Genomic DNA, 72089 nt, shown 5'->3' with positions numbered 1-72089 from the left:
GATAAAATCATTTGATTTATGATTTATCTTATAGTTTTTTTTTTAAATATTGAAAGTATATAATTATAAATCTAAACCAATGGTGATGATATATGATACAATCAAGTTGAATACTTTTGAGTCATTTATCTTAAAATAAAAGTAAAAAACATAACATTTCTATTATTAGTATCTTATCAATTCACTTAAAATAATTATTCATAGATCGAAGCAAGCAATGAGATGAGCATTTTTCTCTATAAATGATAGTGCTTATTTTATCAAACCAAATTATATGATCCTAAGAACTAATTCATAACAAAACAGACTATTTCTGAAACATATGAAAAATGTAAAAAGTAAAAAAAAAATAATATTCCTTGATAATAGGTTAAAATAAAAAAAATCCAAAAACAAAAAAAATACAATTTTTAGAAAAAAACTTCTAATAAGTTATATTTTAATATAAAATTTTTGGAAAACAAAAGAATTTTAATAAAAATATATGAACACACATCACTTGTGATAATTGATCAAAACTCCTGAACAAAATATGAAAGAAAAAGATGGTAAATGAGTGTTAAGAGAAAACTAAACTGAAATAAATATTAGTTTTTTATAAAAATAAAATTATAAAATAATAGTATACTTTTTAAAGAAAAGTTGTAATTGAAAAAATAATAATGGTATATCACATACTAGTTATAACTATACTGCATTATAATTAAAGTGTATAGATAATTTTCAAATTGATAAATATATTTTGAATTTTAAAAAATATAATAAATGATATTTATCTTTTTAAAATTTAAAATGTTTAAACAAATAATGAATATAAAAATTTTATGAAAGTAAAAATATCAAATTTTAAGATTTTAAAATTTAAAAAAGATATATACCTACATAACTAATGAAATTTGAATTAATTAAGATTAACTTTTAAATTTTCAAATTTATATTATAATTTATTTTTTATTTTATCTTTTTAATTATTTTAAATTTAAATTGACTGAAATAAATGTTGATAATGTGAAACCAACACTTAAAAATTTAAAATCAAGAGTTACTATAAAAAGATATAGCTCAAATTGAAACAACTTTTACAGTAAAATATAATAGAGAGTTAATTATAAATAATATGATAAATTTTTATTTTATATATGAATTGGTCTTCCATTTAAATTTTGAAAGTTATAAAATAACTAAATAATTCATCAAATATATATACTTTTATAAATAGTCTAAAATTAAGAAATATCTTATATGTTATTATAAAAAAAAAATTTAAAAATTTTCTGATGTGTCAAAAAGAAAAATTATTCATATAAATATCCACATCAACAAATTTTATCTAATAACAATGTATCATATAATATAATATTATATATAATATTTTCCTCAGAGGTTATAAAAGGCTGAAATATAAGCAAACTTGTACAATAACATAATCTAGGTTAAGGTAAGATGTCTTACCAGAAGAGTCCATAATAGACATGGCTCTCAAAATTTTTCACATGCTGCTAAATAATGGTTTAGTTTTTTTTTTTTTTCTACAAATTAGATAGTATTATTTTAAATTTGCAATAAGAAATTAAAAACATCTAAACTATAAATTGGTGAAGTCATTTTAAATATGTATAAATTAGATGCTAAAGGTATTTGACAAATTTACATACAATAGCTCCCGATTTCACTTTTATATAGACCAATTTCAATCACACATTGGCATGTTTTTTTCCTTATGACAAAAACTTTGCATTATTAATGATTTAATTTGATTTGAATGCATGATGAGAGCTTTTTCATTTCTTCATGATTGTTATGGTTAGATCTTAGTGTGTTTTAGTGTTGTAATGACTACTACAATCCGAAGTAACAAATGAGATCTAGTTTATGGGATGGTGATCTCGGATTAATGGGCACGCACACAACATGAGCCAAATAGACCAAGGTCACTTTGGAACTTAAGAGCTTGGTGAAGTGCCATAAGGTGAGCTTTGTGCATATATTTTTTAGTAGGTTGGTGAACAACAAGATAGATTTTAGCATTAGTGAAATAAAAAAGAATATCATTGTGCCTTGAATTGGTTGGAGTTAGCCTTAGATTGGCTAGGAGAGAAAATGTTCCCATTTCAAATATTCTTATGATTTTTGGTGGCATAATTCTAAAAGCTCTTATGCTCTTTATATGGGAACATTCGGTGTCAACTCTTCACCGTCTCCTTGACTAGCATGTAGGTGAGGTTTTGCTATTTTGAAATGAGCTACTTCTAGGCATATGTGATGTTTAAATGGATGGGTATTATAGGATAATGAGCGTGGCATGTTGTCTTTTCTAAACATGGTAAACTATGAGACATTCGAGGTCGATGGGCCTTGTGTCCTATTAGTACTTTAATTTATGAGATTGTGTCCAAACATTCGCTATGCCCCTTAATTTCCCTTTCATAAGTCAACTAATGAGTATCCCAAAGAATAATGAGTTGGTGCTTGCATATGAGGGGCATAAATGAGCTTGAAGGATAAATGAACTAATAGGTAAACAAACTGGTAGACCCTTGTGACTTCTCAATAGCATGTGTGAGAGTGTGCTATAGCTAAGGTATTTTGAGCTCATCGTGTATACAGACAGCCTCGATACCAAGGTATGACCTTTGTGTGTGGTACTTTGAACTCGATGTGGCTTCTAGCTGGTTACAAGCCAATATTTAAGTTATGCCTTAAGGTTTTAGGCATGAGAGTTGCGTAAAATGCTTGTTGGAATGGTATTGGGTTATCACCATGATGGGATGAGTTAACTTAATAGGAATTAGGGTGGTGAGCCTATATAAGTATCTAAAAGGGTCAGTGCTCGAGGACTTGGTGCTTAGCTAGCCTTAGTTAGGTGCTTTAGACCTTTCAAAAATATATGTTGGTTAATGGTGGGAGTTATGTGTCTTCTTTTGATGAGTATTGAAATGTGTAAGTGACCTTGTGGGGTTAGAACCATGATAGGCTATCATGCTATACATGGATTGTATTATCTATATGAAAAAAGAATTTACAAAATGTTGATCTCAATTAAGAGTAGTCTTGTTATTACATGGTCTTATGGATTTAGCATAAGAAGCTTATGGTTCATAATAAGTGGTATTATAGCCAAATTAGGGTAATCTTTTTGGCAAAGATGAAAAATCAAGTGGCTAAATAGATGTGAAAAATGAGAAGTTACTAGTTCGATAATGATTATTAATGTGAATGTGCAATATTGTAATTATGAGGGCTTGCAAATGAGCGATTGATGCAAGCTATGAGAAAATTAACCTAGATTTAGAATGGCCTAAAGTAAGCTTTTGGATGTCAAGTGAAAAGGCATGAAAGTCTAACCTCACCTAAAGAATGATGTTGGCTTGTATGGGCATTCAATGCTTATTGGATTTATCGATTTATAAGTTATAAATGCAACATGGGGTGCACCAAAAAATCGTGATGAGATCGGTCATGTGGCCTAAATTGAGAATTATCTTAAAAAACATAAGCTGAGTTAATCTAGTTGATATTACTAACTTGTGCACTTGTTATGTGTAGCAAGGGTCATAATAAAGGCATGGGATTATTGTTTGAGCTTAAAAAAAATGTTATTCTGTAGAGGCATATGTGCTTAAGATCATTAAAGGACCAAACAAGTGTGCCAATGAAAAAGGCCATATGATTTTATGTTGGTAAGTGACCCACAGATTGTGTTGGTCTATAGACGATGAATTTTGTTAGTCAAAAGATTGATTAAGCAAGAGTGAGCCAATAGATATAGCATTATGAGTTTGATCTGGTCAATGACTAGACTAGATGAGCAAGAAATGAATAAAGTTGATAAAGATTGAGCCAAGTATGTGGACACTTTAAGTAGATGTTGGCCTATGAAAATAGCCATAAGTTATAGTGGATCAATGGGTCGGTCTATGGGAATAGCCATGAGTTCAAGTGGGTCAGCAAACTTCTTAAGTAATTCTAGTTGGTAAACCTTTGAGTTTTGAGCAGGTCAGAGGACCTAGAGTTTTGTTGATTAGCAGATCCTTAACACTAAGCGATTTTATGAAATGTCTTTATCTTGTGTTGTGAAAAAGTTAAATAGAAGTTGAGTTCATAGAGATAAAAAATAAATGCAAGCTTTAACCGAGTAAATGTGACCACAATAAAAACATGATTGTGCATAAAATCAAGCTTAAGTAAAAATAAAAGAGCACTTGAGTATGAGCAACAATGGGCTAATGATTGAGTATGAAATTAAGTCTAATAAGTGGAGGAGACTACATCAAGTTTGAGTATAATGTAATGAGTTACAAGATCAAGATGGCAACGAGTTGGTTTAGCTATAAGTAAAGGTTATCTAAAGGGCCACACCCAAAAAGGTAACTTGGGAGAGGCTGAAAGGACCTAAGTTGAAAGATAACCAAAATGTTTGAATGTCAACATGCTAGGGTCCAACGTGGGTGATGAGGCATGAGTGTGGTTGGCTTAAACACTCTGTCCAAAAGGGAGTATCGAAGAGTTAATGTCATAGGCGTATGGTTGGTGTGATGGGCCAAGTTTGGTGTGGCGCATCACTATGGCATAGTAATGGGATAGGTTATTCATTTCACTAAAAGTCATAGTAGTGTGATGGGTCAAGACTTTTGATTATTAAAGAATTTAAGCAATGACAAATTAAGATTGAGTTTGGTGTTCTGAGGATGAACTAGGATATGAGATGCCATGGAGTTAGGATGAAACCCATCAACAACAGCAATGAATGAATATTATGTGGGTACCTTATTTAATGGGATCACAACTTTATTCTTAAGGGTACATAAGATAGACATGTTAAAAAATGTCAACTTTGTATAACGAGGGAGCTTGAGTGAGGTCTTGATGTTGATTAGAACATCAACATAGTATGTTAAGGAGGATGTCATGGTTAGGCTTTGGTGCTGCCATGACAGCTTCGATATGGAGCAGTATACAAGATCTAATCATGGGATGGTTATCTCGGATCCATGGGTAGATAGTATGAGTCTTAAGTCAGATGGATGTGTAGTCACCCTAGAGCTTAAAAGCTTAGTGGGATATTTTGGGGTGAGCTTTGTGTAGGCATCTTTAAATGGGTTGGTGAAGCAATGAGGTAGATTCTATCATCAACAAGATCAAAGAAGATCATTGTGCCTTGAATTAGTTGGTGTTGGCCTGGGATTGGCTTAGAGAGAAAAGTGTTCTTATTTCAGACATTTTCATTATTCTTGGTGGCATAGCTCTAAAAGCTTTTACACTCTTTATAAAGAGATATTCAATTTCAGCTTTCTACCATCCCTTTGATTAGTAAGCATTTGAGGGCCTACTAGTCTAAAGTGAGCTATTCCTAGACATATTTGGTGTCTAGGTAAGCAAACATCGTAGGGTCATTAGTGAAGCATGGTGTTTCCTTGAGATATAATAAACTTGGAGTTGGTCAAGGTTGATGGGCCTCGTATTACACTACTATGTTAAATTGTGGGGTTGTGTCATAACATTCACTATGTCCTTCAATTTCCTTTCTTAAGTTGGTTAATGAGTAACCAAGGATCATGAATTCGTTCTTACATAAGAAGGGCATCAACGAGCCTAAGGGATGAGTGGATTAGCAAACAAGTAAGTTGCTAGACTTTTGTGGCTTATAGATAGCATGCATGGTAATGTGTTATATCTAAAGTAGTACACTCATATACTCGATGAGATACGAGAATGATGTTGGGTGTCCATCATGGATTTGAATAGCCTATGTGAGGTAATGGGACATGGTTGCAAGGTATGACCTTCATTGTGGTACTTTGAGCTTGATATGGCTCTTAGCTTGTTACAAGCTAACATTTGAATTGTGCCTTAATGTTATAGGCACGAGATCTACATGTGTGTTGGCAAGGTATTAGGTTCTTATCATGCTAGAATAAGTTATCTTAACAAAAATCTAGGCTGCAAGCCTATATAAGTATCAAAAAGGGTTAGTGTTTGTGACCTTAATACTTGGCTAGCATTGTTCGAATGCTCAAAACCTTCTAGAGATAAGTATTGGTTAATGGTGAGTTAAGTGTTCTCCATTAATGACTATTGACTATTGAAATGTACAAACAATCTTATGGGGTCAGAGCCATGAGAGGCTATCGTGCGATACATGGATTGGGTAGTTCATATGAAAAACGAACTTGTGAAAGGTGAGATCTCAATAAAAAATAATTTTGATGTCACATGATTGTGTAGCTTCAGCATAAAAAGCATGCAGTCTGAAACACTGAAACTATATGCGATGGAAGGACTCCACCACGCATCAATGTTTGTTTCATTGTCTTGAACAAAAAGCAAAATACTAACAAACATATGTAGACCTGACTATTTTAAATATGACACAAAAATGACATGAAAAAAACTATGTATAAGTTTATTGTAATCGTGTCGACACGATTAAAATACAACATTATTCTTGTGTTCATATCAAACAGTGATGGCACGTTTAAAACACAATATTGTTAATGCAAGCATATATAATATACAAACTATAAAAATTATTTTAATTTATTTCTTAAGTAAATTAATAATTGCATTTATTATATCATTTCAGTATTTAAATAGATTATAAATATTTAATATTTAATTTTTAAATAAGTTTTTGTTTAAATACTAATTTAAATAATTTTTTTGTTTAAATAAATAGATTAATTGTGTTTAATCGTGTTAATTATGTTGTGTTATGTCGTATTATTTAGGTTGTGTTAAAAAAATTAATTTTAAATATATTAATCATATCATATCTCGTGTAACTCGTATAATAAACGTTTTATGTTTTAATTTAAGTTATTCATGTCATTTAAATATTCGTGTCATATTTGAAATCGTATATGATAGGAAAATAATATGATGACAAGAATTGTCTGATTTACAAACATGTATAAAACCTTTTACATCAATTGTACAATAACATAGGTTTATTTATTAAAGTTTATATTTGATATATTGTTCGTGTATAAATTTTATATACTATCAGTAAATAAGATGATAATAACTCATTGATACATTATCAATAAATTATCATTATCTCATTTACTAATAATATGTAAAATTTATACATGACAATATATCAAATATAAACTTCATTTTATATTAAAAATTAATTTCCATAATACACTTTTATAAATATGTAACAAACCCGTCCTTTTCATTTAAGTAGTCATCCACCCCCTTTTTTTTTTAATCGAAAACAATAATACTTGAGCTGATCTGAGAACGCCAGAACAAAATTTATAGACATCGTCATAGAGTCGGATCTATATGTATTATCCAATTTTAATTTACTTGTGCAATGGCTCTTTTTCCATTATTCCATTGAAGTAATCGGAACAGAACTTCTGTTACAGAAACAAGCCCCCAGTACCAGAGGAGTCAAGGAGAAAAGAGAAGCGAAAATACAAAATTGAAGGCTTTGTTATAATAAATATAAAAGAAAAAGGAGGGAATCACTCCTTGAACTAATTATTAAAGAATGGAGATCATGCATGCTATGGTCTCCAACTAAATTTACTGTTAGACCTTGCAAAAAGCAAAAGCGTGATACAGAGTAGTAGTACTAGGTGAATTCAACGGTAAGATCGAAGAATTGCTCCACAAAAAGTACATATAATTGCTTTCCAAGATTTCCAGTAAAACGGGACGAAGCAAAACCTTGTAGAAGTTTTCATATCAGCCACACTAGCCCCACCACCGCACCGCGAGCAAAACCCTGCTGCCGGCCTACTTCTGCTCACTTTCTTTGTCTGATCAACGAGAAAACAGAAACATACCATGATTCCCTTTTTTTTCTTTTTTCTTTTTTTTTTCTTCTTGTTTCTAGCTTTTCCGACCGGGATAAGTATATTTTGGAGGGATAAGTATATTTTGGAGTTCTAACTTTCTAGACAAGAATACGATCGGAGCACACGAGACTTCAATAATTAGTTGTTACGAAATTATGACGAGGGGCAGTTATACCTATATATAGATGCAGGAGACTTGAGAGGGAAGGCTAAAAGCCGAGCCACTTTGGGTATTTTACCATTTTATAGGGATGAAGTATGGGAACAGTTGCAAGATGTTTAAGTGTCATAGAATAGCCCATATGGGTTTCTGACACGTGTAGAGTAGCTGGATCAGGGCCACACACGTAGAGGGAGGGAAGGAATGCAAGCAGAGCTTGACATAATGGGCCACCAAAAGTCTAGCCGATTTGGTTGAGGAGGCAACGGTTGGTAAGTGGCTGTTGATTTTGGACGGAGTCCCTCGAGTATTTGTTGTATTAATGTATAATGTAAGGCATTTAACTTAAGGATGGGAAAAAGAAGTTGGAAATAGTACAAGTAGTGATAAATGGTGTGTGTTTTGGGGGCCAAAGATTACATGTATCAACGATCAACCATGAAAGTGTCGTTATATATATAATAATAATATAGCATTTTTATAATAACTAACCATTTGCATCTTTTTTGAAATCTTTAAAAGTTTATATGTGCTCTTGGATTTAAATTGGGTTTATATGAAATAAAATACAGATTAAAATATTAAAAATCTATAAATTTTATTATTTTATTTAAATAAATTTTTATATTTTTATTGTATTTAAATAAAATTTTATTTGTTATTTGTATTTAAATAAAATTTTATTTTAAATAAAAATAATTTTAATTAAGAGTTTATTTATGTATAAGTTAAAAGTTAAAATTTTATTTAAATATAAATTAAAATTTAAAGATTTATTTCAATATAAATTAAAGATTAGAGATTTTTTATTATTTAAAAAAAGAAAAGAAAAGAAAAGAAATATTGGGGTGGTTAATGTTAATTAAGTAGAGTAGCCGTATGTTTGATGAGATGTATAGTGATTGTTGTCAAACATAATTGCCAAACCAAACTGCTTAAACCCACCAAAATTAGGTACTTAAGCCAACTGTTGCCGTATGTCTGATGAGATGTAAGGTGATTTTTGTCAAACAACATTGCCAAACCAAACTGCTTAAACTCACCAAAATTGGGTAATTAACCTAATGTGAACCCCATGACCTTGACAATACTTCGCTCTAAGAAACCATGCTATATTGTCCAATGAAATCTGGCCATTCGAAACAACTAAAAAATACAAAAAACAAAATCTTAATGATTTCTTTATATTTTCATTTTTGGGATGAGTACTCAAAATTATGTGATTTTTTTTTATCAACGTTAACTACGTATAACTCTTATTTTTTTATATATTAATTTTAAATTTGTGTAATGTACGAAAATATATTTATATATCAATAAGTTCATACAAATATATATTTTTTTAATTATAAAATAAGCTTTTATATTTATGAACAATTTAAATTTTATAATTTAGAATTATGTAATATTTGCTTTGAACACAATATAAACCTTAAGCACTTTAATTAATATATAAATTAAAATATTAAAACAGAGATTCAAATATCTTATATTCAAATTGCAAAAAAACAATTATATATATATATATGAAAGGATTGATCTTAAAACAAAAAATTATATTAGAAATATAAAAAATATGAAGAAAACGATTAAATTGAAAAATAATTCTGTTAGTTGAGATTTGTTTTTAAGAATGGAGGATATGAGAGAACGAATTTTAACTCATATGCTAACAATAACGTGGATAATTCTTTTAATGAGCATGACTAAGTATTATTGTTTTTTTTTTTTTGGTTGAGCTCTTGTTAAACAATATTTATAGTATTGAAAAGTAAATACAATATAGTAAATAAATTAATTAAGAAAGATATAAATTATTAAAAATAAATGTGATTACTTTAATTAAAATCAAATTAAATTAAGAATTAAAATTAACTGAGAGAGATTTAATTTATTAAAGTAAATGTAATTAATTTGGTTAAAATCAAATCAATTAAGAATTAAAATTAATTGAGAGAAAAATTTAAGTTATTAAATATAAATAAAATTAATTTGGTTAGAATTAAATCAAATTAACTCAAATTTGCGACATTAAGTAATGGATATGTGACAATTATTTAAAGCTATCTACATGTCAAAAAATTAAACTATACAATTACCTTTTATTGCTAAAGGTTTAGACTTTCGCTTTTATATATTTATGTAAGATATATATGGAGAGAAATCAATATAAAATTTTTTAAAAAGTTTTATATATTTTTTTAATTATTAATTTTAATAAATTCAAAAGATAGATAAATAAGATAAATAATAAAAAAAATTGTTTAATCTCATCATTTAAATTTATTGAAATCAATGATTAAAATAAAATATAAAAAGGTATAAATTTTTTTTTAATAACTTGATCCCTTCCCTCTATATCTATAGGAGTGTATCACATTAAGACATACAATTGAGATGGAGTCATATTTTTTCGTTTTCATGATAGATAGGAACAGGTGAATGGAAATTGGATGAGACAGCCTACTTAATTATAACAATTGATCCATAAAAAAAAATAAAAATCGATTTATAGTAATTGGGGTTTGAAGTAACCATACCTTATAAACTAGGTGCAGCTAGATTCAAATCGTATTTCTTAACTTCAATGAAAAGAAGTTAATAATGATAATAGTTAAATTAAAATTAATGTATCCTGATCCTCGATAACTAAAGTAGGCATATAATTATTACTCGTAAAGATGTTGGCTAAATAAATATGATATTATATACCTATATAAATACATATACAAGTATATTAATGTGCATTTCAAATAATAATAAAAACAAAGGCAATGGCTTTTTTTTTTTTTAGGACTTTTTTCTTAAAAAATTATCTCATATATATCATCGAGAAAAATTTTAAATTCCATCAACATAATTAAAAGGGTTTTCACTTACATTTTATAAGATATATTAAAAAAACTAATATAATTAAAAAAATTTTACGTGACAATATTTTTAAGTAGTTTGTAAATTTTAAAAACTTCACCTATCTTGTATTTATAATATTTTTAAAACTCTAGACTGAGTTGATATTACGAATCAAATGACATTAATTCAATCAATTAAATTACTTAAAGATCAAAACATAATAATAATAATAATAATAATAATAATAATATAAAAATAGGTATATTTATATATAAATTATTTACATATATATTTTTTAAAAGTTAATGTAGTAAATGATTTTTAAATTATAGTAAAATATTAAATGTGATATTTGAATTCTAAAAATTTTTAATGTGATACGTAATGTATAATTTGTTAACCAATATAATACACCGATGATTGTTTATTCGTCACATGTTATTATTTAAAGTTAGTTATATTAAAAGTGAGTATCATATTAATTAACAGATTAATAATTTATGTATTACATTAAAAATTTTTAATATTCAAATATCACATTAAAGATTTGACTATAATTTTAAAAAATTACTCACTCAATTTATTAAATAATTTGTTTTCAATAGGTAACTTCCTTTTTCAAATTTTTTTTTATATAAATGACTAGCATGATCATCCGCGCGTTGACGTGGATCAATTTTTTTGTTCTATCATATCTATTTATTTATTTTTTATTGTGAAATTTATTTAATTAAAAAATAAAAAGGTGAAAATAAGAAAAAGTCAAATAGGAGTGACAAGTGAAATCGTAACGGTTTGGAGTTGTCTATTGAATTTGAAAAACGAAAAGAAAAAAATAGAGTCGTCATTAATCTTTTTTGATTATATGTGATTGGTCACCTATTAAAATATATAATTTTAATAAAATCTTAAAATTAATTAAAATTTATTAAAAAGATAATTTTAGGGTCTGCGAAATAGTTTGGGTTTGAAAGTCAGTTAATTGTGGGAAATGATTAGCTCCCTCATAATACCTGTTTAAAATTATACCAATTAATTACATGTTATCCTTTGATTTTGACATGAACGATCTGAGTTTTGGTGTTTAAAAATAGTTTCCTTGATTTCCTTGATTTATTGAAATTTTAGTTTTTTTTCCTTTTTTAAATATTGTTCCAACTTCATCCAAGAAAAAATAAATTAGAACTCTTTTATTGAAATAATTTTTAAAATGTTTCAATATGTTGGTAACATTAAAAGAACTTTTCCTTATATAGAGATTTTTTAGGCATCACTTTTCGAAATACTTTAGAATCTCATCTTTAGAGGCTTGTATTTATTTTTCATAAAAACAAAAATCATGCAAGTAATGCGAATGACAAAAAAATGTGATGTACACATTTTATTTTCCTTAAAAAATTATTTATTTTATTATTATTATTATTTTGAAAAAAAGAGAAAATTTTATCTTATTAAAAATATTTTTATAAATACTCCAATACACTAGTAGTATTTTTAAAAAAAATCTTTTTATCTAAAGATTTTTAAGACATCATTACTCGAAAAACCTTAACATCTCATCATTGGGTGAAAATTTCTTTTCCATCATTTTTTATTATTTTTATTAATAATTTTAGTTAATTTTTTTAAAAAATATATTTTATTGTATTAAAAATTTTTTATAAATACTCTAAGACATTGGTAATATTTAAAAAATATCTTCTTACTTAGAGATTTCATAGGTATCACTATTCATAATACCTTAGAATTTCATTATTGGACAAAAGTTTCTTTTTTTACACTTTTTCATTAGTTTTATTTATTTTTTGGTTATTTTTCTTATTTTATTAAATTTAAAATTATCAAAAGTTTTGAAATCATTTTCATTATTATTATTATTATCTTTAGTTATTTTTATTATATTATTATTTTATAATATGTATTTTAGTTTTTAATGAAATTTAAAATTATCAAGAATTTAAACTTTAATTTTTTATTATTTTATTTTATTTTTTTCTCATATTTATTATTATTTTTTAAAAAAAGGCAATAGATATTTAGTTTAGAAAATTTAACATTTTAACATGCATAAATGAAAATAAACTAAAAAGAAAATAACTTAAAACGATAATAAAAAATACAAAAAAATACAAAAAAAACTACTTGAACCGATCTGTTGAGCAATTCGAGCTGGTTTGCAAAGGGTTCAAACAGGTTGGATCGGTTCAGAAATGTTCTGGTCAGACTGGTCAAGGCGCAGGTCGGGTGCACAAGTTATGGGTCAACCCATAGGCTAGCGTGCGGACCCTAGGGTGATGAAATGACATTGTTTTAGAGTCTTCTTCCTTATATATAAACCTCATTTTTTTCAATTCATTTTTTCATCCTTTTACAACAAAAAAAAAAAAAATTCAAAACTCTTTCTCAAACAAAAATCCAAAGGCCAAAAACTAGACATCGTCTATTACGCTAGCCACTGTGTCAATGGTCGTCGTTGGTGGTTGCCAATGGTCGAAAAATCTTAAAAAACTCTTCATAATCCTCTTTCTTGATTCAATCTTCTTGTTATCAAAAACATTCCCAATCTCCTTAGATCGAATATTCAAGTTCTAGTTAAAGCTCTTTTTTTTTTTAAATTTCTTTGTTAGTTTTCTTTTTTTGTTACTATGTTACTAATGTTGGGTTCCCTACCAGGGGACTATGGTTGTTTTGTTTTTTTTTTTTTTTTTTTTTTTGGATTTTGGTTTCAAGTGATTTTTTTGTAGTTTTTTCTGGTGGTTTTTTTTTTTTTTTTGGTTGGAAGGGTTGTTTGGGGGTGGTTTTTGGTGGAGATTGGGATTTTGGGTGTTGTGAATGCGAGGTACGAGCGATTGAGGAAATTAGGGGTTTTGATGGTGCTAAGGTTGGTCGGGACTACTTCTAGGGAAAATGGATGCTAGAACCTAGCCTTGGGGTTACTTTCTGGCAATTTTTATTTGGTTTCCCCTTTTTTCTTGCTTTCTAATAGTGTTTTTTTTTTTGTAGTTTTCTTTTTTTCAACATAGTTTTTTTTCTGTCTTTTTTATGGAGACTTATCTTTTTTTTTTTTTTAGTGTTCTATCAAACTCCTATTTATAGGCCAAACGGGGACAAATCCCACCTTCCCTGGCCATAATCCTTGTTGCTAAATGATGGTGGCGACAGTTAGGAGATGACAATAATAATTGGGTTGGCAGAGGATGGGTCTTAGAGGAATGGGTTACTGGTGCAGGGGCAAGGTATGGTTGGGGTAGTTAAAAGGGTTGGTGGTGTTTTACGGGTGCAGGTAGTGTGGCTAGGGTAGTTAGAGAGGTTGGTGCCATGCATGGCACCGTGCCTCTTTGTCTCTTCTTTTTTTTTAAAAAAATAATTTTAATTTTAATTATTTTATTTAATATCATTTTTTATTACTTTTAATAAAATTAAATAAATACAAAACTAAGGCCTAATTCAGAGAACTCAGATAAAATTTGGTATCTACAGTTGTCCTTCTTTATCATTGCTAAGAATCATGAATAGTAAGGGTGAGAAAAAAAAATTAAGAAATCCAAAACCGATTCAAAACTGTAGTGTTTGGTTCAGTTCGGATCCATTTTTTTTCTATTTGGTTTGGATCAAATTCGGATATTAAATATAAATATTTGGTTCATATTGAATTTTGGATTGAGAGGTGAAAAACTGAAAAAAATCAAACCAAACCAAATTATATATTTTTCTTGGTTTCTATATATATTTCAAATTTATATAAAATAAAAATAATAATTTTATATCAAAATCAACTTAAATATATTAAAATTTTATATTAAAATAATATATAAAAATTAAAAAAATTAAAAATTGATAAATCAAACTGAAGTGAACCAGTAAAATTTAGTTTGGTTCGATTTGATTTGGATCAAATTTTAAATTTTCATAATATTATGCAATATTCAGAAAAATCAAACTAAATCCGATCCGAACCGAATCGTTCACCCTTGAGGAACATGGTAAAGACATAGACAATAATTTTGTTTGAGGTCAAAAGTTTTTTTTTTTTGTTTTCTTTTTGGCATATTAAGGAGTTCCTCTCATTAGAGGCTAGACAACTTTAAGAATCAAATTGAAATGCTTTTTTTACTAGAGACTCAACAACTTTTTGAAAAATTTAAAAGGCTCTTCTAAATATAGACTCAATAACTTTTTAAAAACTTAAAATGGCTCATCTAAATAGAGGCTTGATAATTTTTAAAAACTTTAAAAAGTTCCTCTAAACAGAGGTTTAATAACTTTTTGAAAACTTAAAACAACTCATCTAAGTAAATGCTCAACAACTTTTGAAAACTTTAAAAAGCTCTTTTATGCAAATGCTTGATAACTTTTAAAAATTTTAAAAGGCTTCTCTAAGTTGAGGTTCGATAATTTTTGAAAATTTGAAATTACTCATCTAAGCAAAGGCTTGATAAATTTTTGAAAACTTTAAATATTTTGCATGGAAGACTTAAGAATTTTGATAAAGAAAGCTCCTCTAAGCAAAAGTTCAACAACTATAAAATTTCTCATCTTTTCTTAAAATTGAAATCTCATCTTTGAAAAAGTAAATTTATCATTTTTTTTTAAGGATTGAAGTCTATTTTTTTATTATTATCTTTACCCGAAAACCAAAATTCTATTTCTCATAAAGGAATGAAAAATCATTATCCTTGCTATAACTTGTGATCTTAACTATTTGGGGATGCATGTATTGAATGCTCTAGAAGCAATACATGTAATGTAATTAAAATTATTCACTTTCAATTATGGTAAAAGGTTCTTAAAATATCTTATTTTTTTACTTTGATCATCAAAATTCTCAATAATTGTCATAGGATCAATCTATTCTTAACATTTTATCATTGCATTTTTTCTCAACAATATTTTCTCTTTTCAAAAAGTTTATAATATCAACATCTTGTCATGTTTTTCTCATCATTTTTTACCTACCTTTATCAACTTTTAAAAAGCAATGCTGAAATCTTTCGTGTTATTGGTTTTCATCATTTTAAGTTCAAGACAAACAAAATGCACTCATACGTTTCTCCTATTCATTCATAAAGAATGGATAGGCATTACTTTCAAAGAAAAGAAAGAAAATTTCATCAAATAGATAAAATGCATGGCAACAAAAGTGTTTGGGTAAGAATAAAAACACCTAAATAATGATTACAAGATAATCATGAACAAATTATTCTCATATTTTTTTTCCAAAACTCAGCCAGATGACATCTTTGATTCTTCAGAGTTTGTTAAACTATGTTTGCCCTAGTGTTGTGAGGTCATCCTGTGATGATGCTTCTTTTTTATTCAAATCGTCTTTTTAGATTTTTAGCTTAGATATATCTTATTTTTCTCTTATTTTTCTTTTCTTTCTTTTTTTTTTTTAAGTGAAGTATCTTTCCACAGCTTTTGAAGTTTATCAAAGTACGTAAGTCATTTCCATCTATTTCTATCAAAATCAATGTCTTACCAAAAAATGTCTTCTTCACCATATATGGACCTTTCCAATTTAGTTTTTATTTTTTTCGATTATCATGTTGATTTAGAAGGATCCTTTTCAGTATTAAGTCTCATTCTTGAAAGTGATGGAGTGCATATTCTTATCATATACTCTCATTATCATTTTTGATACAATTGATCATGATAAAGTACGATAAGTTTTTTCTCTTTAATTGGTTTTAAATGCTTGTAGTGATTTCAGACCCCTTCTACTTCTTTTAGCTTAACTTCCATCAAAACTGTCAACGAAAGAATTTTCACTTTAACTGACAACACAGCTTCCATTTCATAAACCAACGAAAAGGGGGTGGCCTTAGTAGATACTCAAACTGATGTTCTATAAGTAGGCAAGGTAAAAAATAACTTCTCATGCCAATCTTTGTAAGTATCAATCATATTTTCCAAAATCCTTTTGATATTTTTATATGTAGTTTCTACTACCCCATTTATCTTGGATAATATGATATTGAATTACAATGATGGATCTTGAACTAAAAGTATACTTTATTCATTATTTTACTGTTCAAATTTTTGGCATTATAAGAAATAGTCATATCTGGAAGCCCATATCTATATATTATCTCCTTTTTTTATAAACTTGCATACCACTGATAGTGTCACGCTATTATACGATATAACTTCTACCCTCTTTGTGAAATAATTAATTATTACAAAGATGTATCTATGCCCATTCAAAGCTTTTGGAATGATAGGACCAACATCCGTGCCTCACATAGAGAATGGCTATAAAAGAGCTAAAATGTGCAATCCTGATAGAGGAGCGTGAATCTTTTTTGCATAAATCTGATACTTATGGCATCTTCTAGCATAATTAATATAATCATTTTCCATTGTCAACTAGTAATAGCAAGCCTTCATAATTTATCTAGCCATCATATCTCTATTTGTATGTGCCCTACAAACTTCGTCATGCACTTCTTCAAGAATCATTTTACTTTAACTTCATTCACACATCTTAAGAGCACCTGACCTTGATTTCTTTTATAAAGAATATCTCTATCAAGGAAAAAACCCATAGCTAGCCTTCTAATAATCCTTTTATCATTTTTTATTGCATGCTTCAGGTATTATTGACTTTTGATGTATTGAGAATATCATGATACCATGGTTTTCCATCAACTTCTTCTTCAATACCTGAGTAATGTGCTGGTACATTTTTTACATTCAGTTTGATGAATTAGGTCTTAGTATTTGCATATATTTTGATCATTACAGCTAAATTAGCCAACACATTAACAATCTAGTTCTTTTTTTCTAGGTAGATGCTCAAACTGAATTTTTTCAAATTGCTTGATCAACTTAGAGATGTATTTATGGTACTAGATTAATTTCAAATCTCTTATTTTTTATTCAACTCATAACTAATAAAATGATCAAAGCTGAATCTTTAAACACATCCAACACTTTGATCTTTTTTTTAATTGCTGCCTGTAAACCCATAATACAAGCCTCATATTCAGTCACATTATTTGTGCAATTGAAATTAAATATAGTTGTGATGGGATAATAGTGTCCATCAGGAGAAATTAAATTTCCTTAATACCATGACCCAAAGCATTAGCAGTTTCATCAAAATACATTCTCTAAAACTTCTTAATAGGTTTTTTTTTTTTCAATGACTATCACATCTTCATAAAAAAAATCAAGCTTCATTGGTTCATAATCTTTAGCTGTGCAATTGACAAGGAACTTGGCCATTTCACTTCCTTTAATAGCTTTTTGAATTACATAAACAATATCATATTCTAAAAGTATAACTTGCCACTGCGTTATTCTCTTTATTAATAAAGGCTTTTAAAAGATATACTTAATGAGATCCAACTTTGCTATGAACCAAGTAGTGTGATAAAGCATGTATTGTCTGAGCCTTCGAGCTATCTATGCCAATGCACAACATATCTTCTCTAATGGTGAATACCTGGACTCATAATAAGTGAAATTATTGCTTAAGTAGTATATTACTTGTTCCTTTCTGTTAGCTTCATCTTTTTACCCCAGTATACATCTTATTGAATTTTCATGTACTATTAAGTATAGAATTAAAAGTTTTTCTGGCACTGGCAACACCAACATGGGTGAATTTGACAAGTATTTTTTGACTTTATCAAAAGTTTCTTAGCATTGATCATTCAATTATCCTAGATCATATTTTCTAATAAGCTTGAAAATAGTATCACATTTGTAGTCGATTTAAGAGATGAAATGAGCAATATAGTTCAATCTTCCTAAAAAATCTTGTACTTTTTTGGGGTACGATGAGGGGATAAGTTTTGAATAACATATATCTTGTTTGGATCCACTTCGATTCTTCTTTTACTAATTATAAAGGCCACCAGTTTTTTTGATTTAGCACCAAATATACACTTGGTAAAATTCAACTTCAGCTGAAATTTTCTTAACCTATCAAAAAACTTTTTGAGATTGATTACATGATCCTCTCTTTCATGAGATTTTGCAATCATATCATCTAAATACACTTCTATCTATTTATGCATTATCTTATGAAAACAAGTCACCGTTGCTTTTTTATAAGTAGCACCAACATTTTTGAACCAAAAAGGCATGACTTTATAACAGAATGTTCCCCATATAGTCACAAGCATTGTCTTCTCCATTTCATCTTGAGCCATCTTAATTTGATGGTAGCTTGAAAAGCCATCCATAAAAGAAAATGTTGAATGCAGAGCAATGTTATCCACTAAGGTATCGACTGAGGCAGAGAAAAATTATCCTTAAGACTCGTCTTATTTAGATCTCAATAATCGACACACATTTTTACCTTTTTCATCCTTTGTAAAAACTAGCATTATATTGGCTACCCATTTAAGATATTTTGCCACCTCTAAAAATTTAGCATTAAATTGTTTTCCACTTTTTCTTTTATTTTTAGTAGCATCTTTGGCTCCATATGTCTTAATTTTTGTTGTATCAGCTTGTATTCCAATTTCAAAGGTAATTTATGCTCTATAATATTAATACTAAGTCCTAGTATATCTTGGTAAGATCATGCAATCACATCTACATATTCTCGGAGTAGTTCTTTTAGCCTTTGCCTATCATTTAAAGAAAATGATGTACCAACTATAACCTCTCTTCTATTTTCATCATTCCTCAAATTCACTAATTTGGTAATTTTTTGATAGGGCTCAATTAACTTATCTTCATATTTTATTAGTTTTAACAAATCATGAGGTAATGTGTAATTATCTTAATTTTCTTTATTATCAAGTTTGTCAACATAAATTGGGTTTTCAAAATTAAATCCAAGATTATTGCCATGATTATCTTTATGTTCATTATTTAAGAACCTATAAATGGGTAAGATTAAGAGAATATTGGCAAACAATAGTGGAATGGCAAGAAAATGATAAAAGGAAAATGAAAAGAGAAATGGATCAAATGAATGGAATAGAAGAAATGCATATGCATCTTTTAAGTCTTTTATTAAAATGAAAATTATAAAACACCACAAAAGATCTTTTAATGCTTATAGAATAAGCAATTAAGGATTTAAAGTTTCATAGTACTTAACTTTTTAAAAGTTTCAAAGACAACATGTAGCTTTATGACTTTCTAATTATTTACCTCAAAATTCAGATGGCAATGATGCACAAATAGCTTTTCATCCTAACTGTTCTTTTTTTTTCCATCCATCATCTGAATAGCCAACTCAAAAAAAGCTTTCACTAACTTTGCACTTAGGGTTTCAAATGAATCTAGATAGATACATCCTCTTGAACGAAAAAAATCATAGAGGTAAGAAATAATTATGAGCACAGACTATGTCTCATATCCCTTGAGATTAGCCCTTTTTTTCTTATTATTCATCATTTTCATTCTGTCCCATTTTGTCAATTTATACCCTTAAGCCAAATATGTCTTCTTTTTTTTCATAAATTGTTTGTGACTTTAAGATTCTTTACAAATTCTTTGAAAGTCTAGTTCTAAGTTACTATCCCACTTTAGTAAACTAGTTGACGACTATTTTAGCAATCATAGACAAGTGCAACAAATATAACTTAAATCTTTTAGTCATATATGTAGCATTTGCAATCTCAGAATATCTATAAAAGCATTTCAAGGCTTTATATGCTACTTCCACATAAAGAGTATTTACCGATTAAATTACCAATAAGTCTTTTTCTTTAGCTATATGTAAGCTTTTCATTAACAATAAATTTGACTTTATAGTGTAATGAGAATGGAACAACACTTATCATATAAATCCATGACCTACCTAACAAGCAATTGTATGAAGAAAAGATATCTATAATTTAGAATTTCACATTGAAAAGTGCAAAGGTTAATCTATAATGACATTTTTAAATCTCTCAGCACCTTTTTTCGATTCCTATTGAAGATTCAAATAACAATATGACTGGACTTTATGTAAGATCTATCAACAGGTAGTTTTGCTAAAGTAGTCATAGGAATAACATTAATTGATAAGCCATTATCGATAAGAACCTTAGCCATTATATGATTTTTGTATTTCACAATAATGTGAAAAGCCTTAGTACTTTCTTACCCTTATGAGGAATCTCTTAATCACTGAAAGATATGTAATTTGAGATCATCAAATTACCAACAAGCTATTTCACGTACTCAATAGATACATTATGGGATACATATGCTTAATTTAACACCTTTAGTAAAATATTATGGTGCGATTCATAACTTAGCAAAAGTGACAATAGTGAAAATCTAGTTGTATCTTATTCAATGGTTCTACCACACTATATTCACTATGCTTTATTAACTTTAAAAATTCACAAGCTTCATTCTCAGAGATTGGCTTTTGGTAGTTTTATTAGAGACTGCCATAGGGTTACTTTGACTTCACTTTTCCTCTCTGACCTTGGCTTTTTCTTTCTTAGCTTGTTTTAGCATTTTTGGAATGTAACATCACCCATTTTGGGTCATACCTTTTATGCCTATTATGTTTATAATATCTGGGTTGACCACAATATCATAATTATACTTTCATGGTACTGCCTTATCGTTTTGGTATGAAATAGAGCTAGGGATTTAATAGTCACTATTGGTTGAGAGAAGGCCTTCTCTAGCATTGGGATCGACTTCTTATCATAATAAACAATCATCAATTTACGCATAAATTTCATTCTTGCATCAAGGGTAGACACATTAGCTTTTGTCAAATCTTCTCTTTCTTTATAGAATTCAATCTGACCCATGTCCATCAACCTTTATACTTCTTAATGAAATTGATCATAATTGTTAATAAAATACCTCAAAACACCTTTGTGATAATTGTAGCTCTCATTAAGTTAATCATCACGAAGCAATTGTAAAGCTCTATTAATTTTAACATATCAATCTTAACTAAAGTTTCAAACACTTTAGTGATCAAAGATTGGACTTCATCTATCCTTCTTTTCACATAACATTCTTACTTATCAATCAAAGCATTTAATGCTGATCTAGTATGATTTGGTAAAGGATTTTCATTAACATTTGGGGTTCTTTGCTGGTTGGTATCAAAGTTTAACACTTCTTCATTGATTAGCCCCTGCACTTTATGTTTTAGAGTAATATAGTTCTTCGTAAAATAGCTTAGATTTCAATAATGATAATCATAATTTACATTGAAATTGTACCATTTAGGAAACAAAGGTTTTAATGGTTCAATAATAACAGAGGATAACAAATAGTTTTCAATAAGTCAAGGGAATAAGTTAGTATATATCATGTGGATAAGGTTGAAAGAGGTTTTTTCTTAGGTATTTCTTAAAGTTCTTAGACCATTGCTTGGGTTGAGCCTTTATTCTGGTTTGATAGGTGTAACGAGATGATTGTATACATAGGTGGGTGTCCGAAAAGATAGCTAAAAATAAAGTAGATAAGCTGATTATTGTACCAACTGATATGGATGAGTGATGGATGTAACATTATTTATGGAAAGATAACGGGTTTAGTATATTGGTGCATGGTATGGAGTGAAACCTCTTATCTATTGCCCCACATAGTTTACTATTTAAGTTTTTTTTTTTTAGCTTTATATTTTTTATGTCACTCATCTCTCTTACATCATGCTTGCCATTCTTTATGACATTTTTAATATTCTCACTTGAAATCACCATATATTGTAAAATTCTTGATCATATTACCAATCTTTCTTTCGTAATAAGGTACTTTCAAGATATTCACAAATAAAATAATTGTTCCTTTTTCAATGAGATGAAGCTGTACTTATAGAGCCATATCTATCCATCTTTACGCATATTCCTTAAAGTTTATAGTTAGTTTCTTTTTCTTGCTTTTCAAAGATAAACGATTTGGAGCCAAATCTATGACATGTCAATATTGAGTAAAAAAAAGCCCTTATAAGCTTTTTCCAGGAATGGATACGAGTTTTGTCTAATAAAACATACTATCTAGCTGTAGAACATATAAGGTTATTCCAAAATATGTGCATTAGTAGTTTTTCATCATGAGCGTTCATCATTATTTTACAATAATACATGATGATATGAGTCATTAGATATTTCATGCCATCATATTTTTCAAACTCAGGGATCTTGAATTTAAGTGGAATAACCACATCTGGGACCAGACAAGGCTCAGCTGTGTCTATGGAGCCATAAAAATCTATTTCTTCTACGACTATAAGTCTTTCTTCTAATAATTTCATCTTTTGTTAAGCACTCGTATATTTTGCTTTCTTTGATGTTTTCATCCCTAGCTTTTCTCTCTCTTTAAGATCATCTAAGTCAAGAATCAAGATTGGCTTAGATGGTTTATTTACCATGATAAGATTAGTAAAATTTTAAAATTATCCTAAAGCAGGTATGGTTGTCATTCTTGGACAAGTATATGGATATCTTTCACATGTAAAAATTTACACTTTGGCTTCTTGAAAAGTTTAGATTGGTTGAGGCTCAAACCCTGAAGGGTATATGGGATTCGTCATGTTTGAAGATTGCTCTTGAAAGCTAAAATTTCCTTCGACTATTTTTTCTTTATCAAGATTCTTAAGCATGTCCATTATCTTATTAAGATCTCTTTTTTGTTCTTCTTACGCTTTTTCAATCCTCTCAAATCAATTGGCATGTTCTTGTTTTATAATTCTTGTTTGAGCTTCGTGTTGTATGAATGACGAATAAGTTAAATCAAAAATTTCAGTGGACGAACTATTCTTGAACCTTTCTTACCAACATTTTTTAAAAATTTAAAATGTCATATGTTGAAAATTTTATTTTTAGCTTCTTTTTATGTGTTTTTTTTTAAATATAAGCATTAAAAAAATTGGTGCACATGATAAATGAATGCGAGTGAGAAACATTTGCTCTTGGATAATTTTAACATTAAAATTTTCATTGATTCCAAACAACTTTTGTTACATGAAGTTTATCATTCTAGAGTTATATTCATAGAAACATTTGACTTGCTCATAATGATCCTTAACCTTATATAGAAAGTTTACTAGGCTTTGTTCATATTCTCCTATAGGATTGACTTTTTATCTTAATGCCTCAACCTTTTCAATCGTTTTTCATGCTTTCTTCATTACCTTGCAAACTTAACTAGTTAGGTGCTTTATGTATTATTGCCTTTTTAAGCTTTCTGTTCCTCATTTCGTAAAGGCATGTCTTTTCGAGTCACATGCAAAGATCTTATCTTTTTCCCTTTTCTGCCATTCATTTATGATTGTTGAAATATGGTTCTTATGGTCTTGTAGTTACTGCTCCAACCCTTGGATCACCTGGTGAAGTTAATCTTTTTCATTCAGTTCTTCAAGATACTTTTTTTTTTACAAGCATAGACTTCAATCTTTTTTTTTTTTTTTGGCATTCCACCAATCTTACTAAAGTTGTAGAGTATAATCCATCTCAATTTTGGCATTCTTAAGAAATTTTGGTGACTTGTTTTGGATTTTTTTGAGCTTTACCTTTTCATTAGTTCATTTATTCTTGGAACCAATCTATTTCACGTTGTCGACTAAGATAAGATTCAGTAACTTTTCTAGTACTCAGTTGGATAACAATCTTTTATTTTCTTGGTATAGAGATTTCAAATCATTGTTGGCCACATCCCATTCTTTTATGACCTTCTTTAATTTACTCTATTGTACTTCTACTTCATATCTTAATTGTTTTATTTTCTCGCAAAGTCTCAAATTTTCTCTTTTTATTTCTTTCTTTTTAGTTTCTAATTCTTTTATATCAAGCTTGACTTCTGATAATTGCATTTCTACTAAAAAGTTAGTTGTTTTGTGTGAGCTATCATCAGGAGAGAACACCATGTCTCTTAGTCACTTTGTTCTTCAAATCTGATAATCAAGAGTAACTTTATTAAGGAAAGGCCCTAATCTCATCCTTTGTGTTTTCTTTTATACTTAGATTAACTACTTTGATGTTCTTAGTGGATTAGGTTCCCCATAAGTAAATTCTACTTGAGTCAGGTCATAAATGACAGGAACAAACTGTTTGCACCGAATTGCATAAATACTATTAAAAAAGCATAACTTACCATACCTCATTGTCTTAATAGTGGTATCCATGGTTCATTTTCTCCTCTATACAACATAGGCACACATGGCATCCATGGCGCTATCCATTCTATTTCATCTCCAGTAAGCCTTTGTAGGAATAAATCTATTATTTCTTAGTCTTCAATGTCGACCATTGGATTTTGTAGAATTCTTTAATTGTTGCCTTGTTTCAAAGATTTGTGTTTGAGAATGCACTCTTCCCACACTTTCAGTGACTTCTAACTCACATATACAATAGCGATGCATAACCTATAAAATGTCATTTTTCATTTCGTCGATAGAAATTCAAAGACTTAATGGTTTCAGTTAGGATTGCCGGTACATGATTAATTGCTTGGGTTTTAATTTGCTAAAAAAAGTCCATTACAGTTATCTTGAAGTAGCCTAAAGTTTTTGAGAAAATCACCATGCCATATAATGTTAAAACAAGCATAGCCATGCCTTAATCATCATCTAAATGCTCTTGAACAAAATTTTAGGGAAAGTTTCAATAAATACCGAAATATTCACCTTTAAGCTTCATGAAAGAATCTATGGTTTCCACTTTAACCCTCATAAACTTGGTTAACTTTTACAATAACTTGATTTTAGCTTTCTGGTAAACACTTTATTTAGACAATATAGTTCTATCCTGAGCAAAATCGAGTACTTTTTAATGGTTGGCACCGAGTCTTCTTAATTAAAAGTGAAGCATTTGTAGAATGAGTCTCAAAACTATATAGCTGCCTTAATCAATTGCTCATCAATCACCATCGGAATAAGGGATGCAATTTATCAATACTTTTTACAAAATTTTTCTTTTCTTTCTTCACTTAACTTACCCTAGATGATGGCTAAGTCTTCTAAATTATTTTAGGTGAGATCCAAATGCATTTTTTTAGGTAACTCATAACTAGTAGGCAAACAACTTCCATTCTTTTGTTGCATTTCATTCAATGAAACATGTACTTCATTATATGACTCACATGGGACACTCACAAATGATAAGTAAATTTACAGTTCTAAAGGATCCATGAAAGAACTTCTCAAAAAAAACTATGTCATAGAGCAAATACCTCAATGTGGAATTATATGATATGATTTATTAAAGGGGAAAAAATTGAGTTAGTGTGAAGATGTGGTTTAGGATTGGAAAAAAAAAATTTATATATTTTTTTTTGTTTTGTTTTTTAACACATGTTTTATTCCTACACATTTTGGACGTAGGTATTTTCTACAATAAGGTGAGTGAGGCTCTACTTAATGTTGGCTTCCTACGGCTTATTACATGCTTGGTTCATATTGATGTGCGTTTAGAGGTTCCCAAATGTTCCTCAATGTCGTTTACACTAGACTAGTAAGGCACTCTAATCCTTACCTATTATAGGCTACATGTGAAAAAGATTCAATTTGAGTGAAAGTATTTCACTTACCATTGTGAAGGTTATCACCTCACAAGAGCATAGATACTTTACTTTCTCCTATAAAGGATGAAGCTCAAGTATAGAACTCATGCATGAAGTACAATGTGTCATTGTGTGTGCAAATGTCTCCTAATTTATTAAAAATAATATCTACAGAAAAATAAAATGAAAAATGAACAAAAAAATATAGTTAAAAAACTTATGTGTGAAATTCATCATTTTTTTTGTTTTTGTATTTTTTTTGTTGAAAATAAAATAAAAATCTAGGAAATTAAAATTAAATATTGATTAAGACTATTTAAATTAAAATTGATGATAATACATAATTAATTTTTGGCTTTACTCTTAAAAAGAAATGGCGCTCCAATGGAGTCGCCAAACTGTTCTAACGATTTTGAAGTCATTCAACAAATTTAGAAAATGAACAAGAAAAAATAGAGTCATCACCAATCTTTTTGGGCTAGGTGTGATTAGTCACATATTAAAACATATCTTTTTAATAAATTTTTAAAATTAATTAAAATTTATTAAAAAGATAATTTTAGGATCTGTAAAATAGTTTGGGTCCAGGAGTCGGTTACGGGTGAGAAAAAATTAACACCCCTATAGCGTTAGTTTAAAATAATACTAATTAATTACATGTCATCCTTTGATTTTGACAAAAACGATCTTAGTTTCGATATTTAAAAATAGTTTCCTTGATTTCCCTTATTTATCGAAATTTTAGTTTTTTTTCCTTTTTTACTTGTTATTTTTAATATTATTCCAAATTCATTCAAGAAAAAATAAATTAGAACCATTTTATTGAAATAATTCTTAAAATGTTCCAATACATTAGTAACATTAAAAGAATTTTTCTTCATTTAAAGATTTTTTAGGCATCACTTCTCATAATGCCTTAGAATCTCATCGTCGAAGACTTTTATTTATCTTTCATAAAAACAAAGTTCATGCATGCAATGCGAATGACAAAAAATTTGATGCACACATTTTATTTTCTTTAAAAAAATTATTGATTTTTTTTTAAGAAAAAAATTTTTTTTTTCTAAACACTCAAATACTCTGGTAGTATTTTTTATAAAAAAATCTTCTCACTTAGAGATTTTTAAGGCATCACTACTCGAAATACCTTAACATCTTATCATCGGGTAAAATTTTCTTTTCTATCATTTTTTATTATTTTTATTAATAATTTTAGTTAATTTTTGTTTTTTTAAAAAATAAAAATTTTATTGTATTGAAACTTTTTATAAATACTTCAATACGTTAGTAATATTTTAAAAAAAAAATTTTCTCACCTAGAGATTTCATAGGTATTACTATTTGAAGTACCTTAAAATCTCATCATCGAATAAAAATTTACTTTCTTACACTTTTTCATTATTTTTATTTTTTTGGTTATTTTTCTTATTTTATTAAATTTAAAATTATCAAAAGTTTTGAAATCATTTTCATTTTTATTATTGTTATTATTATTATCTTTAGTTTTTTTATTATATTATTATTTTAGTTTCTAACGAAATTTAAAATCATCAAGAATTCAAACTTTTTTTTTATTTTTTCTCATATTTATTTTTTTAAAAAGCAATAGATATTTAGTTTAGAAAATTTAACATTTTAAACATGCATAAATAAAAATAAACTAAAAAGCAAATAACTTAAATGATAATAAAAAAAGTCAAAAAATACAAAAAAAAATTGAACTGGGCAATTTAACAATTTGGACTAGTCTACAGGGGGTTCAAGTCGATTGGAACGATTCAGGAGTGATCCGAGCAAATCGATCAGGGCTGGGGTTAAGGGAGCTTTTTGGGTCGGATGTGTGGGTTGCGGGTCAACCCGAGAGCTGACGCACGAATTTTGGGGTGATGAAACGACATCGTTTTGGAGTCTTCTCCCTTATATATAAATCCCATTTTTTTTTCAATTCATTATTTCTTCTTTTTATAAAAAAAATTCAAAACTCTATCTTAGATAAAAACTCAAAGACTAAAAATCGACCACTGTCTATCAAGCCAATTACCATGTCGGTGGTCACCAATGGCCAAAAAATCTTAAAAAATTTTAAAAAAACTACCTGCAATCTCCTCTTTATTAATTTAGCCTTCTTTTCAATAAAAACATTTCCAATCTCCCATGATTGAATCTTCAAGTTCTAGTCAAAGCTCTTTTTTCTTTTTTTTTTTGAATTTTTTTATTGGTTTTTTTTTTTGTTGCTGTGTTGCAGGCATTGGTTCCCCACCAGGTGATTGTGGTTGTTTTGTTTTTTATTTTATTTTTTTAGATTTTGGTTTTTGGTGGTTTTTTTATGAGTTTTTTTGGTGGGGTTTTTTTTTTTTTTTTGTTAAAAAAAGCCATTTGGGGGTGGTTCCTAGTAGAGCTTGGGGTTTTGAGTGTTGTGGATGCTGGGTGCAAGCAGTTGAGGAATTGAGGGGTTTTGATGGTACTAGGGTTGGCCAGGGCTGTTTTCAAGAAAAATTGATGCTAGAACCTCGCATTAGGGTTACTTTCTGACAATTATTGTTTAATCATCCATTTTTTCTTGCTTCTTGGCAATTTTTTTTGTGGTTTTTTATTTTAGGTAGAATTTTCTTTTTTCTTTCTCTTGTTACAAAGTTTCATCTTTTTTTATTATTATTCTATGAAACTTCTATTTATAGGCCAAACGAGGACAAACCCCATCTTCCTTAGCTGTAATCCGCACTACCAAGGGATAATGGTGACAATTGGGAGATTATGGTAGCAATTAGGGTCGACGAGGTATGGCTCTCAGGGGAATGGGTTGTTGGTGTAAGGGTAGGGTATGGCTAGGGTAGTCAAAAGAGTTAGTGGTGTTTCAACAGGTAGGTGGTATGGCTGGAGTAGTCAGAGAGGTTGGTGTCGTGCATGGCACCATGCCTTTCTATCTCTTTTTCTTTCTTTTTTATTTTTATTTTTTTGATTATTTTAATTGTTATTCGATGTCTACAAATGATATTTCAATTGCTTCATTTTTTTTTTTACAAATTTTATCTAATTAAAAGAATTAAAAAAAAGCGAAAAGATAAAAAAAATAAAAAATAAAATAGATTCATAGAGGGTGCCACATGGACACTCTTATTGGTTTAAAATATTAATTTTTTAAATTAATGTATCAAATAATAATTTTATTAATATAATATATATAATAAAATTAATAATAAAACATATGCTTTTATATATTTTGGTATATATTTCTTAAAATGGGTTGGGACAGAACACCATAAATACATTTTTGCCCTGACTTTATTTCTCTAAAAAAAACTTGATCAATCCTAATTCTATCTGAATTTGAAAAAGAATTACCTCTTATTGTATCAAAATATATCAAAACTCATCGAATACGAATTATTTTGCTATCTCTATCAATTGACACATTTTGTTGCAAAATTATTCAATTAAAAAGTTAAAAAATTAGAAAAAAAAAACTCAAATGAGCGTGCCATGCAAAATTATCATTTGGTCTTTTTTTTTCAAAAAATTAATTTAATTTAGAAAAGCATAATAAAAAAAGAAAAAAAGGGGAAAATGGGCTTATTGAGGTACAACTAGAGGTGTTTATGGGTCGAAATGGATTGGGCTCGAGTTCAGGTCAGATTCATACTTGGTATTAATAGCTTATAAACTTATTCAAGCTCGGTTTAACCTAATATTTCAAGCTTCAAACTTTTCTTAAGCCCAGCTGAAATTAAAAAAATAAATCCCAAATACATTCATTAAACTTAATTTATATAATACAAATTTAAAAAAAAATCCTTCTTTAAAAAATAAAAAATAAAAAATCATATATATACTTATATAATTATAATATTTTAATTATATGTAGTTTATTTGGGCTAGGCTCAGGCTTTAATATTGTTGTTTAAGACCTAACTCAAAATTTAAACAAGCTTAAAAATTATGCTCAAACCCATTTAATGGACTTTAATTTCTTATCCAAACTCTCTTAAAACTTAGGCGAGCCTTTGGACTTTGGCAAGTAGCTCAACCTTTGAACAAGTGTATGTACAACATGACATCCAATTGAGTTTAAAATGTTAATCTACTAAATTAAGGTATCAAGTAATAATTTTTTAATTAAAAAAATTAAGAAAGGAAAAAAATATTAAAAAGGAAAAAGATAGATCATCAAGATGCCATATGAAAATAGTGAAAAAAAAAAAGTCAAATGAGGAGGCAACGTAAATTTATTAATATTTAAGTATTAAATAATAGTTTTGTTAATATAATACATATATATAAGTATGAAATTAAAATAAATAATAATATATATTTATATATGCTTAGAGAGGTGAAACATCTTTAACTCACATCTAACCTTAATTCAAAAACCTCGATCTGATTTCGAATTAAAAAAAGAAATGCACTTATTGGATCTAGAGGAACCAAAATCTATCTAACACAGACTTAACACATACAAATAAATAATATATATATATATATATATATACACATTACTTAACACATAAAAATAAATATATATGTATACACACATTTGTTTCAATAACATCTAATAGATTCCACACATAAAAAACTTTAAACTATAAAAATATTGATTGAATATTAAAAGCAAGTAAATAAATAAATAAATAATGAAAAAAAAAGAAAATGTATTGAAGTGGCACTTGATACCTTGTAAAATTTTTGTATACATGTAGGATTTAGAGTATGAATAAACAAATGATGAAGAAAAAAAGGAAGTTAAAATGAAAATGGTACGTGAATTTCTTAAATTAAGGTATTAAATAATTATTTTATTTATATAATACATATATATAATTAAATAAAAAATAAAAACATATATTTATATCATGAATTAAAAAAACCAAAAAGAAAAAAAAGAAGACTAACAAAAGAAAGAAAAGTCAAATTCTTATGTGATGACAACACCTTTGTAATATTTTTTAAAAATATATCAAATAAAAAAGAAAAAAAGAAAAAATATTTTTAATCAATAATGTCAAATGGACATTGCTTAAAAATTTTAAAAATATTTCAAATATTAATTTAATATTAAAAAAGAAAAAAAATAAAAAGTAAATAAAAAAAGGTGAAAGAAAGGAAAAAGGAAAAAAGAAGTAAAAGACTTGACACATGACACACCATTGATATCAAGCGAATCACATAAAAGAGAATTTAAAATCTTTAAAATATTTATTAAATTAAAAAATAATAGAAATAAGAAAAAAAAAAAAAAAGCACACATGTAGCATACCTTTAGTATTAAGTGGTCTTATAAAAAAAATTTAAAATTTTTAAAAAATATTTATAAAAAAGTTTTAAAAGAAAAAAATTTAAGAAAAGCAAACAAATAAAAAAAAAAGAAAGATTTGTGCAAAGTGTATCCCATCTTTAAAATATTTAAATAAAAATATTTATTAAATATAAAAAATCTTGAATAAAAGTAAAATTAAAAATTAAAAATGGTTAAAAAAGTTTAAAGAAGAAAAAAAAATTGTATGGTGCACATATGGCATTCAGATTAAGTTTTATACGGAGCAAAATTTATTTAATAGGTGAAATTTAAAAATTTTGATAAAAGGGTTTCAACTTGAAAATTTTTTAAATCTTTAAAAATATTTATAAAATTAAAAAAAATCTGTAAATTTTTTTAAAATTGGTAAAAATTTTAAATTTTAAATAAGAAAAAAAACTCTTGTAAGGAAACAAAAAGAATATAAGAAAAAAGAAAAAAGTACCATGTGACATGGTATATTAGTACTCCATTTATCCCATTTTCTTTGTCCATCTTTTTTTTTTTTGAGATGTTCCAAATTATATCTTATTTTCTTTTTTGAATATCTAAAACTTTTACTTTTTTTATTTTAATTTATTTATTTTTTACTTTTTGACATTAAAAATCATGAAACTTTAATTTTATAAAAAAAATTTAATTTTAATATTAAGAATAAATCTCACACATGGTCCCTAAATTTTGGATCAAATTTTATATTGATATTTAAATTTTAAAAAGTTCTAATTGGGTCATCAATTATTCAAACATGTATCAATATAGTCCCTCTGTCTATTAAACCATTTAAATTGATGAAAAATCTAGTATGACATGACACATACCCTTAGAAAGTTGAATACGTATATGGTTGTCCTGGATTTTAAGCAAAAAAATTCTCAATCAAATGAGGAATCAAACACTTAGAGAGACAACAAGCAATCAAAGATAGAAGTAATCAAAGATAGAAGCAATCAAGCACACATCAAGTAATGCACAGTGGAAACAATTTGGCAATAGACATTCAAGCAATTTAACAACAAATTCAATTAGCCTCCAAACAAACAATCCATCAAACCTTACCTAGAAACCCACTAGAAATTACTAATAAAAAATCCACCACCCAATCAATCCATAATCTCTAATTTAACAAAACCTACAACATCAACAATCAAACTCAAAATCATCCATACTTACAACCTACAAGTAGTTACAGCTGATAATTGACCATGAGGTAAACCAGTTTGTAGAAAACCAAGAGCTTAAACCCAAAAAATAGAATCCATTAAGATTAAATAAAAGTCGAATGTATAAAGAGAGGCATTGCAAAAGAAGGGTCTAGCAGTAAAATTTTTTCAAGTCTAATGGTTCTGTTTGGGTTTTCCAAACATAATAAAAGGTCAAATTCGCTAAATTTGAGTCGTAGTTAAATCTTGGTCGGTGAAGAGAAGAGAGGATTCGAAAGAAGTTTTTAACATAACCATGAAAATCGACGGTGGTCATTGGAGAGATCAATAGTCGGTAACAAAAACGGTGGATGACTTTGTAATAATAAGTACTGGCTTTTGAGTTAGTACTGTTGATATTGATTGGTTCGAAGAAAAGGAAATTTAGAGAGAGGTTGGACATGAAAAAAAAGCTTAGAACAAAAACTAGAAGTTGTTAACTTTAAAATTTTTTACTTAATACAAATAATGTCGCTGGGGACTAAAGAGAATGAGCCACACTCATACAATGTATATGAAAGGTCCATAATACATTTATCTTTGCTTGTAAAATTACATGTCATGTCACATTAAATTTTTCATCAATTTTAGATGTTACAGTAAATAAAGAGACTACATTAATATACGTTTAAGTAATTAAAGACTCAATTAAAATTTTTAAAAATTTAAAAATTAATATAAATTTTAACATAAAATATAAAAATCATATGTGTTATTAACTTTAAAATTAAATATATTAAAATCAAAACTTTAAAATTAAATATATTAAAATCAAAACTTTTTTCTAATTTGATAAAAATCAATGTAAGACAAACAAATATCGACGGACAAAGTAAAATTTGTTGTTTAGAGAGATGTGAAACTTTATCTTTTTCTTACCACTTTGTGACTTGATGGTCACATACACAAGATGAATAAAGTAAATCAACATCCGAACCTTTACATAAGAAAGAGAAATACGGAAAGGGCGCAGGTACTTGAAACCACCAAAAGACCGCTAAAGAATACATTTACTCAAAAATCAGTTTGATGAAGCTCTCCTTCTTCAAACGCCATTGCTGCTCTTTCGCTTCTTTAAACCCCCCAAATCCCATCAAATATCCGTCAGACAAGTATTCCCAAATCCTCCATTTTTGCAAGTCAGCTGAACTTTTCTCTGCCATCCATCTCCTAAACGCCGCACATTTCCCTTCCCAAACAACCTCTTCAAACAAACCATTACTATACGCTTGCCTCTTGCAAACTTGCACAAATGTTCAATCTTTTACACATGGGCTCCAATTCCACGCCCACGTGATTAAATCTGGTCTCGAGACGGATCGTTATGTAGGTAATAGTTTACTTGCTCTGTATTTTAAGTTGGGTCCTGATTTTAGAGAAACTCGGAGAGTTTTTGATGGGTTGTTTGTGAAAGATGTTATATCGTGGACATCGATGATTTCGGGGTATGTTAAAGCGGGTAAGCCTGAGAGTTCGCTTGAAATGTTTTTCGAAATGTGGGGTTCAGGAGTTGAGCCAAATGGCTTCACTTTATCTACTGTGATCAAGGCGTGCTCGGTTCTTGGGAAGTTGAGGTTGGGGTGTTGCTTTCATGGAGTGGTTATGAAACGTGGGTTTGATATGAATCGTGTAATTTCGAGTGCGTTGATTGATTTCTATGGTAGGAATTGTCAGTTGAATGAGGTGTGTCAGTTGTTTGATGAATTGCCTGAACCGGATGCTATTTGTTGGACTTCTGTTATTTCTGCTCTCACGAGGAATGATTTGTATAACCAAGCATTGGGTTTATTTTATTTGATGCAAAGGAATCATGGGTTGATCCCAGATGGATTTACATTTGGGACAGTATTGACAGCATGTGGGAATTTAGGGAGGTTGAGGCAAGGGAAGCAAGTACATGCTAAGGTCATTGCCTCTGGACTATGTGGAAATGTGGTTGTTGAGAGCAGCCTTCTTGACATGTATGGAAAGTGCGGGTTGGTTGATGAGTCTCAGCGTGTTTTTGATAGGATGTCGAAAAAGAATTCAGTTTCATGGTCTGCATTGCTTGGTGTTTACTGTCAGAATAAAGACTATGAATCCGTTATTAGAATATTCAGGGCAACGGATGAGGTTGATATCTACTGTTTTGGGACTATTCTCCGTGCATGTGCAGGTTTGGCCGCTGTAAGACAAGGGAAAGAAGTTCACTGCCAGTACGTGAGAAGGGGTGGTTGGAAAGATGTTATTGTAGAATCAGCCTTAGTCGATCTTTATGCAAAATGTGGTTGTATTGATTTTGCACTCCGCATCTTTTTGCAGATGTCTAATAGAAATTTAATAACATGGAACTCAATGATTTATGGATTTGCTCAGAATGGAAGAGGTGGAGAAGCTCTAAGTATATTTGATGAGATGATCAAGGAGGGCCTTAAGCCTGATTATATTAGTTTTATTGGGGTTCTCTTTGCCTGTAGTCATGCTGGCTTGGTAGATCAAGGGCGAAAATATTTTACCTTAATGACTGGGGAATATGGGATTAAACCTGGAATTGAACATTTCAATTGCATGGTTGATCTCTTGGGCCGTGCTGGGTTACTGGAAGAAGCTGAAAATTTGATAGCGAATGCAGAATTTAGAGATGATTCATCTCTTTGGGCTGTTCTTCTTGGTGCTTGCTCAACCATTACAAGTTCCAGTACCACAGAGCGCATTGCAAGAAAAATGATTGAACTAGCGCCTGACTACCATATGAGCTATGTTCTCCTAGCTAATGTTTATAGAGCAGTTGGCCGATGGAATGATGCTATAAAGGTTAGGAAGCTAATGAAAGACAGAGGAGTCAAGAAGATTAGGGGCATGAGCTGGATTGAGACTACTAGTAACATGGGTTCTTGTCTCGATGTGGTTGATATGGATATGCCAGGAAGGTAGCAAATTTCTACGCGTTAGGGATCCAATCTGATGGTGAGAACAAATCAGTGTGAATTAATTTTCTAACCTGGTTCAAAATTCGAACTTTCTGACCTGCTGAGAGTATAGAGTTCAAAGTTCGTGAAGCCATCCAAACAGCTTTGGTTTCCATTGGCATCTGATGTTCATCAAAAAGTTCTCTTAAAGGTTTAGAATCACCGAACGACCTGCTGACAGACAGTTTAATGACCATGTAGGCAAACGCAGATCATGCAAATCAGATTTTCTTACTGAAAGAGAGTTTCGTAGAATCCCATACTCCAGCATTATGAGAAATTGATTATGATTTCTCTTGGTCTTTTGCCTGGTTAATTTGGGCACTAAGAATTTTTTGAACAGGCAGGAAACTCTTTTCTAACACATCAATTTTTTATTAAACTCATAATGGGAGTACAAGGTAATCCCAGGCCAGAAGAACTTGAATTATACAAAATCATCCTTCACCTTTATTATTCCTTTTGTCTCACCTTAACTCTATTACGGTTGAATTGAAGTGAACCCTTTTGTTGACATGCTCATCGATAGTAAATTTCATTTTCGGGTTTGAACTATCAGCTCCAATTTCTTTTCTATTTTTATTCTTTGCAAGTTTTGAACCATATCTTTGGTTTGATTGACTCAATTTATGTTGTTGGATTAACTTAGCCATAAGCAACTGATTATATGGTAGTGTGAAGAGATGAGACCGCTCTAGTTAGTACTGTTTTGGCATGTCTAGGGTCTATTTCTATCCCAAAAAGTCAACTGAAGAAAAACTAAGCCAACCTTCCAAAATTTAAGGCAGCCAATATTTCTGTTTGGCACTTAATTGATACCATGTCAAAGTAGTCTTGCATACTACTCTTGCATGGCTGAAATACATTTCTGTCCACTATTGCTTATTTCCTATTACAAGCTTGAATCTTCAGACTTAGAAGGCACATTTGAATGCATGCTTTATCCAACCTTCAGCTTTTGTTGCTGCATATTTTTCATGTCAACCTTCAAATTTCATTAGATAAATATCCTTTCTTTTTCAATGCTTATGATTTTAGAACCCACAGCAACTCTATACAGTATCATTCGTTGAGAGTGATGATATTAGTTGGGTCAACAGGCTAACAGTACACAAATCAAGAAAAGTTTGGATGGCCAAACAGGGCTTTGAATGCCAATGACACTATTCCAAAGCCACATGGCAAGTATAGATAAAGAAAGATCTAGCAGCTATTATTATTTGAATTTATTCAGGGGGGGCTTAACGAACCAGACAACCACAACACAACTGCGACAACTTAACAGGCAAATTTTGGTATAAAGGAAAGCCAGTGTTTAAATCGTACATTTTTCATCACTTTGACTTGCATTCACACAAACTAAATCTACACAGTATAAGCCCTAATAAAGAGTAGATTCTAACATACATTTGAATAATAGGAGTCTAAAAGTATAGAGAAGGTTGTGTGTTCTCCTTCAGCCTTCGGTTGAAGGCAAATTTCATCTCTTGGTAAATATACATTGAATTCTGCGGGTCTAGAACAATGTCTTCCCTCTCATCTTCAATCTCAGAGTCGGAATAATCTTGTCCTTCAAAACCAAATATTTTCTCTTGGTTGACCAATTCAGCAAGGTCTTGCTTGTTAGCATCTTTGTACGCATCTATGACAGCCTTAAATAAAGATTCATTGGGCTCAATCTCTCCACATTTTAATTGGCTATATATTCTTTTCACACCTTCAAACATCCCAGCCTTCCGATAACAACCCACAAGATTAATATAGGTAACAATGTCTGGCTCCAGGCCCTCGTCCTTCATTTTCATGAATATGTTCAAGGCCTTGTCAATCTGCCCTGATGACCCATAAGCATATATGGTTGCATTGTACACAAAAGACTCAAGAGGTATTTCTGCTTTTGTGAAGGCATCACAAGACTCAAGTGCATAATCATGCAAGCCTACTAAAGAGAAAACAGCAACGATAACAGCTTGTCTTGCATAGGGTTTCCCTTCCTGGTATGATGACTCTAACTGTGTTACAGCTTCAATTGGAATGCCTCCCTTCTTGAGTGCAGTGAACAGTACATTAAAGGTTCCAGTGTCCGGCAAAATCTTTAGCCTAATCATCTCATGCAACAATTCACCACACCCACGTAACTGGCCATTCGTAACATAGCATGCCATTACCTTATTGTATGAAGAACAGTCCCTCAACAAACCAGACTGTTTCATCTTATCTGCAACATCAATTGCTTCGTCAAGCATACCCATGCTTTTATACAGATACATCATAGTTGCAAATGAAAACATATTTGCACCACCCTTTTCTTTCAAATTGTCAAAAACACATCTGGCTTCAGATACCATCCCGAGATCTGCATAAAGATTTAAAATACCATTTGATGCAATGACATCTGGACCACCCTCCAGACCCTTAATCTTTTCATACATACGTTTTGCTCCTTCCAAACACCCAACCTTGGTATAAGCCTTAATCAACGAAGTTAGTACTATCTTATTTGCTGATACTCCAGATTCTTCCATCATGCGAAAATATCGAAGAGCTTCTTCAACACTACCTATTTCTGCAAACCCATTGATTAAAGACCCATAAACAACTTCATTGGGCTTCACCCCTGCACTGACCATTTCTTGGAATACATCAACAGCATCAGAAAGCTGGCCAAGACGGGCATAGCATGCAATAAGAGAAGAAAAGGTTAGACACTTAGGTTTTAATCCTGCTGCTCGCATTTCACGTAAGAGGTCTCTTGCCTGATCCACTAAATCACCTCCAGAAAACATTTGAATAAGGGAATTATAAGTGCATTTATCAGGCCAAGTCCCATGATGCCTCATGCTCTTGAAAAGAGAGAAAGCTTTATCATAAAGTTCCACTTTGCCATAGGCTTTGACCATGACATTGTACTCAACAACACCTCTCTTCAGCCTTGGACAATCTCTCTTGCCATAAAATACAGCCTCAGCTTCAGCCCAATGCCCCCTTTCTGCATAAGCATCTATAATTGCTGCACGTGTCTTGGATGAAAGCTCACAATCCAAAAGAAACTTCTCAAAAAGATTTCTTGCCCTGTCAAGCAACCCTTTGGAAATATACATATTCATAAGAACAAGAAGAGACTGCTCATCAATGTGAATACCAAATTTGTCCATTTCTTCAATCACAGTCTCCACTTCTTGAACCATATTCCTCTCACACAATATATGAAGAACAGCTCTGTGAGTTACAATATTAGGGAAAAGACCTACTTTCCTGATCTTCCTGTAATATTCCAAGGCAGCCTCTATATTTCCTGCACCAGCATACAGAGACAAAAAGATGTTATAAGTCTTTGTGTCAGGAGGTATTCCCCTTTCTTCCATCTTACCATGCAAGGATTCTGCCTCTGACAAGCGGCCATGACTTCCACAAGTAAAGATCATAGTGTTAAAGGTGATGGTATCCATCACCACACCAGAGTTTAACATTTCAGCAAACACATCAGCTGCATCCATGAGGCGCCCAGCTTTTCCATACAAATCAATCAAATTATTGTAGGTAGAAGTTAGTTGTGGTTTTCTCATAGAAGTTTCTGTATCTGGTGAACCTAAAGTTTCCAAAACAGGACTTCTACAACCTGTCCTGAAAAGCTCAGTTGACAGAAAATGCTTAAAACTAATGGGAGCTGAACCAGACCTATTTTCAAAATCAATCATTGAATCCAACTCAAGATCATTCAAGTCCACCCTCCCAATGCACCAATCCTTATAAAACCTATCTGCCCTATCAAATTCCCCAGCATCCTTCAAAACCCTAACAACCGTATTCATCATTACTTCATCCGGGTAAAGTCCTCTGAGTCTCATATGCTTAATCCACAAAAGTGCTTCTTTGACCAGACCAGCCTTCCCATAAACATCAACTAGCATTCCATAAGTATTATTTGAGGGCAGGACACCATTTTTCGCCATGTCAATCCAACAAAGCCTTAACTCATCCCATTTTTGAGCTCTCCCCAATGCTCGAAGCACGATATTATAATGAATTACATTTGGCACATAGTCTTTCAGTGATTTGAAAAACTCAAAAACCCGAATAACTCTATCACAGTTACTCTGTTCTTTCAGTATCACAGTCTGTTCTTTTGGACTCAAATTCTCACAAGCCGTACTAAGGGTTTTTTCTACATCCTTATCGGATTCCAAAGACATAAGAATCGAAGACAAAACACCTCCATATCTCTTCTTTTTAACATTACTTGAAGAACTTCTAGCGGACAAAAACACGGTTTTAGAGTGGCACTGTAGCTTAAACGCTAGAGAAACCCTACATCCTCTTGAATTCTGCTTCCGGGTATTTAAGTTTACGCTTGCACTTAGGCCTTGCTCAAGAAAGTTTTGGTTTTTAGAAAATCCTCCGTCATTGTAATTAAACCCCGCAAAAACTCTAGCTACGCAAGGAAAATGGAGGTGAGGAAGCTTACTTGGTGAAACGAAGATGTGCGGCTGGAAAGTTTCATACCTCAATTCTATTGAACTGTAACTCTTTAGCATTTTGTTGGTTTTGGGTTTTTGGTTTTTTGCTTTCTTTTTGTGAAGTTTAGGGTTTAGGGTTAGTGCTTTTGTAGGGTTTGGATGTACTCAACATTTTCTTTTAGTTTCTCGGCTTTTAATACTTTATGGATTTGGAGTTTCATGTGATTCTTTGACAAAGCAAAGCTAACACCAAAGGAAAACAATACCGATTAGGGATAACCAAAGGGGACGGGACAAAGTAGAGATGCTATGCTCATCAGATTTAGTGGGCTCGTTTCTTTTCAAAATTAAGTCCGAGCTTTATCCGGCCTGCCGAATGTAACCAAATTCTTGCGGGAGCCCCGGCTGGCGGTAGCTTTGGATGGGTTTCAACCTGCCCAAAAGTGGGTTTTTAAAATTTCCTTTTTTTTTTTATAAATAATTCTTAATTAGAATTTTGCACTCATTTCATTTTTTTTTGTCAAATTATATGAGAAGTCAATATACTTTATGAAAATTTAAAATTTAATTTATATACTGAAATTTATACAAATTTAATTATCATATTATTTTAATTTTATAATTTTAGTTTAATTATAAAATTTATCAATTTTTTATTGATAAAAATATTAATGTGATTTTTTATTTTATGATGCCGACGTTAAGTTTGCTAATGTGACAAATGAGATAAATGAAATTAGTTATTAAATTATGTAAATAATCCTTATACTTATACAAAATTTAAATTTTAGTCTTTGTTCTTGTAGAAAATTTGAAATTTAATTCCTTTAATATAAAAAATATTTTAATTTTTTTAGAAATTTTATAGTTTTAAAAAATATTAAATTTTAAAAATTATCACAATATTGAAAAATTTATCACACTTTTCATATTTTATCACTAAATTCATCATAATTTTTTGTCACACATATGAAATATTATTATTAATTCTATCACTATATCTTGTTATATTCTGTCATAAAATATAAAATTTGTTATTAATTTTGTTGGACTTTTTTATCATAATTGTAATATATTGGGATCATATGAAAAAATTTTTACTTGAATCTATTTAAAATTTATTATGAATCTGTCAATATATGATACAAATCTATCACTATCTAATTTTAATAAAATTATTATTTTTATTAATTTATTAATTGAATTAGAATTATTCCTTTAAATTAAACCTTATTTAAATGATTTTTATCATTAAATTTAAGTTCAAAGTTCTAAATACATTAAAGTAATTTACTAAATTCAATGAGTATTGGTTTTATAATTAATATTGTTATTTAATTTAATTTAATTATCTAGTTAAGTTCTTTTTGCGAAAGCTCAAAAAAAATAGAAAATTCTCATTATGAAATATGATATTGATGTTTTGATTTATTAAATAAATTATTTTCTCCTTCTATATTATTAGAATTCAAAGTTTATCTTTCGAAGAGATGAAAGATAGTTCCTAGTAAAAATCTAAATTTGAATATCTTATTTTGTTTGGTTGGATAAAATGGTTATTCTATTCACGATTTATTTTGGATTTATTACGAATGCAGTTCTATTCAATAATTTAGTTCATTATAAATTTTATTATATTATGTATTTAAATTAATTAAAATAATATTAACTTTGATATATTAATTTAAATTATTAATTTTATAATTGATTAATATAAATGCTAATAATATTATTAATATGTTATTATTAATGATTAATTGTATATAATAAAAAAAATATATTTCTAAAAATATATTTTATATTAAAAAGACTAAATTTCCAATTTTATATAAGTGTGAGGGCTAAATTTCAAATTTCATGTGAGTGTAAGAACTAAATATTAAATTTCGTGAGTTCATGGGTCATTTGCATAATTTAACAATTAATTTCATCTATTTAAGTTATCATATCAGTAACTCAATGTCACGTCAGTAAAATCAACACTTATGTCATCAAGTCAATAATCTTATCAACATTTTTAATAATAAAACAATGATAAAATTAATGATTGGATTAAAATTATCAAATTAAAATAGTATGAAAACTAAATTTGTATTAATTATAATATAGGAACTAAATTTCAAATTTTAGCAAAGTATAAATACATTGACATAATTTTTTTTTTTTTTGCCAAATGCACTCATAACATTGGAGTCATTTATTATTTTTTATATAAATATAAATAATAAAAATAAAAATTTTAATCCACATATGGCATTTTATAAATATATCAAAATTTAAAAATATTTAATATATTACAATTACTTTATTGTTATCGGTTTTTCGAGTTATTTTATGAACAATATAGTTTTTATTTATCAAAATTATAAATTATTTGATCAAATCTATTTTTTATTTATTTAAATTATAAACTTTTTTTCAAAACGTTTAGAAAAAAAATGCAACTAATTTTTATAATGATTTTTCTATTTTTAACATTTTGAAAATATATATATATTTATATATTTAATTATTCATTATTTTATTTTAAGATTTTGATATTTAATTTAAAAATAAATAGATCCAAACTAATAGAATTCAACTCAAAATTCAAAAACAAAGCCTAAAGCCTAAACAAAATTCCGCCCAACAATATTCAAAGCCACATCCAAAGTGTAATCCCTCTAGCTTAACATTGTAATCAAATCAAGTTGAATTGATACATTAAAATATTTGAGCTCAATTTAAAAATTAAAATTCAAAATTTGACTCAATTTAAAATAAAAATTAAACTATTTAAATTCACTTAATTAAGCTCAATACTTGATAAAATTTACAAATTTATACTTCAATAAATCTCGATAATTGTTCTAAGGCTTAAATATCCCATAGCCATTTAAGATAAACACATATCCTCACATTATGGGATTTTAAGAGCAATCTGTTTTTGATGAAATAAAAGTTTGGCATACATAAATAAAATAATCAATTGCAAAAAGATAACTTCAAAGTTCAAAGGCACAAAACTAGAATTGTTTTGAGTGATTAAAAGAACATTAGCTACATCAAATTTAAAGACTCAAAATAAAATAATATAACTAGTGGATCTTGTCTCTCATTTATGGATATAGGTCAATTGAATCGAATCATATTAAATTGTTATATTTTATGTGATTGATTAATTTTTCAATTATATTTTTGTTGGTGTGATTGGATTTGAGTTTTTTTACCCAACATTTAAGTGTCTCGTTGGTGTCAAATTATGTAAACATTGTCCTCTCTTGTCTCATCTCCTTTTTACTGATGATTCTCTATTTTTTCTAAAGCCAACTCCTCAAAATTGTGAAGCTATGTTCTCAATACTACAGAAATATTGCAAAGCATCCTGTGGTCGGTTGGTCGATTTAAATAAGTCTAGTATTACTTTTAGTGCTAATATCCCTGAACAAGTCCGAAATGAGATGGTAGGTGTATTAAGAATACCAGTGGCATCTAATCTTGGATCCTACTTGGGCATACCATCGGAAGGACAAAATGTGAGGCAATGAGTTTTGTCGAGGGCAGGATATTGGGCAAACTGTCGATATGGGAACAAGCATTACTGTCAACAAGAGGAAGGGAAGTGTTAATCAAAGCAATGGCCTGTGCTACTCCAACCTATACCATGTAGTGCTTCAAGATTCCAAAAAAGGTTAGTGATGAAATCAACTGAACTATGGAAAACTTTTGGTGGGAGCAGCCAAAGGAAGAGAAGATGATACATTAGGTTAGTTGGCTGAAATTGACAACTAGGAAAGTTCCAGGGGAAATGGGGTTTAAAGATTTATCCTTGTTCAACAAAGCTCTATTGGCAAGACAGAGGTGGAGCTCTATCGGCAAGACAGAGGTGGAGAATGCTAAATTTTCCTAATGCATACTGGCCACAGATTATGAAGGGAATTTATTTTCCTTATAACAGCTTTTTGAAAGTAAGGAAGGGAAGGAAGGAGCTAAGGCATCTTGGGCATGGGTTAGTCTTATAGAAGGAATGGATTTTCAAAGGAAAATGTAATATGATTAATAATGAGTGGAGATGATATTATTAACCTATGGAAAGACAATTGGCTGCCTAATGGTGTTCTACTGAGTCTAAGAAGTGGGGAGAAGGAAGAGCTAGAAGGGGTGCAGTTAAAATTAGTTGACATAATGGATAAAAGAAATGGGGTATGGAAGTTAGAGAACATTAGAAACAAAATTTCTTAAGAAGTCATTCCCACATTTAAGGAAGGTTGTAAGGATAGGATAGTATGGCCAAAAGATGAAGATGGAGATTATTCTGTCAAAGGTGGTTATCACAAGCTAAAGGAGAATGAAGAAAGATTGAGAAGCAGAAATCTATCTACATCTCATACGGTGGATGATGCTACATGGAAATCAATCAAGAAACTCTCAGTACCAACAAAGATAAGTATCTTTTTGTGGTGAGCACGAGGAAATAACATAGCCATTAATACAAACTTACAGAAAATGAAGATAAAGAAACGATTGAGCATGCTCTACTACCACGTAATTGGGTGGAATGGTATGGTTTAAGATAAGTGTAGGGCATAAAATTAATAAAAGTCAAACATCTACTTCGGATAGAAGGATTGGGAAGATCATGAAAGTAAACACAGGAGATAAAAGGAGCAGAATAATGAAGTGACAGTAGTTGTAGCTATGGCTTGTTAGGTAATTTGGAATGAGAGATGTAAGGTAGTATTCTAGAAGAAAAAGGTGGATCCAATAGAGACGATAAAGAGAATTAATAGCAGTGCTGAGGAAATATGCAGATTGACTTGTCAATCAATGCCATGGCAAAGACTACATGGTTAGCTCAAACATTAGGGATGCAGTTGCATGAGGTAGAACATCCTCTGTACCTCCACCCCTAAGCTCATTATATTAACAAAAGGCACCAATCTTCGGCAAAGCCCAAGACGGTTTTCTTATGATGCGCTAGAGGAAGCTACAGATGGATTTTCTGAACTAAATTTCTTGGTAAAAGGTGGTTTTGGTGTTGCTTACAGAGGGATTTTAAGAGATAGTCAAGTGGTTGTAGAGAAGCAGTTAAAGTTTGTCGGTTGTCGAGCATATATTGATTTCTGATAATTCCATAATTTTATAGAACTATCATATGAGTTTATAGTGTAATTTTTGCCCGTTTCTTAAGAAATTCATGAAAATATACCGCTAATTGGAGAACTTTCTTATGTGTAGGTTATTTTACCATTTTAAGGGAAAAAAGCAAATTGGGATGATTTGAAGTGATGTGGACCAATTTGGAAAGCAAAATAAGCTTGTTGGCCGAACCTAGAGTTGATTTGATGAGTAATCGAGCAATGAAGATGTTGAGCTGAATTGAGCTAACTTATGATGCTTTGAAACAAGTTAAGAAAAGCTCTCAAGTTATGTTAGTAAGTGATCGAATGTTTAAGGACTTAATTGAGCTAAAGGAAGAATGAAAAGAGTGAAGGAAAGGTGTTTACAAGATCAAAGGATGATACGCAGTTACTATAAGGTTTTGTGAGCTGAATGGGAGCTGGGCATTGGACGAAATTCGACCAAAGAATTATGTGCTGAGTTGGCATTTTATTAGACTCCCATTGGCTGAAATTGGATCACAAGGATCATGCATAATTAACTCCAATTTGAAGAGAAATGGGCGGCAACTCTAGTTAGCAGATTTGAAGCAGTTTTGCACTTCCAAATATGAAAACAAAATGTGCATTCCAAGAGTTAAGAAGAGTGGCTGACCTGGCATTTTGAAGACTTCCTATTGGCTAATTAACCAAAATTCAGCTCAAAGCCCCCTAAGGAGATGGAAAATCGAATGCTGCGTAAAGAGGAAGAAACTTGTTGAGTAAACTTTCCCTTGTTGATTTGGAGGCTGGCTTGGCAAAATGCAGGTCCCTCATTGGTCTAAATACATCCCCTATTGCCTATAAATACCCCCTCTTGCTGTCATTTGGAAGGATGAAAGAAATTAGATTTACTTTCTTGCATTTAGCTTAGGATTATGAGCAGTGTAGAGTAGATTTATATTTTTTGTTTTCTTTTATTTTCTTAGTTGCCAAACATGATTTTTTTTTCACATTTTCTTTCAATCTCCTTAAATTTCCCGCACATTTACAGTTTTCTTAAAGTTCATTTTTAGTTCATTTTTCCATTAAAGTTCTAAACCTAAGATTTATGAAATATTGATTTAAAATTCTGTTTTTAAGTTTAATTTTCTGTTTGCACTTTTCATTTGGTTCTAGTTCTTGTCATGTATTTTACTTGATTTCAAGTTCAATCTATGTTAGTTTGCTGTTCTTTAATGAGTTTTAGATTAGCTCCTATTTGCCTTAGGTTCGATATTATTCATTTCATGCTCTTTCTAGTTCTGGTTTTATAATGTGAGCCGATTTTTTTTTTTTTTGTTTAAAAGTATTTTAAATTAAATTTCCTTGTTTGATAAGACTAAATATATTTTGAGAATGTTGTCTTTTGATTCCTAATCTGAATTACTAAAAAAAATCAATTCTCAAAAAAACAATATTGAATTCATTATTTTTATTATTTAAATGATCTGTGCCCTTACATTATTTATTCTCAATCAGTTTCTGTAAAAATATACAGATTTTGAGCTGTGCACAACATAAAGATAATCTAATATAAATGACATTTATTGTGCACAATCATTGTCTATTTGAATATAGATGATAGTTATTACGATTTACGACCGAACTGTTGTCTATATGTATTTAGGCATGAATAGCACAAATAACTGATTTATTTAATATTTTCATAATATATTTATTAACATATAAATAAACGAATTGTTTAATATTTTTATAATATATTTATTTATTTATTTGCAATTGGTTTAATTAAATTAATTTATATATTTATACAATATTTAAATAAAAATATTAAATGAATCGTGTTAAATCAACATAACTTATTTAAATATGAATTTATACATTAATAGATCATGTCTGACTTAATTTTTTTTTTTTTTTTTAACATGTTTTGTTGGTGCGGCTCATGAAAATTAAAGGTGGCCTAACATAGCGTAGTTGTGCCATGTCAGGCATGGTTGTTAGCTAGGTCAAATATAGTTATTAATACTTTTTTAAACTTTTTTTTTACAATTATTTATTATTATTAAAAATAACATAAGGGAGATAATAAATATATAATGAAATAAAAAAGACGCATAATTTACGTGATTAAATAAAATATCTAAGTTTACAAAGATGGATAATAAAATTTACTAAAGAAATATATTAAAATTACAATACTAATATTTAAAAAAAAAACACATACACACATACATTATCTATCGAATACCTAATAATACATATATAACCAAGTATTGTCAACTGATCCATATTTTAGAAATAAGTGAAATTTTAGAAAAGCTTTTTGATAAACTAAATATTAAATTTTCTTTATAAGAAAAAAATTAAAAGCATATGAGCTAATGATATTTCTTGAAACTATTTTATAATTGAATAGTATATTTTTTTTAATTAAATCATTAAAATGTACATCATTTACAAAAACAAAACGATTACTTAAATCTTACTAAAATTTCAGGTAATTAATTACACCAATTATCTTATGATAATGGAATACTTTTAAAGATTCATTAGGATGCTAACTAAGTTTAATTTGTGTGATTCATCAGAAGTGGCAAATGCAACATTGTGTTTTTTCTTATATCTTTGTAGGTGACCAATCCCTCTTTTTGTTTTACAACTAAAACTTATTTATATATATGTTATAAATTTGAATATTTTAATCATATAAATTTGAAAAAAATGTTAATTTGTTTTTATATACACAAATTTAAATAAATAAAAATAATCTATATATTAAATGGTTCGTAAACTAGTTAGATATAATTTATCTTTTAATAATTTAAATATTTAATAAGTAAATTTATTAATATATTTTTTTATAAATTAATAAAAAATAAATATAATTTATTTAAATATATAAAATAATATAAATACATTTTAAAACAAAAAGCTCATTTATAATAGTTATAGGTCAACATGACATAACATATTTAGGCTTTTGTATTATGTCACGCTAATCCATATATCACGTGTTGGTATTGGAACTTAATGAGTCTTGCTGTGCCAGTCAATGAGTTTAAAATTTTCTAATCTAGCACATGTACGTATATGCATCGTGCTTGATTCATCTTGATCATTTAACAATAGAGCATGCTAAGCATGACTTAGATCCTGTCGAATTTTGTTGTGTTTTAAATTTAAATAACTTAATACATTATTGTGTAAATTATATATCAATTTTATAAGATGTTAATACATTTTATGCATTGTGTATAAAATATTTTTAATCTAATATAAATTGAAAACAAATATTTTATTACAAACGTTAATTTTATTTCAAATAATTAGATTTTTATTTACATAATATGCATTCGTAAATGAATTTTATTATTATATCCTTATTTAATAAAATCAAGTTAATTTTACAAAAACTCAATTAAAAAATAAAATAAAAATAACTAAACTAATTTTTATTTGGTATAAAATGATGTTTTTCTATATGTGATGTCAGATGTCAAATTTCGAGACTTCAATATCTCTGGCATGTCATATTGAATTTTGATTTATGATGTAAATTTTATAATATTAAAAAAATAGATACTAAATACTAATTATTGAAAGTAAAAGTATAACAAATTTTACATTTCATCAAAAATCTAAAAAATAATCAGAGAAAATCGAATTTTCGATTATGAACTATTTTTCCCTTTCTTAACACTGTTAGTAATTTTAAAAACCTTAAAAAATTACATTCTATAAACCAAAACATGATAATTACATAAAAAAATTAAAATCTTGAAAAAATCTCAAAATTTACCAATTAAACGTCTCATTAATACTTTGTTACAGGAAGACTAAATTATAAACTATGGATGAGTTTGGTCAATACATCATATTGGTCTATGAGTCCAATTAAAACCTTAATTTTTTTTTTCATTTGTATGACGATAGAAAGGACATTTCAATCAATGTTAATTGGAAGCCATTCGAGAACTCTTTTTGATTTGTTTAATAGACATTAAATCCTATAGATCCCATACAAATGTGTCATGAGTTAAAGAAAATCCGTCTCTGCGTGCAAAGCAACAGATTACCGTATCTGCATTTCTTCACCCATCATCTTGGGAAGCAGAGATTTAGCATATGAATCATTCTATGTGTAAAAGCACTGAAATATGCGCAAAACTAATGTTAAAGGTTAGCCTGGTAAAATAAACTGCGTATCTAACCACAAACTTTGATCTTCATTGTACCCGACTATCTGATTTGTCAAGATCCTTCATTCCACAAATATTTTTAAAGAACAAATCAATAAAATGAATAGGCAAGAGAGCCACCAATGGTATGAGAAGAACAAGTGACTGAAGTAATGGCAACTTGTTGGACAAATCCATGTTCACTTGCGAATACCATCTTCTGCTACAGCCTTGTCTCATAGTGCTGCCATCATGGTTCTCCTTGCAGCCTCACGCTTCATCTCGGCAGCTTTGCCACTACCTCGGAAATACATGTAAACTTGCTGCAAATACAAAAGAGAAAACAGAGAGGCTTAGAAGAAACCAAATGGGAGCAGAGCAGTTTCACTGGAAACGTAATGGAGATGAGTGAACCTGAATAACCCAGATACTGAGAAGTGATTCAACGCAAAAACATCCAAAACCAATAAAGTAGAATGTCTGCCAGTCAAAATAAAGCATGGACAATGTCAAGCATTCTCATAGACGCAATGAATAGTAAACCAAAAACATGACATGGCAGACAAATATTTTAATGTTAGTATAATTCTACTCAAGGCTATATGCTTCATAAAATCGTGATCCTAAACAGCATTGATAATGACAATAATGTATTTGAAATTTACTAAGGCGTCCTAATGGCTTTGACTTACCCCCACTAAAGCATGTTTGCTCAAGAGATCTATTGCAGGCAAAATACCTCTGCACAAAGAGTTACACCATTAACACGTCAGCTATAGATTACCATTGACAAACAAACATACAAGATTAAAGCTGTTCCTGCCTGAATGATAAAAACATCTTTTCCAGCATAACAATAAAGAGATGGTAAAAATGTGGTTGGATATTCAGGCATAGACTTGCTTCCTTTCAGATCGTGTAAAACAGAAAAGTGTAGAATACAAAATGTGGCTGAACATTCAAACCAACCCATTGAAATCTTATGTTTGGAGAGGCAATCATCCTCTCTTTCTGAAAATTGTTACCCTCTATATAAAAGATTAAACAAAGAATAATCTTATTTTTTAAAAAAAGGAAAAAAAATATAACTAGCAAAATTCCCTTGTAAGGAAAATGGTCAAACAAACTTACGCAAGGGACTTTCCCTTGAAAATAATTGGAGGAGCAACTGAAGCAAAGATGCAAAAGCCAATATGCAACTGCAAAGAGGAAAGAATCAGAAATGAGGAGGTTTCCAACATATCTTTGCTGAATATAGAATAATTAAAATGAGAAAGCAATAAGCATTACCAAGTAAAACAAGAAAAACCATCCAAACTTCAACGCACTATCAGTCCTGTAAAAGGAATAGGAACATAACTATATAAAATACGATTAAGGATCGGGATAAAAAGTTATACATATATATATATATATATATATATATGTATGTATAATACATCTACGTGCACAACTACAAGTGGCATTTCTAAATAATTCTCATAGATTTTTTCAACTCACAATTACATTGTTTAAAATAAATTTCGATGGTACATGGTTCATGCATAGAGTATCCTAATATCATCGCTTACCATCTAGAAGCAGCAAACATGTTTTATGACCATTGGACCTACATTTCCAATTTGCTCACATCATAGAAGTCAAGATAGTAGAAATAATCGCACAAAAGTACTATAATCTTCAAAACTAATAATTGGTTAGATCAGTTTTAATAAGTTGTAAATCAAATAGGGAATAACACAAAAGAAGTACCTCATAGCGCGATAAAGAGGGCGATACCACAACACATAGCCTCCAGGGACGCCAGATATGAAATATATGATGGCAAGAAACCAAATTGTTGGACCTGGAACAAAATATAAATTCATACTATGATAAAAGATGCCAAAATAGCAATTAATATTTAATGATGAAGGGCTATACTAAGTAACCTTTAAAACCCACCTTCTCCCTTTATCCAGGCTGTGGTAACAGCTACTATATTCCATGAGAGACAGAGAACCAAACCTGCCCATGTGCAGATAAATTAAGTCAGCATAGACCATCATAACAAATTGGAAATTTAGACATTTTTCAAGACATGAACCAGAAATGAACATTACAACCAATAGAATCCACCCCTTAACTGAAAGACTCACCTAAGGCTTATAGGTCCAAAAGAGGAAGAGAGAAATAAATACACAGAGAAAACAGACTGAACCAAAATGATACTCCAAAACCAAAACCAAAGAACTTGCATGCTTAAACTATTAAAACCTTATCAAAAGAAAAAAAAACCTGAACTTTAACTTACCTAACAATGTTGTGAAAGCAACATACTGCAGCTTTTGTAGGTGGATTGGTATTTCATTTCCAATGTCATGATGAATAATAGGAAAATATGGTGGCCAATTTTTCTCCTCTATTACTATTCCAGCTGCCAAGACGAAGGCAAGAACATATGTCAAAATCAAATTGATAATGCACAAGCTCATCAAGTCATCAGTAATGAAAAAGAACCTACATCGTGCTATTGCATCCTCCTTCCTTTTCAATTCCTGCATAATATAAGGAGAAAAGTCAGTTACTATGAGGACAATTTATTCTAAAAGCAAAAGGAATTGCAAAACCACCCTACAGACAACACTAGTTGCATATGACATCCAAATTTACATTTAAGAATCAAGTCATTGCAGAATTTAGAATTTTCATAATTAAAAAGAAAACAATTCGGAAGTCAAAACATAAAATAATTTACCAGCATTCAGACAGAAAGAAATAAATTAAACTAAAATATAAGAAATTGAGAGTCAAAATTTTGGTTTGATTTTTTGTGCCAACTTAGGAATAATTAAAGTACTTCTGTGTATAACCAAAACTACAATATGAAAGTAGTAACATATCAGCATTGATACCAAATACCTCAAATAATTATTCGGAAGCACCAGATTTATAATTCATCAGCAAGCCTTGCTCAAATGCAAACCAACAACAAGAATTTACCTGTTCTCGCTTTTTCAGTTCAGCCTCTTTCGCTTGAAGTTCCTTTTCCTTTGCTTTTAAAGCCTACAGTTGATTAGATGAAAAATATCAAAAGAATACTTTTGCTTAAACAGAATATTCAGAAACATGATAGTAGGCATTAAACATCTGGAAAGTTCTAGGATACCTTGGCAGAATCAAGAGGAATATCTATTGTTGCACCACGGTCATATGGTTCAGGAGGAAGGGGTGAAAGCCTTGATGTTGCAGGAAGAACACTACCAGGATTCTAAAATTTGTACATTTATAATTAAAAGAAACACAAGCAAGATCATAAGTACTGGCACAGGATCATTAATCATGCTACACAAGCACAACACATAACCATAACAGCATATGAAACACAAGAAAGTAAACCAGTCACATGAGAAACAATTACATTGTCAACGATCATTCTAGCATAAAAGTTTCACAGAGCAAGCAAGGTATAAGCTAATGGTAAAATGAGTCCAAACAAATTCGGGATAGAGAATAACACACAAAACTGCACCTACAATCAAGATTGACAGGCTATCTTCCTAAATATCATGATATACATGACTTTCAAGCCACATCTCCTGTCTCAGGGAGAAAGCAAGCTTATCCCTCCATAGTTTCTCTCCTTGATGACATTATGTGCATTCTTGCTCAGGGTAATTTGGTCTTTCATGTAGCACCTTTTCTTGGTTCTATCTGATTTCCATTATAGGTAAATGAGCTACTGAAAAACAGGGAAAGGAAGGAATATATTGAAATCCAGCAAGATAAAATGCAGTGGCTAGGAAGTATTATGAAGTCATTCAACCACTACCATTATTAGCAGTAGCAACTGCCATAAAGGCCATGTAAAAATCAAGGCATTTCCATGATCATGTTCATTGGCAAAAACTGTTGCTAGCATCTTCAATGTAATACCAATCACTCTCATCATTGCAGCAATTATAACTGCTTAAATTCTAGTGCCACTAGCAATCATTAGAATCAAGTCAAACCATGACCATCATGAGAAAATCAATGATAGACTTTCACTAGTCATTGCAACCAACTTATGCATTAATAGACGCATACATAAAAGTTCAGTACATTAACCTCTCTATCTGCCACCATTTTTTTTTCTTTCGCAGATCTAGACAATTGAAATCCCAGTATCAAATATTATGCAGGTAGAAGTAAGCAGACAAGTGTAGGAAAAAAGTACTTACTGTAGTATAAAAGGCACCTCCACCATAATTTGAATGCCCTGATCCTTTACTAACTGCCGGGTCCTGCAACAAATAAAATGGAAATATACAAGTCGTTTATAAGCAACATCAATAATTAAGGACTTCAACAACAATTCATCTTGCATAAATTAAATCACTACTTGTAATTTTTAATGATATACCATGACAAAGTTCCATTTGTCTAGTTTAAGGGAAACAAGTATACAGTATTCACCAATGAATATTTATTGTAAATTAGTCTATGTTTAAAAAGTACGTCTCAGAAAATGGCATTATTAGAGTCTAACATTCTTTTTTTCTCTTTTTTTTTTTTTTTGTGGGATAAGAAAAGTCTAACATTCAGTTTCTTTCAATTCGTTGCTTTTCTTTTCGCGCAATGAAGAGAAAAAGAAATCAAATGAACGAAGTTACTAGAGCTATATTATAGAAAACAAGTAATATATTATCAAAATGAATTAATTCTAACATAAAGAATTCCAATTGACAGCGGAAACGAAACAGATCTAACAATTTAACCAGCCAGTCATCCAAGTCAACAAAACCTACCGATCGAATCTAGCAAAAAGGAAACAGAAAAATATGCAAATCCACAATAGGAGGCATTGACATTTATGGGAAGTCGGATACGGAGATGTAAATGCGAGCGTAATGAACTTACCGAGAAAGGATTGACCTCTTCCTCGTCGAAAGGGTTAGAATCGTAGCGACTCATCGAATCACAAATATGAAAATCCTAAAACTAAAACAATGCGAAATAGATCTGAATTTGAGAAACTGGGAGAGAGAGAGAGAAAAGATTTGGTGGAAAATTTAGTGTTAAAAAAAAAGGAAAGAAAAGTATATATCTATTTCGAGAAAATGTGGAGAGAAGAAGCAGGAAAAATGAGAGAGGGGAGGGGCGGAGGCGCTTGATTATACGAACGGGTGGATGTAGTTACTTCTGGTATGAACGGTGTTTGTTTCTAGAGAAAATGGAAGGAAAAACCAGACCGAGAGAGTTTCGCGGGCCGCGGCTGGGGTCTAAATAAGATTTAGTGGTGGGCTTGCTTGAACTCCTGTTAGTTTATTGACTAGTCAAATTTTGGGCCAATTCAGTGTTTTCTTTTTTCTTGAATTTTATATTCATTAATTAACAATATATTTTTAGATAAATAATACTAATATAACTAGTAATTAATTATTTTTGGTCTTAAATTTTATATTAATTAATTACAACAGAATTTTTAAACAAAATAATAATTTAATATTTAAATTTCAAGAGACAAAATAGCAATATAATGTTTAAATTTCAAAAGAGATGTTTTTATCAAAGATTGATTTCTTATTATCGAAAGAATTATTAAAAATTAATTTTTATCACTAAAATTAAATCATGCATATTCTTTTTTTTTTTCAAAAGAGATTTAAGACTTGGGAGACGATATTCCGCCGAAAGTATTGCATCTCACAATCAAATACTAGCATACTACTATTTGACAACGACTGCAAAAATGGTGTCCATTGTCGCAAGTTGTCCGTGTACGATTCCTAACTGGATTTAGCTGACATGCCACCCTTGGTAACTTTGATTACGACTGAAATCTTAGGTTGCAAGGTAAGAAGTGGTCAATTATATAATTTTAAGGAAAAAAAAAACAAAGTTATAAAAGCCATTCAAGTAATTAGTGTTAAAGTGTAAAATTCAGGTAATATCCAAACTCCAAGCAAATTTTAAAGCCAGCATAGATCAGCCTCCTCGATATCAATTTGCTCGATATCAGTTTGAACAAGGATGGGTAGATTCGATTCTAATTAATTTGATCAATCAAAATCAATTGAATCAAGTTAAATCAATTTATTTCATTTAATTTTGATAATAATAATTAAAAACAATTTAATCGGTTTTTGGTATTTAAAATTAACAACAGAACAAATCTAATTAATCAAAATTTTAATAATTTTTAAAATATAATATATAACATAAAAATATAAATAATATTTTATTTGTTTTTAATAATGACAAATATAATATTAGTGGCAAAATTTTACAATAAGTTGTATTTAATGAAAATTACTGCAAAATTATTGTTCAAAATTTAAATTTTTAGCTTTTAATCAAAATTTGATTTTTCTACTAAACCTACCAATCTATTTTGATTTGGTTATTTTTTTATTATTAAGAATATATATATATATATATATTTTTTTTTTTCAAGAGGATTGATTAATTTTGCTTTTAATTTTTTCAGGACCGAATTGACGGACCGAGCACCTCTACAAACAAGCAGAAAAAAAGAAAGCATCTCTCATAAGATAATGTTTCTGCAGTTCAGCAACCTTACTTGTAAATTTGCCTGTGCACACTCAGGACATGTCGTATAGATACAAAATGGTGTTTAGAAAATTATGTACGATATCTATTTTTCAAATAAAACACACACCATTTGTCCAAAATAACAAAAATAAAACACACCAAGAAAATGTTAAAATGTTGTACGTATCAATGGACTGATCTATTCAGGTAAAAGAAAAAACACAAACAAAAGAAAATGGACCTATCCATCACGTTGTGGGAACAGAATCATATGAATAATTGGTAACAAATAATAATGTTATGAAACAAATGATTAGCATATTTATGCCATAGCAAAGACATTGTTACGTGATTTAATGAACAACCGAATGATTACAAAGAATCAGACCTGAAAATTCAGACAGCTCATAGTCACAGCAATAAGGTTCCTTGGACGATGACCTTCAAAACTCCTCTTACGTACGAGCTTGGGATGCAACTTGGGTTTGTTAGGATAAGCTTTTGTCTGCTGCCTCTTTACAATTAATGTATTTTCTCAAATCAACACCTAACTGATCAAATCTCTGTGACTTCCATTCTTAAACTGATATCACCAGGTTTATTGCTTACTGCCTCTCAAGTCAGTCTCCATTGGATTCATTACTGGGACGCTCTCTTCGCACAATATCCAATAGATCTTGAACAACTTCGGACATTGGTGGCCGGAATTCTGGTTCAGACTGGAAAAACAGAGTTGAGGTTAGACAAGCAATTGTACTTTCACAATGGGAGAGGTATAGAGAGTGAAATCCCTAATTATGAATGCCCTCTTTTTAATAAATCATTCATGGTTACACTATTCATATGAAATATAACATGCACAAAGCACATAAATTAAGTGACACCCTTTATTAAACTTTCCTGCAATTCAAGATCATGAATGTAAATTAAAATTATTTAAAGTAATACAAATTGTCAACCAAGTCAATTCCACGTAGAAACAGACCAAGTTTGGTTTGCCCTTCAAACCTTTCAGGCTCACTATTTATCAAGAACCACACATTTCATAGGGAAGTGAGAAACATATGTCATAGAATATGTCCAAGATGCTTGATGTTGGCTGAATCTTTTGGACAGATGGATGCTTAGGCAGAGGATGTCCTACCCAAAAAAGTGTCTAATGATATCTAAGAACTACAAATTCATTCTCACAACTTTTTATACAATTACCATCCTTTGAATGTGTGAGAGATTGAAGTTTCATTCAATGGGCATAGAAAATGTAGGTTATCAGTGGGCTCTTAGTTTGGAAGGCAATTCCTTTAGAATCCAAGTCTTCAAGCCGCTGTTTGCTTTTACTCATTGTATCTGGAGAGAACGAAACAATAGAAAGCATTGTGTTTCTCCTTTATCTGCTGCCTCTCTGGTTTCTCAAATCACTGAAGTTGTTTGACTGAAAATTAGCAGCCACAGCAAGTTCTCAAAGACTATCTCTAACTCCTCTTTGCAGCTACAGGGGAACTAAGTTCTTTGGTAAAAGTTTATTTTGATGTTTCTTTTCTCTGCTGCTATTTCTTGCTAAACTCTGTTAGCTTTGTATCATTGTTATAGGATATTCCCTCTTTCTTTTGAATATATAAAATCTTTAACTATCCAAAAAAGAAAGTGAGGGTTAAATTAGACAAATACAGAAAGATAAACAAATTCCAACTCTCATCCCCACTATAATCTATATTAATTCCATCATAGTCATATTCAACAATAACACATTCCAATCTAATTTGCTGAAGCGTTTCAGAATCCTATTGTAACCTACCATGCTGTCTGCATATATTAAGTACTGATACCAATTTTACATCCTAGACAGAATGTTTATAAAAAGAAAATAGTTATATGTGTGTGCGTGCACATATATAGCAAATAAAAAAACTAACCATGCTATTCTCACCTGAACACATCGAGAAATAATATCGACAAAGCGTGATAATGACTTAGCAGGATATTCTCCATTGAGAGAAGGATCAACCATCCTAGATAATGCTTCAATATCATGAAGCTGAGGGATTGCCCATCTCACTAGAAATTGCTCGCCTCTACTCCTTGTCCTAAATAACATTTTAACAAAAATATAATTGGATCAGATTAAGGAAGTGGACACACAATGATAAACTGCAACAAGGTTTCACCCGTTTACCTGTCATAAGATTCCCTGCCAGTTAACAGTTCCAACATAAATACTCCAAAGCTATAAACATCACTCTGGGAAGTGTAAATTCCAGACTCAGATCCTGGAGCTCCATAGCCATAAATTGATTCTAGTTGTCCTGACAACTGAAAGTAGAATAGTTTCAGAATTGCTAGCTGAATGCTCAAGAAAGATTTATATGGCTGCCCCCAACCAAATGATATTATGATGGCAGGGTACGAAATTCAACGATAAGCATTTAGTTTCATTAACGTCAAGCAAAAAAAAAAAAAATGTCTCCAACATTTTCCCTACATGACTGATCACAAACTTTTCTTAGTCAACACTACTACCATTTCTGCAAAAAAAAAAAAAACCGTAATTATGCCCTCAAGTGAAGCTGCTTATTACTGTACTAGCAATAATGCTAACACTATTATTAAACATATGACATAAAGCTTGTTTGTCTGGCTCAATCTTTTTAATAAATAAAGGCGACCTATTGATTTCAGAGGCACATATATTACCAGCAAGAACATGATTCAGTTCTTGGCTGCAAACACATCAACAAAAAAGGTTACAGGATACAATCAGTGTGGGAAAACACTTATATACAGCTGGTTGTAATCTTGTCATCTATATATTTATATTTGTATCTCTAGAACTAAGTATTTGTATCCCTAGAATTAATGACAAAAAACTTAGGATAGACAATCCCTCAATTATACGATCAGTTTTAAGAAGATTTAGTTTCCTAATTTACCCACTAGTTAGTTGTATATAAACCTAAGGTGCTTGTATAATTCTTTATGAGCAGTTTTTCAATATACATTCAGTTTTACTCTTAGTTTTACACAGTTCTATTTCTTAGTTTTTCCACATGGTATCAGAGTTTTGGGCTCTTCCCAAAAAGAAAATTTTTTCAGCCTTCATTACTAAATTCTATTTCAAGCCTTCATGGCCAAATCTTATTAAATCTCTTAGTCTTATTATTTTTCTTTCTTTGGCCTTCATTGCCTAGAATCCTCTTTGGTTAAACTTTTACTATCAAGACTTGTTTCAATCCTGAGAAAGATAACCATGCCAGAGATTGCAGACTCTGCCATTACTACCCGATTTGAGGAAATGATAACTGGTAAAACAATCAAAGTACTACAGAAGTCTCGATAACAAAGAAAGTTGGATAGAGAAGAGATTGAGAAACTAAGAAGCCTATTGAAAGCTCTTGAAAAGCCTACCGGGGTATGTTCTTTGGGTAAGGTCTCTAGTTTAGGTAAAGCTTTTGATTCTCATGGATTAAATCTCTCGGTTAAGCCTATTACGAGTTCTTAGATAATTGACTCAGAAGCCACAGATCATATTACAGAAGCTTAGTACATATACCTATTGTCCTAGTAATAAGAAAATTGTTGTTGCAGATGGTTCACTTACTACGATGACAGGATTAGGAGATGTTCAAATTAATCGCTTGTTTGTTCTTAAAAATATTCTTCATGTTCCTAGATTGTCTACTAATCTCATATTTATACAAAAACTTACCAAAGACATAAGTTGCAAAGTGACTTTTTATCCCTCTTATTGTGAATTTCAAGACCAAAGTTCAAAGAAAGGGATTGGACTTACTAAGGAGAATGATGGACTATACTATTGATACATCAAACAACACAAGTAATATCAAGACTAGTTTATCTTTGTCATTTCTTTATGAAAAATCTCCCAATAAAGACAAAATCTGGCTTTATCATTTTGGTCTTAGACATCCTTCTTTTGGAACTTTGAAAAACATATTTCCTTTTTTGTTCAAAGGATTAAATGCCGAAAATTTTCACTGTGATTGTTTGCGAACTTGCAAAGCATACACGTGTCTTTTCTTATTAGTGATAAAAGAAGTTCTACTCCTTTTTACTTGATTCATAGTGACATATGGGGTCCCTTTACAATTCCTAATATTTCTTGTGTAAGGTAGTTTGTTTCTTTCATAGATGATTATACCAAGGTCTCTTAGATATTTTTACTTAAATCCAAATCAGATGTGAATAATTTGTTTTTAAGCTTCCAAAACATGATCCAAAATCAATTTGGAGTGAAAATCAAGAGATTTAAGTTTGATAATGCCAGAGACTAATTCAACTAGAATTTATCAGAGTTTATCTACCTATTTCCAAAAGGAGGGGATTATCCATGACTCATCTTGTGTTAATACTCCACAACATAATGGAATGGCAAAGAAGAAAAACAGCCATTTACTAGCCACAACCTGAGTTTTACTTTTTCATTCAAACGTACCAAAATCCTACTAAGGGCAAGATGTTCTCACTGCCACACATATTATAAATAGTTTATTTTCAAGGGTTTCGGGATTTAAAACTCCTATTGAACTACTCTCACAATTCTATTCCAACTTTAAAACCACAAACAACCTTACACCTAAGATATTTTGTTGTACATCATTTGTTCACGTGCACAATCATAATATGGGGAAGTTGGATCCTAAAGCAATTAAGTGCATTTTTGTGGGGTATTCATCAACTCAGAAAAGGTATAAGTGCTTTCATGCCCTTATAAAAAAATTCTATGTGCTTGCAGATGTCACTTTTGAAGAAAGTAAACCATTTTTTACTTAACCTTATCTTCGGGGGGAGACTTCATTCATGAAAGATAAGGATAAAGACTTCTTTTTGCTTGATTTGTTCTCCTCTTCAACATTTTTACCCATTAATTCTTCTAAGTCTAAACCTGTTTATTCTGAGTCCAAGTCAAACACTGAATTTGAGTCTGAATCCATTCCAAACACAAAAGATGTGACAAAGGATAATATTGTTCTTGATTCTATAAAGGAATTATAGGTGTACTCAAAAAGAAAAGTTTCAGATCCTAAACCAGTGCAAGCCCAAGAACTTGATCCTAACTCTGGAAGTGAGGTAACTACAGTCTTTGACTCTGTTTCTCAAAATGAGCATGAATCTCCTAAAACTATAAGTAGTGGTTATAATCTGTCTATTGCCATTAGAAAAGGAACCAGAGAATATACTAAGCATCCACTATACCCAATCTCTAATTTTGTGTCATTTGAAAAATTCTTACCATCCCATAAAAATTTCTTTATGAGCCTAAACACTATTTCTATTCCAACTACATTATCTGAAACATTATCCAGTGAGAAATGGAGGCAAGCCATGAAAATAGAAATGGAGGCCTTAGAAAAATATAAAACATGGGAATTGGTAGAGTTGCCTAAAGGAAAAAATCCAACTGGATGTAAATGGGTTTTCACTGTTAAATACAAGGCAAATGGTCTTGTTGAAAGGTATAAAGCCAGGGGTGGCTAAGGGCTACACTTAAACTTATGGAGTAGATTATTAGGAAACTTTTGTTCCAATTGCCGAGATAAATATAGTTAGGATTTTGTTATCATTGGCCGCAAATTAAAATTGGTAGCTTCAACAATTTGATGTAAGGAATGATTTTCTACATAGTGATTTTATAGAAAAAATATATATGAAGGTTCCACCGAGATTTGGAGGTCATCTAGAAGCAAACAAAGTATGCAAGCTGAAAAAGGTTTTATATTGCCTTAAACAATCTCCTAGGGCTTGGTTCGGGAGATTTGCCAAAGTGATGTTAGTAATGGGATATAAGTAAAGTAAATGGGATCACACATTATTTATCAAACACTCTGATTCAGGGAGAGTCACAGTTTTATTAGTGTATGTTGATCATATATTGTAATCGGAGATGATGACAAAGAGAGAGAATCTCTAAAACAATGTTTGGCTAGAGAATTTGCAATAAAAGAGCTAGAGAGATTGAAGTATTTCCTAGGAATTGAAGTAGCTCGCTCATGGCATGGTATTTTCATCTCACAACAGAAATATGTGATGGATCTTTTGAAGGAAACTGAGAAGCTTACATGTAAACCTGCAAATACCCTTATAGATCCTAGTCATAAACTTGGAGAAGCTAATGAAGATGCTGCTGTAGATAGAGAGATATATAGAGATTAGTTGTAAGACTCACTTATCTCTCACATACTAGACCTGATATAGCATATGCTGTGAATGTGATAACTCAATTTATGCATAGTCCTAAAGAAGTGCACCTACAAGTTGTTTACCACGTATTGCACTATTTGAAGGCCAATCCTGGGAGAAGTATCTTATTCAAAAGAAATTCGTGGCTGGTTCTAAAAACATATACAGATGCGAATTATGCAGGTTCAGTAACTGATAGAAGATCTACCTCAGGTTATTGCACTTTCCTAGGTGGTAATCTTGTGACTTGGAGGAGTAAAAAACCAAATGTGGTGGCAAGATCAAGTGTTAAAGCAAAATTCAAAGCGATGGCTCAAGGAATTTGTGAACTACTATGGTTAAAGATATCTTAGAAGACTTGAAGATCAAGTGGGATGGACTAATGAGACTACTGTGATAACAAGTCTGCAATAAGCATTGCACAAAATCCTTTGCAACATGATAGAACAAAACACATTGAAATAGACTGGCATTTTATAAAGGAGAAATTAGATAGTGGTTTGATTTGTACACCGTATGTATCAACCAAAGGCCAACTTGCAGATGTGTTGCCTAAAGGTCTCAGCAGTGCAACATTTTAAGAAATTATTTCCAAGTTGGGAATGGAAAACACCTATTCACTAGCTTGAGGGGGAGTGTGAGAAAACATAATTTACAGCTAGTTATAATCTTGTAATCTGTATATTTATATTTTTATCTCTAGAATTAAGTATTTGTATCCCTAGAATTAAGGAAAAAAAAAATTAAAATAGACAATCCCTCAATTATAGGATCAGTTTTAAGAAGATTTAGTTTTTTCGTTTACCCACTAGTTACTTGTATATAAACTTAAGATGCTTGTTTAATTTTTTATGAGGAGTTTTTCAATATAAATTCAGCTTTACTATTAGTTTTACATACAGTTTTATTTCTTAGTTTTTCCACAATCATCATATCTATAAATTTCCGAAAAGATTAGTTTGGGGGAGATTGCTGTTGCAGCTACTTGAACCAGCTTTAGGTAGACAAGTAATTAGAGGAATGGTGAGGCACTCCTATTTATGTTTATATTACTAGGCATGAGAACAAGTCAGTTTCCTCTCCCAGATATAGAATTATCTGGGACTTCACTGAATAATTTATCATACCAAAACAAAGGCCAAAATACCTGTCCTTACTGTTAGTATCATGCAGTCATTGGACAACTGAAACCTCCAAAATTTTTCTTTATACTAAAAGTAACAAGGCTAGATAAATAGTCAAATGAGAAAATAAAGAAGAAAAACGTAAAAATATATGGTTATCTCAAGATCTTAATACCAAACATCTCACCATTATGGCTGCTAATATTCCAACTTATGTCAATTATTTTCTTCAAAACTAATGTTTCCTAGAAAAATGTTGTTATTTTGTTTAACTTTTTTCATTTTTGAGGAATTTCTTTTGATTTATAAATCGCACATCAGCCACTTCTCCAAATGCAAACAACCCAGTCTTAATAAAAATATAAAATTTGTGTTTAACCCAGTAAAAGTTCCCAGGTTTACCACCATCCCATGTTCTAAGAGGTAAAAAATAAGGTGATGACAAGCTTAAACCTACCTGACTTACAGAACCTGATGCTATTAATCGAGCCAAACCACAATCAGAGATGCGCACATCAAGATCATCATCAAGGAGAACATTGGCAGACTTGAAATTTCTGTGTACAACAGGTGGCTGGCAGGCCTCATGCAGATACCTTCTCACATAAAGCAAAAAAATCAGGACTGAAATGGTGTGCACTTCAACAATAAAACTTAAGGAAAGGACCAAAGAAAATTAACAAATCCCCACCCCCACCCCCACCCCCACCCCCCAAAAAACAGGAAAGAGTGTGTGTGTGTGTGTTAAGGGGGAAGAAAACATTAATTTATCTATTTAGTTTACTCTTTACATTCTGCAATTATGTCAATCTGCACATCTAACAACTGTCCAAGTATCTTATTATTACATGGCACTATTAAGTATATAAATTACTAGACTATTAGAATAATTTCACTCTTAATTCTTTTCACTGTCCAGCATAAAGCTACTAGGAACAGAAAGGTCATTGGCAAAAAAGACAAAAGGTTCATAATAAAATCTCCCACCTGCAGTTAGCCATTTCTTTCTTTTGACATGTTCATAATTATCTTCATTGTACTCCCTCTAGTAACTTAGATTTATTGTTTTTACAATTTAGTCTTTACAAACTAAAGCAGTGAGGCTCTAACCAGATTCAATTTCATAATATAACTCCTTGTTAATAACATCATGCTCAAGCCGTTTGCACAATGTAACTGATGACACCCATTCCACTTAAATAAAGATTCCAACCACAGCAGCCCAACCAATTGAATATCTAAAGCTGAACCTACTAGGGTAGAGAAGGAGCAATGAAAGATACAGACATCTCATCTCACTGGTAACTTGACTTACTCTAAGGCTTTAGCAGCTCCAAGCACCATTCGAACTCGGGCATTCCATGAAAGCTTCTTTCTAAATTCATCATCTGACTGCAGCGCATCCTGCAGTGATCCATTACTGCAATACTCATAGATCAAAAGCTTTTGACCATGCTCTGCACAGTAACCCACCAGCCTAACAATATTCACATGCTGGATATGATCAATATTTTCTACCAGCTCAATAAATTCATCATCCTTCTGTTGGCTGGCAACTCTCTTGTCCAGTTTCTTGACTGCAAGTAGCTACAAAATGCATCCAGCACGATTATGAATCAGACCATGCAGCTGCTTCATACATATAAACTGTCTACAACGTCTACATAATATGCAACGGCACCATACGCGAGTTCAACTTTGTGTACATACGCAAATAAGTGGAAAATGAGTAAAGAAAAAGAAGGACAAAGGGGAAGATGGCATTATAAATTCTAAAACTGACAAACATAGGTTATTTTTTACCACTAAGATTTGAATTTACCAGCTCAGGTTAACTCAATAGTTCAGTTAGACCTAGCATTATTTTTTTCCCCACTTGCAAGCCTACGAAGCATTAACTTCGAAAAAATTATTAAAGCAAAAGAACGACCCTGATTATAACAAAATCTAAAATAAACAATTATACCTTCCCATCCGGAAGTTCTGCTCTATAGACACTCCCTAGCATGCCATCACCTATAAGATTTTCTTGTGAAAAGCTGTTTGTATATTGTTGAAGGGCTGCAATGGTGAAAGACTTTGCAAATGTAGATGGCTTTCGAGGTTTTACAGAAGGCCTTGCAGTAGTTACTTCATCAGGCACCGATGGTTTCTCAATGACCTTCTCAGAAAGCGGTGGAGGAGGAGGAGGAGGAGGTGGAGGTGGAAGTAGTGGGGGCTCCATCAACATCATATTGAAGCTACTCATGTCTAGCTCATGGTCAAATCGCCTTGGTGTTGTACCCATCCTTTCCACATTTCTCTCTTTTTCATTCTGCGGCTTTGCAATTGCCCCCATTCTTCCCCTCACTGCTTGATTACCTCCCTCTGGTCTTGTAACTGCCTCTTTTGGGCCTGTTCACAAAATATTCAAAAATCATTATTGCTTAAACAATTAAAACTTAACAATAATAGCAAAGAATCTATATATAAATTGAATTGGAGTAAAAGCATAGTCATTTGCCTTTCTCTGTTTGACTGGTTGTGGTGGGTAAGAGCCCATTCTCAGCAAGGTTCTCTCTGTTGCCTCTAGATTCACCTACTTGATGCCTTTTGAAAATTCTGCTGGCCTCTTCCCTTCCTCTGCTCCACTTTGGCATAAAAAGAACAAGTGCTAACGCCAATATTATAAAAAACAAAACACCTGCAATTGATATCCACACCACCCTTTTAGTAGTTAAGAATTTCTTCTCTCCAGAATTAGCTCCCTCTGACGCAGAAGGCCCATCAGCATGTTTCCCGGGTGTTTGATCAGATGTTGGCACTTGATCAGAACTTGGTGCTTCAGAATGTGGTGGTGCATGTGGAGGTGCTAATGGTGATGTGGGGGCAGGCAATGGGGAAACAGTGGAATTAAATGGGTTTCCCTCTTTTCTGTGTAGAAAATTTCAGTGTAACCAAACAAATACATAGCAGAAAGAAATGAAGTATATAATAATTACATTTAGATTATATCTATGGAAAAAAACGAAATCAAACAAAAAAACAGTATATGCCAAGTACGTTTAGATTATATCTATGAAAAAAAATGAAAAGTGGACCAAGAACCATCCTCAAAAGAAGATTGTTTGGTTAGCATGTCATAATATATTGGGCTCCATAGGGTGCATAAATCCATCATCCAGATTTAACCAATTGTTACTAAATAATTGGCCTTTGTGGTATTACTCAATGATAAAACATATAAGTTCCCTAAATTTGGGAAGCTGAGAAACATCTTTAATATCATCGGATGTGCATCTAGCAGCATGACCTTTACTGATGTGTGCTTGCTTAAAATTGGGGAATGAAGGATTAACCTCTTCAAATGTAATAATTGCACAGTGCTCACCTGAAGCTTGGGATACTCAGCATCTTCTCAGGTATGGGTCCAGAGAAAAGGTTATTTTCTATGTTCCTGTTCAAAACAAGATGAAAAAGGTAAGATTCCTCCTAGAAACATCTGAGAACCATTATAATATGGTTCTTGATATGTAAAAGAATTATAGAAACACATATTCATTCTAAAAGATACAAATGCCATAGTAGAGAAGAGTACAAATCTCTTAAGGGAAGATCTTGTAAAACATCTAGTGTCCCAGACAGCTGATTGACCTGCAAACGTCTGCCAAGTGAGACAGTTAGATTTATTGTCCATACAGATAAAATTGTCATTCAGAAAGCAGGAGAACTCACAGAGTGGTCAGACGAGACAAATTTTCCATAGATGGAGGTAGTTGCCCACTCAATTTGTTATTGGACAAATCCCTATAAAGAAACAATTTGCTCCAACTATGAATATACTATAAAAAGAACCAAGAAATTAGCAATTAAATTGAAAATTGAGACCTACAGATTGATCAAGCCAGAAAGAGCTTGAAAGGCATCTGGTATCTCTCCACTCAAAAGATTGTTGTTTAGTGACCTGACAGAACAAAAGAACAAAAGCTAGGAATATGTTCTGTTTTAAAGTAAGTATGCTGGGCATCATCTCAAACAACAGAGAAGCAAAAACTTACATGTCTGTCAACAGAGTCAAAGATGATAGTGAATCTGGAATGCTACCAGTGAACTGATTAGCTGAAAGAAAACTGCCAAATTTAAAGAGTACTAAGAATTTGCTGAAGAGATGAAAATATATATGAATTCATGTGAGGATAAAACATACAAGTTTTGCATAGTAACAGGCAAATTGGATGGAATATTGCCCCCAATCTGGTTGTTGCTTAGATCTCTGAAACAGGACCAATTAAAAAAAGTCAATCAAAATGTCCATCCTACATATCAGAAAAAATAATACCATCTAATATTTCAGAAAATGTGACAATATTACTGTAATATGGAGAAGAGATACCTCACACCTCCCCCTTATTTTCCAAGCATAACTAGAGCACATTATTCACTCATTTAGTTGATTAACATATTGCTGAATGCATTAATAATTGCATGTATCATGCATGATACAATTATTTTGAGGGAAATCAATTTAGTGTTTAACAAGTTTAAAAGTCAATACATATTAACTTCCTAAAATCCCCATACATTTGAAATCAATCCAAAACCTAAATGCATAAAAATTGCCAAACAACTGCATTCTGTGCTCTTTTTTCCATTACAGCCTATTATGAAGAACATTGTAAAAGGACACAAAAAGCAGCGAAGAAAGGGTTAGTCTCTTTATGAAGTGCAGGAGAAGTCACTTTATCAAGCCAATAATATAAGCGGACAAATCCCCATGCATTTGAAATCAATCAAACACCTAAAAGCAGAATAAGTGTCAACCAAATGCATTGTGTGCTCCTTTTCCCAGTATAGCCTAGTATGAAGAACATTGTAAAAGGATACAAATAACAGTGAATAAAGAGTTACCCTTTCTGAAGTGCAAGGGAAGTCACTTAAGTTAAGCCAATAATATAGCAATATTGTTCATTTAACAGGCATAGGCACAGAAATTGGTTTGTAAGAGGAGGAAAGAGAAAATATGACTTACATTGCCTTGATAGATGTAAACATTCTTAAGTTATCACCCAGTTGTCCACCCAAGTTAGCACCATTTAGAACTCTGCAAAAACCAAACTATCAGTTAAACATTGACAACGTAGCAAAAATTTTATTAACATAAAGAATCAAAGAAGTGGCCTCGCACATTCTTATTATGCTGGAACCGTTACATTGTACACCTTGCCATGCTTCAGCACATGGGTCTCCGCCAGAAGCAACCCATCCAGGAAGTAACGGAGCGCCCAATGCAGTATGTAAGCTATTAATCGCAGCAACTATTTGATCAAAGCAATGCAGGCAGTTAGATACAAAGTTTCACATTATAACTAGAAAGCAGCATAAGAGTCGGAATGAAACAAAACACACACACACACACATTAAATCGTCAGAAAAATGCTAAAGCGAATCCACAGATAAAGTCCTAGAAAATTGAAAGGGAAATATCCCAGCTAAAAGCTTCATTCCTGGTAGAGAATACAAGGAACAAATAAGGAGAGCAAAATTTATAAAATCAAAACTTCTTCAGTATTCAGCTATTGACTTAGTTAAAGAGACTATGCCTATTTCCCCAGCTTTAGACAGTGATATAACTCATGTTCCACATCTTTTATTTTCTTCCACTTTCCCACATTTTTCAGCAACCAAACAGATTAATCTAAAAGGGAAAAAAAAATGCTGCAAGATTAACTTTACCATCACTAGGATTGGTTAGTCCAAACGAAATCCTGGCTGCAGAGATCAGCAAAAACCCCAAAAAGATCTTCAAATTCTTCCACTCTACACCAGATCTCTTACTACCCATTGATCTCTAAACTCAACTTCTAAAAGCCCTCCAAAATTCCAAATCACTCCTTCACAACATTAATCTCATAACAACAAACTTCCAATCTGAAAAACAGAACAAAAAAAAAAAAAAAGAGAAAAAGTCAGTGATCTAAACTCGAAATGATCTTAACAAAACTAAACTACTTCAAAAAAAAAAAAAAAACCTTCAATTCCTGTCCACTGCATAAAAGACCAAAAACAGTTACAAGTGTATGTAGATATGTACACATATATAAGCATACAAGTATATTTCAAATCTTAAAACAGTAAGGGAAAAAAAAGAAAGAAAAGAAGTGAAGAACTCACTGGCAAATTGAAGAGGCAGAAAGTTGAAGAGAAATGTTGAAGGTAATTGAAGAAAATGAGTCCAATAAGGAAGAGGAAAGTAAGTGTTCAAAGATGTTTCACAAAAGTTGTAGAGATTTTTATATTTTAATGCCTTTAAACAAAAACACATAAATATTGAGTAAGAACTTAGTTGCTAAGTTTCATGAATTTGTGAATAGAAAGCAGAATAAAAAGATAAAATGTAAAATATAATTGCAGATTAAAAAAAAGAGAAAAGGTACAGAGCAAAATGTGGAAAAAGGGGCAAGCAGAGGTTCTCTCTAGCTATTGAATCTCTTTTTTTTTTTTTTTAATATGAAAATAAGAATAAACAGAAAGAGTGTTTTTTTTTCTATGCCACGCCACGCTAGTCATGCATATCAGTTTTATAAAAAAAAAAAAAAAAAAGCCGATATCGGACGCGAGCTATGAGGGCGCGTGATAAGTCGGAAAACATGCTCCCTTAGAACATCCCTTTGTTAGGGGAAAAGTAGATTTTTAGGCAGCCGAGTTGTGTTTTTCAGCATCTTAGATATTTTTCTCACTGATTTCCTAAACCAACGGAAAATCCTTTTTTTTTTCAGTGAACTCAAATCAAGGCTCCTATCGAAAAATGTAATTTTATACATTTTAATTAAAACTTACATTTTATCTGTGGATATAGATTTGAATGGCGGCAAAGGCTGACGCTGATGTCGGCGGGTTAAGGATAGTGGAACCTACGCGCTTTGAAGGTAATTGAGAAAGCGGTAAAATGTATGACCGTTTCAAACCTTTTATTTACGTTTCATTTTTATTTTTAAATTTTAAATCATTCTATGATATCTTAAATCATTCTATGAAATCACAAATGCACTTTCGCCTTAGAAAAAGTGCTCAAAGGTAATAAGATAATGAAATCCCTTACCACTAATTTACAAAATGTAAACTTCAATCCGACAAAAAAAAAAAACTGCAAATTTGTAAATATAAAGAATAGTCGGCAGTTTTTCACGTGCTTTGTCGACCATTTTTTCAGGGTGTTTTTTTCTAGGTCATTCAAGGCCCACTTTCGGTCTTCAAAATCAAAATGAACTTGACGTTTTGGACTCTTTTCCCCCCGCATGAAATGAAGTTTTTAATAAGCATCAAAGAAGTTGCAGATCTTAGAACCTGATTTTTCTCTTTATAATTAAGATGACCAATGATTGATGCGGCAAGAAGCAAAGCAAGGAAGTCTTCTATTTGAGCAGCTTTGCATTACATGTGTGAATGCATAATAGTAATTATAAGTTCATTAAACTTTGATTAACTTTGATGAAAATTTTTCATCCAAGAATTGATTACAAATGCAACTTACTTGTCAAACCAACAAATAATAAAAAAGCAAAACAATAATTGAGTGTAATGTAATTGAAACTTTTGCAATGTTTGAATTTTCTTCTTAGAAAAAAAAAAAGGTGGTTATGATGATTTTGTAATTGACGATAAAAAATATATTGATAAACATGATTATTTTTATCCAAAAGCTTTCTTTTATATAGTATTTCACTTAATTTCACCATTATTGGTTTATATTAAGACACTAACCATAATAACAAGAAATTAAAATGTATTAAAAAAATTGTTTTTTGTAGACCGATTCATAAATGATGTTAAATATTGATATGTGTAATTTTTATTATATTAATTTTTTATTTTTTAAATATATTTAATATATATGAAAAATTTTTAATTATATTTGTAAAATTTAAAAATTGATAATTAGTTCAATATAAATGTGAATGGAGCTAAGAAAGAAAAAGTGGGTTCGTTAAACTTTGAAGGCCGTTGCATTAATTTGTCAGTTTTTGGTTGAAAGATAAAAATTCAAAGTTAGAAAAGCGACTTTTAAAAAAGCAATAATTTTTTTTTTATCCCTTTCAGCACGCAAAATAAAGTCTTATAAAATATTAAGAAAATGACTTAAAAGGGTGTGTATTGCTTTGTACCATTGTATAGCTGTAATTCGTCGAAGAATCAAACCAGATGGGTTGGCCACCCACGGAATTTTACTCAAATCTCCATCTCTTATTGGCGGTTACCACCGACATGTACCTATATGCTATCAATATATTTTTTTTAAAAAAAAATTTTAAGATAAATAAATTATTTAAAATTTTATATTAAAATAAAATATATTATATTTGATAATTTAAGATAAATGATTATAAATTATATATTTGAGATGATCTCAATAAATAATCATCGATCAACAAAATTCAAATCTAAAATTTTTTTATTAAAAAAAATAAATATAACTAATTGAACTAATCATTTATTACTATATGCTCTCAATATTCTTTGTTTTGTTTTGGTAATCATTTGGTCCCTTTAATCCTCTTAATTATGCTGATCACCTCTAATAGCGTTAGTCATTAGTGTTTTAGCTTAGACATTCAAAATATAATCTGATTTTACTTTTTAAGTATTTCTATAATACTACTAATACGTGTTAAGATGTTGCAATTATTATACTCTTAAGAATTAATCTAATTGATTAAGATATGAGCTAATTTTTTTTGTCAATTAATATCGATGAAGATATATTTTGAAAGTAAACTTTTAAATACCTTAAATTAAATTAAGAAAGTGTGTTTTTAAAATCTTGTAAAATTTTTATAAAAGAAGTATGAAAAAGATAATAAATTTAAGC

At 30.4% G+C, this 72089-nt stretch overlaps 5 protein-coding genes across 8 annotated transcripts; 1 reads left to right on the top strand and 4 right to left on the bottom strand.

The window, feature by feature from the left end:
- Positions 1–7425: 7425 nt before the first annotated feature.
- On the bottom strand, positions 7426–8018 carry LOC111282959 (uncharacterized). The gene has a single exon (XM_022871283.2). The coding sequence runs from the start codon at positions 7800–7802 to the stop codon at positions 7596–7598; it is 207 nt and encodes a 68-aa protein (XP_022727018.1). The 5' UTR covers positions 7803–8018; the 3' UTR covers positions 7426–7595.
- A 25616-nt stretch (positions 8019–33634) lies between these two features.
- Positions 33635–36248, top strand: LOC111281940 (Pentatricopeptide repeat (PPR-like) superfamily protein). The gene has a single exon (XM_022869760.2). It carries the CDS (start codon positions 33772–33774, stop codon positions 35653–35655), a length of 1884 nt encoding a protein of 627 aa, XP_022725495.2. The 5' UTR covers positions 33635–33771; the 3' UTR covers positions 35656–36248.
- A 711-nt stretch (positions 36249–36959) lies between these two features.
- On the bottom strand, positions 36960–40534 carry LOC111281939 (Pentatricopeptide repeat (PPR) superfamily protein). Its single transcript, XM_022869759.2, has one exon. It carries the CDS (start codon positions 40223–40225, stop codon positions 37115–37117), a length of 3111 nt encoding a protein of 1036 aa, XP_022725494.2. The 5' UTR covers positions 40226–40534; the 3' UTR covers positions 36960–37114.
- Positions 40535–49399: 8865 nt separating this feature from the next.
- On the bottom strand, positions 49400–54668 carry LOC111282393 (secretory carrier-associated membrane protein 1-like). The gene is made up of 13 exons (XM_022870458.2): positions 54291–54668; positions 53612–53674; positions 52558–52659; positions 52392–52454; positions 51913–51946; positions 51703–51825; positions 51354–51416; positions 51162–51255; positions 50700–50745; positions 50541–50608; positions 50102–50150; positions 49824–49889; positions 49400–49732 (listed from the first exon to the last, which is right to left on the bottom strand). The coding sequence occupies exons 1-13, from the start codon at positions 54342–54344 to the stop codon at positions 49646–49648; spliced, it is 912 nt and encodes a 303-aa protein (XP_022726193.1). The 5' UTR covers positions 54345–54668; the 3' UTR covers positions 49400–49645.
- A 1424-nt stretch (positions 54669–56092) lies between these two features.
- LOC111283194 (protein STRUBBELIG-RECEPTOR FAMILY 3-like) lies at positions 56093–69776 on the bottom strand. Of its 4 annotated transcripts, none has more exons than XM_022871643.2 (17): positions 69395–69776; positions 68957–69151; positions 68409–68538; positions 68253–68324; positions 67431–67496; positions 67282–67353; positions 67116–67187; positions 66959–67030; positions 66822–66887; positions 66615–66680; positions 65748–66157; positions 65211–65638; positions 64560–64831; positions 63702–63840; positions 58099–58235; positions 57853–58009; positions 56093–56644 (listed from the first exon to the last, which is right to left on the bottom strand). In XM_022871643.2, the coding sequence occupies exons 2-17, from the start codon at positions 69063–69065 to the stop codon at positions 56546–56548; spliced, it is 2367 nt and encodes a 788-aa protein (XP_022727378.2). In that variant the 5' UTR covers positions 69066–69151; positions 69395–69776; the 3' UTR covers positions 56093–56545. The 4 variants fall into 4 exon arrangements, with proteins under 4 accessions (XP_022727378.2, XP_022727380.2, XP_022727377.2 ...); XM_022871645.2 differs by having other exon boundaries at positions 67282–67342; positions 69395–69592; XM_022871642.2 differs by lacking the exon at positions 68957–69151 and having other exon boundaries at positions 69395–69651.
- Between the last annotated feature and the right edge of the window lie 2313 nt (positions 69777–72089).

The sequence above is a fragment of the Durio zibethinus genome, chromosome 5 (genome assembly GCF_047325235.1).
Source record: "Durio zibethinus cultivar Kanyao isolate XHJ-2024 chromosome 5, ASM4732523v1, whole genome shotgun sequence".
NCBI lineage: Eukaryota > Viridiplantae > Streptophyta > Magnoliopsida > Malvales > Malvaceae > Durio > Durio zibethinus.
Note: the sequence above shows the minus strand (reverse complement) of the source record. Positions and strands in the feature narration are given on the sequence as shown.

Coding starts and splice junctions, on each gene's coding strand:
- LOC111281939 (XM_022869759.2), bottom strand. CDS start 40,225: ATGCTAAAGAGTTACAGTTCAATAGAATTGAGGTATGAAACTTTCCAG.
- LOC111283194 (XM_022871642.2), bottom strand. CDS start 69,545: ATGTGTTTTTGTTTAAAGGCATTAAAATATAAAAATCTCTACAACTTT. Junction 67,497..68,252: donor TTTACATCTATCAAGGCAAT/GTAAGTCATATT, acceptor GTCCTGTTTCAG/AGATCTAAGCAACAACCAGA. Junction 66,158..66,614: donor CTGAGTATCCCAAGCTTCAG/GTGAGCACTGTG, acceptor TTTTCTACACAG/AAAAGAGGGAAACCCATTTA.
- LOC111282959 (XM_022871283.2), bottom strand. CDS start 7,802: ATGGTATGTTTCTGTTTTCTCGTTGATCAGACAAAGAAAGTGAGCAGA.
- LOC111281940 (XM_022869760.2), top strand. CDS start 33,772: ATGAAGCTCTCCTTCTTCAAACGCCATTGCTGCTCTTTCGCTTCTTTA.
- LOC111282393 (XM_022870458.2), bottom strand. CDS start 54,344: ATGAGTCGCTACGATTCTAACCCTTTCGACGAGGAAGAGGTCAATCCT. Junction 53,675..54,290: donor AAGAGGTCAATCCTTTCTCG/GTAAGTTCATTA, acceptor TATTTGTTGCAG/GACCCGGCAGTTAGTAAAGG. Junction 49,733..49,823: donor TCAGTATCTGGGTTATTCAG/GTTCACTCATCT, acceptor TTGTATTTGCAG/CAAGTTTACATGTATTTCCG.